Raw genomic sequence first — 68681 nt, 5'->3', positions numbered from 1 at the left:
CATACTAAGAACAACCATAATCAATAGTATTCCATTCATCAGGAGTAGTGTATTCTACATGCTCCAGACATGGTATTCACTAAGTAAATGAAGATATGGTATTAACGTGAAACATAATAAAACTTCTAGGAATTTAACTATAGATGCATGACAAAAAATCATAAAAGTGACACAGTATTCAAACATTTCAACCAATAATTTCATTCACTAATATCCTACAACTATGCAAAATTTCTCAAAGACATACATTAAATTCTACAAGAAAAATATTTTACTTTACAAATTTAAGCCATTTGTTCATTTACCACAAATAAAATGACGAAACTGAAGGTGGGACTTCAATTTTCCACCCAAACATAGATTCACTGCAACCGTAATGACTTCTGTATTCACCCCCAATCCAGATCCATAATCTAAGGGGAGTTTTCTTCAGTAAGTTCAGTTGGAGGCCATACTTAGCTCAATGAGGACATGGACTTCTTATATAATTAGGTGGTTTATCATCTATGCAAATAAAATAGAATTTACAATATTGGATGGTTTATCAACTGAAAGCACTGTAACATCAGTTTATCATCCCAATAACAAACACCCTTGGTGGTTTAACAACTCTCTCTTAGAAATCACGTCCCTTCTACATGTGGTTTATCAGGCTTTTAGCAAGCACCCAGAGTGGTTTCTCAGCCAATTCTTGGTAAGCACTCATTCCCATCTCCTCAAAATTTTCTTGAGCTCTTCCTAGTAACAATTTCTCCTTTTTAGTGAAATTCATTCCCTTAGCTTGTAGGCCCTTTTCAGAGCTCCTCATGTGCTCCATCAAGAAGAAGGTCAACCCCTGCATTGTTGTGCAATTATTTTTTTATTTTTCGCATGGGTGTCTCTCCATCCTCCTCTTGGAAGCTTCCTCTACTTTTTTTCTTGATAACTACCCATAATTTAAATAGTGGTGCCATCTGGCTCCACACATGCTTATTTTCCCTCCTCCTCCTTAGATCATGTATATATGGTCCCACTCTTCTGACCATTACATAAGAATATATTTATTTATAATTTAGAGTGTCATTACATTACAAAAATCATGGGAAAGTACACGAGGGGTTCCACACAACATAATAAATATAGTCAACCTAGTAAACCTAGGTCTACGTTGTAAACATAAAAAACCTAGGAAAACCTAGTAAATATAGGTCAACCTAGGTTAACCTAGTAAACACAATAAATCTATTAAACCTTCCTCAACCTAGTTAACATAGGCCATTCTAGTCAACCTAGTAAATCTAGTAAACCTAGTAATATATGTCTACTTAATAAACATAGGTCAACCTAGTAAATCTAGTAAACATAGGATAACTTATTAAATCTAGTTAAGCTAGTAAACTTAGGTGAACCTAGTAAACCTAGTTAAATTAGGTCAACCTAATAAACCTAGTGAACCTATTCAGCCTAGTAAACATAGTAAATTTATGTCAACGTAGTAAACTTACAGGAACCTACCAAACCTAGTAAGCCTAATAAAGCTAATAAACCTAGGTAAACCTATATTGACCTAGTTAACCTAGTAAACCTAGGTCAAACTAGTAAATCTAAGTCAACCTAGTAAACCTAGGTCAGCCTATTAAATCCAGTAAACTTAGGTCAACTTAGTCAATCTAGTAAACCTAATAAGCCTAATAATCTTAGGCAAATCTAGTAAAAGTAGTTTAACCTAGCAAGCCTACATCAACCTAGTAAATTTATGTTAACGTAGTAAAATTAATAAACGTAGGTTAAGGTAGTAAACATCGTAAACCTAAGGTTAGATTATGATGACTATTATTTGTTAATTTTCATAGGTCAACCTAGTAAAGCTAGGTTAATCTAATAAATCTAGTAAACCTAGTAAATGTAGGTCAATCTAATAAACCTAGGTTAAGCTAGTCAACCAAGTAAACGTAAGTCAACTTAGTAAACCTAGGTAAACCTAGTAAACCTAGGTCAACCTAGTAAACCTAGGTCAACATAGTAAACCCAAGTCAACCTAGTAAACCCATGTCAACCTAGTAAAGCTATCAAACATAGACCAACCTAACTTAGTAGACTTAAGTCAACCTAGAAAACCTAGGTCAAATTAGTAAAGCTAGTAAGCGTAATAAGCCTAATAAATCTAGGTCAACCTAATAAACCTTAGTCAATCTAATAAACCTAGGTTAGCCTAGTAAATGTACTAAACATAGGTCAAATTAGTAAGCCAAGTAAACCTAATAACCCAAATAAACATAGGCCAACCTAAAAAACCTAGGTCAACCTAGTTGACTATGGTTGACATAATAAACCTAGTAAACATAGGTTAACCTAGTAAACGAAGGCCAACCTTATAAACCTAGGTTAGATTATGACAAAATTTATTTTTTGTCAAATTGTAATGCCATTTGATGTTCATCATATTGTGATGTGATGTTCTTTTATTACTTTGAAATGTTGTTTATTCTTTGTCACATTTTATTTGCATCACATTGTTACATGTTTTTTTGATTGTCACATTTAAATGACATTTTTCATTATTCATCACATTGTGATTTCATTTATTTCTTATCAAATTAAAACATCATTTCTTGTTCATCTCATTGTGATGCCACTATTTTAATGAATTGAAACATTGTTTGTTGTTCATCACATTACAACTTTGTTTGTTGTTTGTCACATTGGGGAAAATATTAATGTTAATGCCCAGGGTGAATATGCTTCACCATGGCGCCCATGTTGATTATGGTTTACCATGTTAACCTTAGCCAACCATAGCCAATCATTGGTGACATGTATTAATGTATAAATTAATGTATATTTAATATGTTATCAATGTGTTAATGGGTAAATTTATGTATTATTAATGTCAATGTGCTAATGTATAGATTAATGTGTAGGGTAATGTGTAGATTAATATATTATCAATATCCATGATTATTGGTTTTTCCACATTTTAAGAGCTTGTTTCATACAATGATGCATGGTTATGAATGATTTTTGGTTTGTTAAATTCTGACATTGATTATTTGTTTGTCACATTGTGACATTGATTTTGTGTCTATCATATTATGACATTTATTTTTTATTTTTCATATTGTGACATTGACGTATTTTGATACATTGTGATGTTGATATTTATTTGTCAGACTAGGATGTCAGTTTTTTAAGATGAATTTCTATGGTCAACTATGGTTGACTATCGGTGAACATTGCTAACCATGTTTGTCAATTTTTAACATAAATGAATATGGTTGACCATATTCACTATGGCTAACCTTGTTGACCATGGTGACCATGGTGATGATGGTTGACCATAGGCATGTTGATCATAATTCCTATCATTAATTATGTCTAATCATGATATCCATGTTGACTATGGTTGACCAGCTCAATAATGATTGAAATGTGTTAAAATATAGATTAATATTAGCATATAGTTTAATATCTAAATCTATGGATTAATATATTATTAATGTGTTATTATGTGTAGAAAAATGTATGGTTAATGTCTTAATGAATATACTAATATATTAATGTATAGTTATTAATATAATATTATAAATTTATTAAGATTATTAATAAATTTAATAATAAGCCTTATTAATAAAATTTAATATTGATATTATTAATAAACCTTAATCATTAATAATAAATAATTGTTAAATCTTAATATCAATACTATTACAATTATTAAAAACCACATTAATAACATGTTAATATTAATATTATTAACAAACTTTAAACCTTTTTATTGTTAAACCTTATTAATAAATATATTAAACATTATTAATAAACATTAAAATTTAATCATTATGTCAAACATAGTAAAACATAGTCAATAACGCTCAATGAAGTTGCCTATTGTTGAGTATGGTTGACTTTAGTTTGTCAACCTTACCTCTAGATAGACTATGATGCATATGGTGACTATGGTTCACCATGACATATATGTTGACTATGGTTGAATTTGATCCAATTTTAACTAATATTGACCAAGTTAATCATAGCCAACCATATTTAACATGTGTTAATATAAAGATTAATGAATAATTAATATGTTGTCATTGTTTTAATTTGTATATTAATGCATTATTAATGTGTAAATGAATGTGTTGATATAAAGGTTAATGTGTTCTTACTGTATTAATGTATTATTAATGCCCATGATTATTGTTTTTCCCTCATTTTAATATCTTCTTTTGTAAAATGATGTAAGCTAAAGAAGTGTTCACGATTACCCTAACAAAAATTTGATTAGTCTAACAAAAAAAATTAATAGATAAATGATTTTCAAAATGGTTATGTTAACCATAACCAACCGTAAATGAGATATTTTAACGTATATATTAATGTATAGTCAATACATCATCAATATGCCAATGTCAATGTAAATTAATGTATTATTAATATCCATGATTAATTTCTTTTACATTATAATATCTCTTTTTGTAAAGCTATGTATGATTTTGTATCAAACCATATTATTATTAAATATTATTAATAAGCCTTACCATTCAACCTTATTATTATTATATATTATTAATAAGAATTTATTTTCTTTTTGAAGTTAGGAAATTGACATTACATCAAATCATGATTACATAGATTAAAAAGTTTCTACTACTAGTTTGCTTGAAGGGAAATAAGGCCAGGAACATAAGTTCAAAGTCTTGAGGTTTCTAATACTTCATATAACTAGAGCATATTGTAAATATAAACTGATAAAAACATGATGACTATTCCGAACCTTGACATACATCAACATGACAAGGAAAATAAGACTACTAATGCTACAAGAAAAAATGAGTGAGTTATAACAACTACTGGGAAGAATCTCTAGGCATCCACACTGGATGGTTGCTACCATGAGAAGAGTGAAGGAGATGTTCACTAATATCCTAGATAGAATGGTCAGATTGTAGTCTATATTATCAATTTTTCCCTCCAACTCTGCCAATCTAATTGAATTCTCCTACCGAGTCCACGTACACCTCCGTATGTGGCCTACAATATTCAAATGACGATTAACCTTGTGTTGAATTCATCCTATGATCAACGAAGTGACATAAGTGCATGTAATGTACAAAGTATCGTATGATCCCCAACTCCCTTTCGTGTGAGACGGAATCATATCAAGGCAGGGGGAACGCACGCTCTTGGGCACCCTCCATGGGGTATTAATAAACCTTATTATTAATGATTTTTTTTAATAAACTATAATATCAATAATAAACCTTAAACCCTTTTAAATATAAAATTTAAACCTTATTAAAAATAAACCTTAAATATTATTAAATATAAATCTTTATTCCTCAATGGGGGTGTGTTATGATATTAATAACCTAGTCGGGATTTGTGCCCAACAACTTGGGCCGATTGAGAATAAACATCATTAAATATGGGGGAGGGTGTGGCCACCCCTGTGCATGAAACCACATGAAAAGAGTTAAGGATATTGGTCTAACTATGGGAATATATGGAGTGGATGGTATGCAAAGGTATTGGAACTCATTTCGTCAAGGGTCACAACTACTACCCACCCTTGTTGAGCTTTGTGAGTAACAACTGGTTAGTATCACATTCGATGTTAAGGAATTTTTATTATCGTATGGGGTATTTAGAGATGTGTCAAAGCCTAGCTGAACAATTATGATGGATATTTGGTATTGAGCCTTATTCTCACACCGATGTCTAGGTGTCAAATCATCTCTCTCTTTGTTTGTGGTTTTATGGGTTTTCTTTTATTTGGGTATTAATCTCTCTACCTAGCTTTAGTTTTCATTTTACTATGTAGAATTCCATAGTATAGGCTTATGTATGGTCTAGTTGCTTCACTACAAATAGTTTCATTTGGTTAATTGTTTGGTTTCATATCTATTAGTATGATGTTTGGGTAGACCAGGTTCTATTGATTTCTATTTATAAAGTGGAGGGGATTTCACATGTTGGAGAGAGGGTGAGTCTGGGTACATTTGACTTTAGTAGTAGCCTCAATGTTTGGAGTTATCACTTAAGGGGGAATTTTTAGGTGTCAAGTCTTTTTCTTTTGTCTCTTAAATTCTTTGTTCTTGGGAAGAGTTTTTGGAGATGCAATTTTACTATCTATGTGGGTCAAATAGCTCCATGGATAATATATGTGGGGGGTTTTTATTCCTTGGTTGTCAAGAGAATCTATGTCTCTAACAATCTACCCTCATCTGCTACTATGCTGAATAGTTATGTATTATGGAACCATGGAGATATTATTATTAGAGTAACCCATCTCTACAACACCTATAATGGATTGTTGTTGGAGGTTTTATTCCTAATTACTTTCCTAGAGGTGGGTTCCAATTCCTTGGGTTCCTTGGTTGTTATAAGCAATAATTTCTAGCAGAAGTTTCAAGTAGAGTTGGTGAGTGTTTCTTGATTACTGGGTACAAAATTACAACGAACATTATCCTAAGTTTGAGAGGGGGTTGTATCTGTGTCTGGGCCTACGATTTGTTAATAAACATGGAGCTATGAAGATTTTCTAGTCAGGTCATATTCATTTCTTAGCTAACTTCGAGATATATTGAGGACTACATCAATTGGCTGGTCACCAAACAATGCCAACGAATGTGAAACTGAAGGGTTGGACAAGGAGGCCCAGGCCCACAAGGGTGCAACTGGGACCAAATATAAGCTAGATAGGTCATGAAATCCTTTCATGAGACCATCTATATTTATGTCCACATTGAACTGCATAATCTAGAGAAATTTCTAGACACAAATAGAAACTTATGTCTCATTCAAAATTGTTGGAAGAATTTGGGAAAGTAGGCTTAGACCCTAGCTACACCATGGGTCAAAGGAAGTAGTATCTTCAAACCCTCTTTCTCTACTAAAAAATGAAATCACTAATGGGAAAATCTTAATGGTGAGGAAAGAAGATCAATATAATTGTTGGGGTGTGTTATATTCTTTCCACGACTAGCCCACATAGCTAATCTGGGGGTTAGAAGGGGGGTTGAGCCCCCCCTTCGTCGTGTCGATTACGTAGCGGGGGGAGTCACAAGGGGTTTGAGGGGTGTAGGTAACCCCACTCTATGGGGTCCAAGGCAGCGCCCTGGAAAATTTTGTTTTTGGACCCTATATTAGGTTGGGCAGACCTACCCATGGTTTTGTGCATGATTTTTCGCACATGGTTTTGGACGCGATGGTTTTTGGTCCATGGTATTGGATGCTTCGGCATGTATAAATATGTATTTTAACATTGAAAGGAACATAATGAAAAATCAAGCTGGCAGTCCCGATTTTGGGATCAAGGGGAAAATCTATGTATATATGTGTTATGCTTTCGCATTGTTTATTTTCTATGTTTTAGAATTCGTATGCAGGTAATTTTTCTATGGGGTTAAAACCTACATTTGGTATTAGAGCTGTTTTAGATTCAAGGGGATGCCTTTGTTGCTGAGGGGTTTCGTTTGGGCCTGTGGTAGACCCTATTCAATGGGAGATCAGCGAGATCGATTCTAGTGGTGAAAGATGATGGTGAGCAGTGGAAAGATAGAGATCAAGAAATTTAATGGTCAGAGTTTTGGGTTGTGGAAACTCAAGATGGAGGATCTGTTGGTGGATAAATATTAGTGGATCGCGATAAATCTAGGTACTAAGCCAACAGGAGTGTCCGATGAAGAATGGAAGAAGTTAGATCAGAAGGCAAAGAGCACAATATGATTGTCTGTCTCAGATTCAGTGTTGTTGAATTTTTCAGGGGAAGCTACGACTAAGGCTTTGTGGGACAAGTTAGGCACTTTGTACCAATCTAAGTCTCTGGTGAATAAACTGTTCCTACGGAAAAAGTTGCATAACCTAAGGATGAAAGATGGAGACTCGGTGACAGAGAATTTGAACGCATTTAATACTGTGGTAAGTTAGTTATTATCTGTTGATATTAAAATTTCAGATCAAGATAAGTGCATCAGTTTGTTGTGTTCTCTACCAGATTCGTGGGTTAGTTTGTTTATTGCAATAGGTAGCATTACAACTGCCTTGCAGTCTGATGAAATATTCTCATCCTTGCTGATGGAGGAGATGAGACGGAAAAATATGGAGAGCCAGAACGGTGATGCCTTGTCTGTACAAGGACGGTCCCAGAACAGAAACAAAAATAAGTCATCGAGTGGGAGATCTAAATATCCAGGAAAACTTGTAAAGGTGGCGTACTGGAAATGCAGAAAGGAAGGGCACTACAAAAGGGACCGTAAATCTAAATCTCCTGATAAAGGAAAGGGATCTGATGATGCTCCTTCTGCAGAGGCGAAAACCACCTCAGATGAAGGTGGGGATGTGTACTTGGCTTCTTCAAGTACACATGTAGATCATGAGGCATGGTTGATTGACTCAGGTGCATCCTTTCACTTCACTCCCCATAGAGAGTGGTTCTGTGAGTATGAGAAATATGATGGTGGTGATCTCTTCTTAGGGGATGACAGGAAGGCTAGAATCGTTGGTCGCAGAAAAGTAAAGTTGAAGTTGCAAGGTGGAAGGGTTAGAACACTTCCGAGTGTTTTGCATATTCCTGAATTAGCCAAAAATTTGATTTTTGTAAGCAAGCTGGATGATGCAGGTGTAAAAAGAGTGTTCGCAAAGGATACCTGTAAGATGGTTTGGGGGGCACTGGTATTGATGTGGGGAGTTCGAATTGGGACTCTAAACAAGCTGCAAGTAGCACTATTGTTGATGGGTGCAATAGTTCTGTGGTTCCTGAAAGTGGAGCAGAAAATCTAGTGGTCTCTGGAGAGAAGACCATGTTGTGGAATTAAAGGCTTGGACATATTGGAGAGAAGGGCCTTCGAATACTTCATGGTAAAGGTATGGTAGAAGGTATGAGTAATAGCTCTCTAGATTTTGATTTCTGTGAAAATTGTGTATATGGGAAGCAGAATCGGGTGAGTTTCCCCTTTGGTGGTAAAAGGGTGAGACAGATATTAGAGCTTGTGCACAGTGATGTGTTTGAACCTGTTATCACTCCAAGAAACTCTCCTAGGTTGTAGCTCGGAGATGCCTGGTAACATATAATCTTCAATATTTTTCTCTGAACTATTGGAATAAATGATGGTTTGGATCAAGTTAGATAACCATTTCAGCTCTGTTTTCACACAATTCATGCATGAACACTCTCACTAATATAAGGCTTTGAACCACTAATGCTCAATAAGTTATAATTTCAATGGATAGATGGAGAATATTGACTATACCAGCAGATTTAATATATAAACATACATCAATGGCTAGCTACTGGTAGCAAAGAAGCTTGCGGATATAATATATCAAAGCAGAGATAAGATGACAGTTATCTGGCCTTAGACACAAAGAAAACATGAACAATCTATTCAAGTGCAAGCATAGGACAACAAAGAGAATGGACATTGAACATATAATGGAAAAAGAAGCTTATATTTCTAGAATGAAGATGAGAAGCTTGAATGAACAAAGGAGGAATAATCTCCAAGAGTTGAACCCTTATTACATCTTACTTTCAGCTATTTATAGCTTTTACAATGATACTCAGCCTTCTAAGGCTTGAGAGGTCTTAATCAATCACTCTGTCTTGTTTAACTATTTGATTCCCTGAAGGCAAGCATGGCTTGGAGGTTTTTCCCCTTCTGACAGAGGAATAACCACATTCAGATATTTTGGATGGCCTGTTGCGCTGTCTATGTTGTTGATGCTCCCTGATCTTGTTTGATTCAGGTTGTGTTGTGTTGTAGATGCCCATGATATTTCTGTTTCGGGCTAGCTGCATTGTCCGCTCCCTGATCTCTGTTGTTGTGGCTGTGTTGGGCATGCTGTGTTGCTTCTCGGCCTCTGTTTCTCTTTAAAATGTTTAATAATGAGTGTTTTCTGTTTTACACGGAAAACACTGCAATATTGTAAACTCCTGCCAATATTTGTTCCTTTCGGACTTTAAAAGTCTTTCAACATGGCATATATATTTATCAGGTCTACCCTTTGGGTCGTTGTCGCCTATCGCAGATGGCCTGGTCCCTTTGTTCCCTTCGTATTTTGTAATATGGCAAAAACCTTAAAAAACATGAAAAATTGCCCTTTGCGGACTTGAATGTATATATATTTCACCTATGAAACCCATCAGGTCTACCCTTGTCGCTATCGCAAGTCGCATTTAGCTTGTTCACTGTGTATTTCGTTAAACACGAAATTCATTGAAAAATGGCTTTCCCCATATTTGAAAATATATATATTTTTGTCCTGAAACACTTTCGAGACCGGGCTTTATCGCATCAGCACTGTCCCCCATTCCCTTTGTATTTCATTAAAATAACGAAAAACTACAAAAACATTGAAAAAGCTTGGGCATGGACTTCAAATATTATCAAACCTTGTATTACATAACCATTGGGTCCGATTATCGCATCGCAAACATATATGTGCATAGGCCCCGGTCCTTTATATAGCGCCGATGCGATCCGATCGCAATCGTTGATCGCTCCATGCCCGGGCCCTATATATGTATATATATATATATATATATATATATATATATATATATCAATGCATATGTTCCCTGCTGATGCAACCCGTCGATCTGATCATCGGCGATCGCTGATTGGCGGTGTCTTGCGCTGCTCTGTAAGTCCTCCTCTGTGATGATGCCAATTAAGATTAGCCACTTAGATCTAGGCCATTTATTGGCCAGATCTAATGGTTGCTGTGTCTTGACTGTTAAAGCCTCCGTTTGTATTTCGTTAAATAACGAAAATACATGAAATACATTAAAAATTGCTTGGGCATGGACTTCAAAATTAATGAACTCCCAACTATAATGCCGTCAGGTCCAGGTTATCGGGTCACCCATATGTATGTGTATAGGCCCCGCCCGTGGTATATTGGTGATGCGATATCGGCGATGTGATCCGATCGCAATCGTTGATCGCTCCATGCTCGGGCCTTATATATATATATATATATATATAATATATATATATATATATATATATATATATATATATATATATATATATATATATATATATATATTAACAATGCATATGTTCCCACTGATGCAACCTACCGATCTAATCATCAGCAATCACTGATTGGTGGTGTCCTGCGCCCCTCCGTAAGTCCTCCTCTATGATAGTGCCAATTGCGATTAGCCGCTTAGATCTGGGTCATCCATTGGCTAGATCTAATGGCAGCTATGCATTCTTGGGTTGTAAGCCTGCGATAAGGGTTTTTGACTGATTTTGAAGTGTTTTAGCCCCCTGATAGTGCATTTTTTCCCTTTCAAGGGCTCTCTTCCCTTGCTTGTTTCATTCTTGGGATGATCTTAAGCACTTTTGAAGATTTCAAGAGCATTTTTGGATCCCTTTGCATGTCTATAAGAAAACTTTGGAGACTTTGGGAGTATTTTGGATCCATTTTTGGGCCAAATGCCAACAAAGCTAACACTGGCTCCTTCTTGGGATGAAAGCCTCCCTGTGAGGTTTCAAGTGCTACAGATCAATGCCTTTCCTGTAAAAACAAGATCAAATCTTCCTCTTAGTGTTGCATTGGGCATGGTGTCTATTTAGCATGAAATAAAAGCTTGAAAACAACATATTTACAATACCAAGGCTTGAAAGCCTTAACTAAAATAAAGTTTGAAGAACAACCCATTGAATGGGCCATCAAAAACATTTCCTCCTTCCTTTGATGCATTCCTTTTGAGAAAATAGTCACCAAACTAAAAATTGACCCTTTTTACCTTTCTATGAAAGGTTTCTTTCTCTTGGTCAATGTGCATATCAGCCAATTCATCAAAGACTTGCAAAAGCCTATTGATTTGATCCTCTATTTCAAAAACATTCCAGCATTTGATATTATCAGGTAGAGATGGTCTATATTTCACCTCCTCTCTGTATGCTTTCAGCCTTGGATGTTTTGCTTGGAAGGTTTTGTACACCTACTGAATGATAGGGTCTGCTTCATACTTTGTTATGTCATTTGTGACCTGAAAAGTTAATATAAAAGATGAATCAATGCATTCTTGTGTGGGGGACACAAGGATTTCACCTGTTCCTGTAGCTTCCTCAGAGCGAACCCCATTAAAGAACATGTCCCAAATCTGTGGGCCTTCTTCCTCTATGTTCTAGCAAACTGATTTTTTAAGCTGCGTAGAGGCCAACTGATAAGGCTTGGTAATGTCAAGACCGAGCTTATCCATGACAGCCTTGGGCATTGAATTATGGCTGGCTCCAGTGTCTAGAGGGAAATTGTGAAGGATTTCATCATGAATAGATAGAGAAACATAGAATGATGGGGAGCTGTCTTCACAATTTTCAATCATTGGGCTAAGAATAACAACTGGTTGGTCATCTTGCAGATTTACATAGTCAGTGGAAGCTTGGATGGTTTTAGGCTCAAGAGCCTCAAGGATAGATTTCTTGAAGAACTCATTCTTCACTGGTTCAATCAAAGGCATATGTATTCTTGGCTTTTGAATTTCTGATTGAAAACTGAAAGAAGAAGGGGACTTGTTAAGGCCTCTTACCTCTATGGATGGAGCTTTGAGGATGATAGGATCAACTGTTGGTTGCTTCTAATTATTAGCTTATTGTTCTGCAGGGACAACAACTTCATGAACATGATTTTCCTTGACATCATTCATCATAGACCTTAGATTATATTGGTTCTGATCTTCAGTTTGTAGAACAACTTCACCATCCCATTCTTGGGTGATCTGGCCATTGAATAATGACTTCTCATAGGCAGCTTTGGTTAAAAAGGTGGTTCTGCCTTTGTCTTCCATACAATGGATCTCATCATCTTCTTCAAACTACTCTTCTTCAATCACTGCATTCTGAAAAGGGACCTTCACCGTTTGGTCTTCATTGGTCTCTTTGCTTCTTTGCAAAATCTGCAACTGCTGATTAGGTCTTCTATATGGATTTGGATTTGGAGGAGCAAAGGTATTAGGAACCCTTCCTTTCCCAGAATGCTGCTCAACCTTTAATTTGGAAATTTCATAGGCTAATGACTCTATCATCTTGGCCATTTTATCAATCTTGGGATCTAAAGATGATGAAGGCTAACCCCTCTGTCTTCTTCTATTAGCATTACCTTTGAGACACTACAACAAAACCAGGGATTAGCGTCCCTTTTTACTTCTTTTTTTGCATCTAGAGCCCATTTTTGGTGCTATTTGCATCCATTTATCAAATATGGTGCAAAACTTGACACAAAATTTGCATCAAGTTTTGCACCAAATCTTACACCAAGTTTAGCACCAGGTATTGCAATAGGTTTTGCACCACGTTTTGCACCAAATTTTATGCCAAGTTTTGTGTCATCCTTTACACCAGGTTTTGTTCTAGGTTTTGCATCAAGTTTGGCACCTAATTTTGTTTGACATACTTTTGCATCCTCATTTGCATCCACTTTTTGCACCTACACTTGCATCAACTTTTGCATCGACTTTTGCATCCTTTTTTAAATCATTTTTTACATCCATTTTTTCATCCATTTGTGCATCCCTTTTGCGCCAAGTTTTACATCGAGTTTTGTGTCTAGTTTTGCATAAAATTTTGCATCTACTTTTGTTGCATCCACTTTTCCCTCTTGTTTGGCATCCATATTTACATCCTCTTTTGCATCTATTATTGTACCCACTATTGCATCTAATATTTTTGTGCCACAATTAGCGCCTAGTTTGGCACCTCCTTTTGCACCCACTTTTGATTATAATTTTGCATCCACGTTTGCATCCTCATTTGCGTCTAGGTTTTCATCAACTACTACATCTATTTTTGCATCCCTTTTTGTATCCAATTTTGGACCGGGATTTGCATCGGGTTTTGTGTCTCGTTTTGCATCTACTTTTGCATCGACTTCTATTGCATCCACTTTTGCACACAATTTTGCATCCACTGTTGCACCCATTTTAAATTTCACTTTTTGCATCCCTTTTTGCATCTTCATTTGCATCATACTTTGATTCTTTTTTTGCATCTATCATTACATCCACTTTTGTTATGCCACAATTTGCACCATGTTTTGCACTCACTGTTGTATCCACGTTTGCTTCCAATTTTGCATCCATGTTCACATCCTCTTTTGCATCAAATATTGAATCTATTTTTGCATCCACTTTTATGTCAGGTTTATGCATTGGGTTTTGCATCTCGTTTTGTATCTACTTTTGTATCTACTTACATTATATCCATTTTTTGCATCCAATTTTGTTTTGCCTGTTGCATCAATGTTTGCTTCCACTTTTACATCCATTTTTGCATCTTATTTTGCATATTTTTTTGTCTATTGTTACATCCACTTTTGTTGCACCATATCTTACGCCTGCCATTGCAACCACATTTGCTTCCACATTTGCATCCACTTTTGTTTCATCCATTTTTGCATATACTTTTGTTTCCGTTGTTGCATCCACATTTGTTTCACCACAATTTGTGCCAAGTTTTACACCTACCATTGGACCCATGTTTACTTCCACTTTTGCCTTCATGGTTGCATCCAAGTTTGCATTGACAACTGCATCTACTTTTGCATCCACTTTTGTGTCAGGTTTTTCATGTTGTTGTGCATCTACTTATGTTGTATCCACTTTTCATCCAATTTTACTTCTATTGTTGCCCCCATTTCTATGTTCGCTTTTACATCCCTTTTCCAACACTCATCATATTTTCTGCATTGATGATATTCCTTATGGCATTGACAATTATGAACAATTGATGACAATGTCAATAATATTGACAATGATGAAAATGAAGATGATGGCGATGACATGAATTGTGATTATGATGATAAAGACGATAGTGGTTACAATGACAATGATGATGATGGCAATGATTATGATGATGACGATGCTAATGACGTTGGCGAATCTTCCCAATTTTAGATGTTGTCATTGTCATAATCATAAGCATTATCTTTGGTGTCATGATCATCATTTTCATCTAGGTCATCATCAAAAACAATAATGGCATGAATGATGATGATGCATGATTACAACAATGTCGATAGAAATTACATTAATGATGATGATGGGGATGATAAAAATGACAATGACGATGATAATGGTGGTGATGATGATCATCATCGATCATCTGTCAAAAATAGAGTTGTTATTTCTCTTACGTATATCAATGTGTCCTAAAAACCCTTTTCTAGCACTGATCACATTTTTTGGGTTGATGATATTTCTTACAACATCTACAATTATGAACAATTGCAAACAATGTCCATAATGATGATGATGATGGCATGAATGGTGATTATGATGATAATGTAATGATGGCAATAACAATGACAAGGATGATGGTGATGATGATGAAAATGATTATGATAATGAGAATGACCTTACAATCTTATGGATTCGTGAATAATTACTAGTTTCAATACCATCTTCTGGATACGTATTACTATCATTCTTCATGCATTACATTTCCATCGACATCTCTACTCTGAGTAGTGGATGGCATGTCATCAATGTATGCTAATTTCATCAATTCCTCAAATTTTTCACGTGGTAGTGCTCTCTTCAATGCTTCTCTTCTTCTCCTAGTATGGTTTAAAGGATGAATTGGATCATCTCGTTGAATTCTTAATGGTCTAGTTGGATCTTGATCATTAATAGGTGTATCATCAACATCGTTTACCTATAATTAAATGCAACCATTATTTAATGTTAGATAACAATTACTGTATAGAACATGGATCCATTTCAAAGATATACGCAATAAATTACTCAACAAAACAACATTATACATGTATACAATAAATTAAAATTATTATTTTTGAACACATTATTTTAAAAACAAGCCACATTAATTTCATATTCTTAGATTTTCTACCTTAGGAACATCCAAAAACAACAATTGTCTCAAATTATTCATCTATGCATGTAGTATCATCATGACCAACCTCTTGTTCATTGTGTTGATTTTCTATTTCATTTACAAACTCCATTGTCATATCCTCTTCCACCCATTTCTTTTTGCGTGATTTAATTGTACGGCGTAGGCCACGTCCATATGCAGGTATTTGTATTGGTCTATCAAAATGATTAAACTCCTCATTTGTTCTGATTCCATTGCCAACCTAAAATAATTGATACATGCATTATTTTTTCCAAGGTTAGAGATTAGACTATATGATGTACTTATATCGTCCATTAATTTATAACTGAACTTATTTATAACACCCACAAAGTATAACAATTGTATCAAAGTATTCATTCCATGTATTATCATCATGACTAACCTCTTGTTCATTCCCAACTTTGGTTGAAGATTAAGATGTCATCTAAATACACCACCACAAATGCATTGGTGAAGGGTCACAAGATGTCATCCATCAACTTCATGAAGGTTGCAGTAACATTCGTCAACTTGAAAGGCATGACCAACCATTCGAAAAGTCCCTCCTTGGATTTGAAGGCAGTCTTCCACACATCAGAATTAACCAAACTTCAAGTTAATATTGCTGGAATATTTGGCCCCCTTGAGCTGGTCCAGAAGGTCATCAATCCATGGGATTGGGTACCTATTATAGACAATGATTTTTTTTGGCACCCGATAGTCAATATAGAGTCTCCAGGTCCCATCCTTCTTATGTACCAATACAATCAGACTCCCACAGGGTGATGAGCTTTTCCTAATGTGCCCTTTCTGCAACAACTCCTGAATTTTCCTCTTGATCTCATTCTTATCCAGAACACAACGTCGATATATTGATCCATTGGGAATGACGCGCTTGGGGTCAGATCGATGGAGTGCTTGACCTGACAATGGAGAGGTACCCCCGCAGGTGAGGTGAAAATGTCCTTGTACTCCTCCATGACCTTGTCCATCTGCTACTACTATGCGGAGGAGCCATGTTTGGAATTTGTGGCCACAATCTTCTTCTTGTCCTGAGGGTGAATCATAAGGAAAACAAATTTCCTAGTCTGTGAAATGATCTTACTACATTTCTTTGCAGAGATCAAATAGATGGTGGTAGGCGGGGCTACTCGAGCTAAAGGAGTTGGAGACTTTTGGCTAGTCTAGAGAATATCACAAAACAACTCCTAAACTTCAATGCACTCGCTTTCCAACACATACTAAGAAAGGGCAACAAGTTGGTAAACATGCTTGCCAATGAAGGACTCAACTTCACTTTAGAGGTCATGGAATCTCTATGGGAACAAATTTTTGTTGCTCAATGGAAGCATGAATGTCAGGACATTGTTGAACAAGACAAAGTTCCCTAAGGTGGGTGCACAACATTAATTTTCCTGATTGACCATGATCTGTAGTAATCATATGAGAGGGAGGCAAGATGCCCACACCCAGCGACCTGCATGGCATATCTGCCACCACCATCACAATTCTCAGTAGAGGATGATATTTATGGTATTAGAGGCATTTGTACGAAAGGAGGTGGGCTACTATCATTTCGTAGATCTCACACTCTTCGAATCGAGCACACATTCATGGTTTTGTGTAGGTGAGTACACCACTGTCATTTAAAGAAGCAAAGCATATCATGTTGGATCATTAAGAGAAAAATACAGCCAATTCTCGAAGCCTTTAAAATAGGGCATATGGTCATGGGGTCCTGCAACACTCTATCAATGAATCTAGCTTGCAAGCGCCATGTAATCCCCGACGTTTGCACTTGCAATCAACCCCTTAGGATCTCCACTTTCGGTTATCATCCATGCCTCTCCTTTACAAGGATCTCTATCAATCAAGTTTGGTCTTCTCCTTTACTCCCCTTGCAACTCACTTCAAGATTGGTTCTTTTCCACAACCTCTCTTCTTGCTCCGATTTGGAATTTCGGATCTTGTCTCTCTGTCCCCATGCTTGGCTTTATTTTTGTTGCAGGTTTCCTCACCTGAGCCTCCTCACAATTTTAACCCCCCCCCCACTTTCAGTTAGAAAGGTTAACCTCTATCTAGTTTATTTTTACCCACCATCGACTTGTTCCTCCTTTCAATCGACTTTCTGCCGCCCCTACCTCTCACTCAGTCATGGTTCGATGTTGCACCACCATCTCCACAGAGGCAGAACATAGGGGCAGATCGAGTCAACTCCCCTCTCCTACTCCTCCCTCCCTGCATGCCTCCCATGCTCAGGATTCCACCGGAGCCATCGTGGACCATTATCAACGTCTCGTTCTTGAGGTCATGTAGTGAGCTATCGCTTACATCAAAGGGCAAGTTCGCTAGGCTAGAAGATACGTGCCAAATCATCACGTGGAGCGAGAAACACAAGATTATATTCATGATAACAGAAACTCCACCAGGGCGAGGGCCTCTGCTTAAGAATATTAACCTGTAATGGCATACTGAGACACTCATGGGCCGGGTACTTACTGACAGGGTTGACACCTAACAAGAGCTCCTTATTTGATGTTAGAACTCCTGGACAGAATGAACAACATGGAGAACATGCTGAATGACATGGATGACAACCTCAACCAAATTCTATCTACTACCCAGCCTCCATCAACCACAGGAGATGACTCTCACCCTCGAGCTCATACTTAACACCCTGTAGAATGACAACTCAAGTGCAACTCTAGGAAAAATGATAACTCTCTCTATACCGTCTCTATTCTTCTACTTGTTTCAGAATGTATTTTGGTCTCTTAGTTTATGTAATTTTGTCTATGTATATCCTTGTTTTTGGTTTAAATTCCCAGACTCTCAGGTCAGAAAGAATGCGAGCAATATGAAAATTTTGTTTATGTGCTATTGCTTTGACCTCCCTAACGATAGACCAAACCAATCCATCTATGTTATAATCACGTTTTTTCTCGCAGTAATATAATCTAAATCCTCTAATCTTACAAAAATATGTCATTATTAGCTCAAGGCTGAACTCTTATGGGATTAATACCCTTACTTACCGGATTTTATTTTAAAATACTCGTTTATCTAACTTACTTGCTACATTAACCCAACTACCTTGTTATTTACTGCGCTAAGCGCATGAAATAACTCCATTCTTTCAAACAATTCTATCTCTTTATTTATCCTGTAAACTATTTATAACAACATTCTTTAACCCTACCTTATACCTTTATAAAAAGATTTAATTATCATTATAAATCTCCATCAACAATTATATTTTTATAATATCTTTCCTCAATGATCTTATTACTTTGAAATAAAAATTAAAAACTATCCTAATCCCTAAATATAAACCTTTCCCTTTCCCTAGAATGGAAAATGGTCCTTCGCACTCTTATAACCCCTAAAAACATATTCTTTTAAAATATATAGCTATCTCAATTATCACTCCCTTTTAAAAAACACCCTAACATCATATTCACCACTTTTAAAGATTCTCTGCAAAGATTCACCACTTTCGAGGATTCCTTGGGATTGGACTATTCGACATACATAACAAACAACTAAAATGGTCCAATATCAATCAAAATATCCACAATATGACATATTCCATAAATAACTAACACCCCTGAAAAAAAAAAACACTTTCCTTTTAAACACACCGAGATTTGCAATGTTTAAATACATTGTAAACTAGTCTGACCCCTAACCAGAGTTTGATAAAAATCTCCTAATATTATTAAATTTATTTAAAAAAATAAAATAAAAAATATCTCTATTTTATAATAACTTAATTAACATTTGACCAACTGAAAATTTCGATCACATGATGTTCCATTCCCGAACCTCGTCCCCCAAAAGAGGGATTTCTATCACGAGCTGTCTGATTGTCAATAACTAAGAATTTCGCAATAAAATAGATTAAACCAAAGCCCTGCATAGTACCGTGAGGCTTTAAAATCCCTTTTAACAAAGTCGTATCCACACATCTCCATTGATTCGGCCTTTAAGCTCTGGAATCTCCCCCTTCTTCTTCATCTGCCTTCAGCTTGCATTCTTTCAGTGTTACCAGCGGCAAAAATGAGTTCTGCAATGCGACGATTGGTGGGATCTGCACTGAAGAATGCATCATCTTCTTCTTTCAAAACTAATGTTATGCCGAGAAGGTTTTATTCGAGTGGTGGAAGTCCGCCACGCAAGGTTGTTGTGTTGGGAGCTGCTGGGGGTATCGGGCAGCCATTGGCTCTTCTGATGAAACTCAATCCTCTGGTGTCAAAGTTGGCGCTCTATGATATCGCTGGCACTCCAGGTGTGGCTGCAGATGTCGGCCACATCAACAGCCGTGCTGAGGTGGGTTCCTCTTTTCCTACCGCGTTTTTTTCGTTCTCTGTATGCTGGATCTGTTCTCTCTGCGAACGATAGAGATGTTTTGATTTTAGTTTCAAGGGATCTCCATTGGGATCGATCGTACGACGACCCACTTGGTAGGATCTACTTTTCGTTAGTGTTTTACCTGTTATTAGTTCTTTGATTTTACGTTTCTGATATTGTCCATGGTCAGATTCTTCATCATTTTGCATAACAGAGTCATCACCTGAAAGACAACCAACATGATAAAAAGTGAAATCGGGTGCTAGAGACAAGGATTTTGCTGGAACAAGACCTTCACCTCAAGCCAAACATGGTTAATCCCACACAAATCGACCATCATTGTGTAGTGAAGAAGAGACACCCACTCCATCTGGAAATGCAAGAACAATTGTATACCCCCATTTCCCTAGTTTGTGCAAAGCAAGAGAAAAATAAACATCTCATGAAATCAATAAAATGGTAGAGGGAAGATGATTATCAAGAGAAAATGAAAACATATACACTAAAATCGATTTATATGCTGCATCTTTCCTTCCATTGGGAAGGTCAATGAGGTTGACTCCAGTCTTTTGACAGCCTTCTCTCAGTCTTGGAGGAAAATTATTAAAATCTCCATAATGCCGAGAGCATAGTGACAACACCTGTAACCATTGGATGCAACCCAAGAGCCATCCTAATATTACCTGCTACATCCTCTGGATGGACTTCCCCAGGAATAGGGCAATTTTCAATATCCCAATTTAGAAATATCCTCCGACTTTATTAACCAGTACTTATTCAGTGACCAGTAACACATGGGATAGTATTATTTGCAATTTTCTTAAGGAACTTCATCAAGCTTGAAAGACGAGCCATATCTATTTTGCAATATAACTTTTACGCATCTTGCACATTCAAAAATGCCATTGCCCGAAAGATGCATTTAAACAAGCTGACCCCAGACAATTTTGTCTCATGAACACATGCCCACTACTAGAACAATACTAATGTGGACCTATGCACTGAGAGGAAACCGAAACCATGTTGCGGAGACCTGAAACAGAAAATCCCCAAATATATCCTCAGAAGGTCAAAGTCCAGGTTTATTTGGAAATCAGGAAATTCTGTTCCTTTCAAATACGTTTATATAATCTGTTCAGAAAATGGGAAATATCATCTTTATGGGGTCACATGTCCTGTACATCCTGCATTAGTTAATAACAAGTCATGAAATAAAATTGATCAGTAATCAAACAAGTCATGTTGCTAGAATCACATCACAAGAGACTAAAAAACAAAATCATTATGTCAGCCTTCAACTTTCTCACAATATAAAAGCTCTCATTTCATCTTATATATTTGTAATAAGAATTCCTCAATACAATATATAAATTACATCTTCCAAAATGCAAACCATAACCTCTACTCTGCATATTTATATGTCGCTATAGATAAATTACAAACCTGTAATTCTCAATATCATTTAGAGCTTTGTTCCATAACTCTAGCATTTTCTTTTTAGAAACAGCTTCAAACTCTTGAGAAGCCAAGAACTTCAAAATGCTGTTGAGAATCAAGATGTCAATTACTTGCTTAGTTAACTCTTTAAAAAATGTATTTTGACAATGCTCTAAATAGTTTGAAATCATCTATCCTGAGACATTAAGATTTGATACTTACATCTAGACAAAGAATGGTGACTGCAACATCGGTGGATTGTTAATTTTAATAAACTTTAGAACCACCGTCAGCAACAACGAATTTCCTTTTAATGTCGCGTTCCTCCATCACAATTGCAACATCTATAAATTTTTGAATTAGTGCTTCAAGTTATTAAACACCAAATACATTGTAATCAAGATCTTCGGTGTATCTTTGTTAGTCCAGTGTTGAAAAATTTGGCAGCAGAATTGCACAGGAATGGCTTACCAAAATCCCATGCAGTTCTCGTTTGAATATTTCTAGGCTTGCTTCTGCTGCATATTCATCAACATTCAAATCTCCTTGGAGGATCATCTCTCCATCCCCATCTTCGTCATCTTGTTCACTTCAACTTCCATCATCTGAACCTCCATCTCAATGTGAAGCCATTTTCACTTCTATGCCATATGCATCAAAGTCATCACATAGGTCATTACAAGCACCTAAATCTGTGAATTCTTGGACTCCTTTAAACTTTTCCCTTCTCTAACTTTCCAGTATGTTCTTTCTTCCTAAGCACATCTCTTGAATCATTGGTAGAAGAGTTCATTTTTATATTACCTTGTATGAACTTGTTTGATAACTCTCTTAAAGACACAAACTTATTGTTTCCTTTTCTTTCAATGATGTGGTGAAGACATCATGCATCTTTTCTATCAAATTAACTAGATTATAAGAACCATACTCCAATAAATATAGAGGTCTGCCAAAGACCTTTTGATATTCAGATGGAACATGTACAAGAAGCATACTTCCTCTATATATATTGAGAATGTGGACAAGTTGTCTTTTTAAACCTTGAATATCGCTAGGTTGCACCCAAAAATATGAAGTTTGTCCTGCATTTGTTTCATTAGAAGGCATTCCATGTTGACCAGAATCTGTGACAGATAATGTCTGCATAGGCTTATCAAGTGCAGACAATATGACACTAGCTGTTTGAATCCTTTGCAATGAGGAAGATTTACCTACATGAGTGGGTAGAGTCCTTGAAATAGGAGCTGGATATTGTGTTGACCATGAATGCACTATAACATTATTATCATTTCTTATGAAAGAATTTGGGTTATATTCTCCAACCACATGAGAAGTTTTTGTCAAATCCATCGAAACATGCTTTGGATTTTTACAATAAATTTGGTTTGGAGTATTTCCAATGTTGTATCCATTCTTGAAGCTCCCTCTATAGACAATAGCTTCTTCATCATTTTGCATATCAGAGTCATCACCTGAAAGTTGGGAAGATGGTATTTTTGAATATGCAATTCACATTCCTACAGCGAACTCTTAAGCGTGTCTTCATGAAAATGGCACGTAGCACGGTCAAAGAGCAGCTTTGGTCTTGGGTTGGGTTTGATTCCTAGCTTGTAAAATTTTCCAGATGTTGTAGTTCGAACTTCGAAGATGAAAGTACAAAACATTGGTAGACAAACTGCTTAAGAGTCATTAAGCATGTAAAGGGTTAACGGCTGAGTATTATATTTTGTGTGAAACAAGAAAACAGGAAATTAACCGTTTCCCTGAGAAAATGCTTCAGGGACTGCTTGCCAACCTACTTTCTCTATCCAGGACTCTGGCTTCTTTTTTGGTGACTTGTGTACAAAATGCGTTTGATTGCTGCGACTGCCAACTTGACACCACGTACAGCTCTAGAAGAAGATCAGTGAGAGCTTAAGAACATGTGTTTCTTCCGGTTAAAATCCAGAGTAGTGTGGATTATGTATGCTTTTGTATATTTTCAACTGTTGGTAATACTCGTCCTGGTTCCTCTTTCTTCTCCTTCATACCAAGTTAATTTTGTTTGCCTGAGTTTGGTTATGGTATTGTGTTTAATGATGGTGTGATTCCTGGCTGATTTTACATGCCTGAATTCCATGTGTTAGACCTATGAACCAAAGGAATCCTACTGAAGTAGTTAAAACCTCTTTGATTTGAAAAGCAAATACCCATTAAGCTAAGTAGGTTCCCGAATCCCTTGATAGTTCCAAGAACAAAATGGAGGTGTATTCTACAACCTGAGTTGTGTCCACTGCCCCACGCCCCCTGCTCCCACCAAGCGTGTATTGAATCAAATCCATGCATTTGGTACATTTATGATTTAATATGGATACTGGACTCAGTGTGCAGCTTCAGAAATCCCAAATACATATTTCCAGTTTAGCTTCAGAAATCCCAAATGCATATTTCCAGTTTATCCAAATAACATAGTGTTTTGGCTTTTGTCAATTTTACTCGAAATCCAATGAGCTGAGCTTTACAGCCTCTAAGAAAGAGGGAAATAGTCATAGACACAATACAGCTAGAAAGGTTCAGGCTGTCTATGTAAGAGGGAAATAGACACAATACAGCTAGAACTGTAAGAGATGGCTTCTTATTTAAATGCTTTGAGTAAGCATCCCTGACTATGTACGGGAGATCGTCTTTAGACCAAGTGTTGACCCTGGCTGTCGAAAAAGAGTCTCCATCGTAGGCTTTGAAGCTCCATGGCTACTAGCTTGTGCAACATGTTATTGTTGCTACGGGGTAGTGTAAACTATGTAATGTCTTAAGAGCAGAAACGATTCATCATGCAAAAGGGATTAATAAAGTTTAGTAAAGCAAGAACTTTTTTGAACTTTATGGTTTTATGCCATGGTCCTTTTATTGAAAGAGTGGTTGTCAATGATCAAGTTTGGTGTCTTGAGTCCCTTCTTTAATATTATTTTATAAAAGTTGGCCCTTTTCCTCTGCCTTCAAATTGCAGGGAAGATGGTATTTTTGAATATGCAATTCACATTCCTACAGCGAACTCTTAAGCGTGTCTTCATGAAAATGGCACGTAGCACGGTCAAAGAGCAGCTTTGGTCTTGGGTTGGGTTTGATTCCTAGCTTGTAAAATTTTCCAGATGTTGTAGTTCGAACTTCGAAGATGAAAGTACAAAACATTGGTAGACAAACTGGTTAAGAGTCATTAAGCATGTAAAGGGTTAACGGCTGAGTATTACATTTTGTGTGAAACAAGAAAACAGGAAATTAACCGTTTCCCTGAGAAAATGCTTCAGGGACTGCTTGCCAACCTACTTTCTCTATCTGGGACTCTGGCTTCTTTTTTGGTGACTTGTGTACAAAATGCGGTTGATTGCTGCGACTGCCAACTTGACACCACGTACAGCTCTAGAAGAAGATCAGTGAGAACTTAAGAACATGTGTTTCTTCCTGTTAAAATCCAGAGTAGTGTGGATTATGTATGCTTTTGTATATTTTAGTAGTACAATGGCTGCCTGAAGGATCCAATGGCTACTTAAAGGTAGGTCCCTTGTCGCACAAACAAAAAGATCTTATACATGAATTTGATGTCTCGGTTGGCTGTGACCTTAAAAGTTGGATTATTAATATATATCCCTAAGAGACTGGCACCCCTCTCAAAAGTTTGTAGATCTCTCAAAGGTCTGCAAGTCTGGTCATGGATGCAACTACCTTTGATACAGTTGCAGATTCTTTTATGGATCCTCTTAATGAGCCCAAAGGGGTCTAATCACTTGTCCAAATCTTGTAGTCAAGGAATGCAGACAGAAGGTGTGCCTTTCCCATCATGTTGCTTACAACTGTTGCCTGAAAATGCCAAAACACAATGCCAATGCCCTGCATGCTAGATAAAGTTAATAACAGTCTGAAGAAAGGTACAGATATAGATGACAAGACCTCCTTCTAGGGAATCAAAATGGAAAATGACGCTTAAATATCCAATCAACGAATTAGAATTTCACCACTGAAGTTCAACCCAGATTAAATTGCTTGCTAGGAAATGTTGATCTAGAAATCATCAACAAGAATTCAGATGGGAGAAGAGAACAGTTGAAATCCAAGATTGCTTTGAATGCACTCTGTCAATTGCTAAAACAAGAACAATGCTTTTCTTTAGATTGTGGGTTGTTCAAGAGAGGAGAACTATAATATTTATTTCTGCAGATTCGGTCCTCTTAAGGCATTTAAAACAGAAAACATTTAAAGATAGTTTTACATTTTAAGGATAAAATATCTGGAACCTTTCATCATGACACCTGTAATGTCATTTAACAGGCATTGAGCTTTGCAAGTTTGATCCTCAGGTTACACCGCAGTAGAGCATAATTTCCAGGGTCATACGCTAAAATTATAAATTGGATCCTGGGGTTCTGCTGATAACTGTACAAGTATGTATATGTCATTTTCAGACAGAAATGGTTTCCCCTGTGAAATCATCTCCAAATCAGCTACAACAGCAGGGAAGGTTTACTTAACATCTCAACTGCAAGCTCTCTCCACGAGAGCAACGACTGACAAATGATGCAAGGTAAGCTTCTGAAGATGTAATCTAAGGTTAGATTTTTTGATTTTCTTTTGGATTAAATTTAATATGGTTCATTTGTTTTAAAATGGGTCCCACGATGTCACTTTGCTGAAGCACCACTTTTCTTCCCTTAAAAGCAAAGATTAGCAGGTTCATTGCTCCCTGTACACTGACAAGGAGCAATGCATCGCCCTTGTCCTTACTGCAAGGAGCAATGATTGCCTAATGCCCTTCAGCAGCAATGACCTGGTCAAGCTTTTAGATTTGTTCATTTTTTAGGGGATCACTTTGAAGAGGTTTGAATTTTCAATTACCTCATCTAATCGCTTGGGAACTCGTACTAAACTTTGAATTCACTAGGACAAAGGGTCTGGAATCATCCTCCTCTCCTCTCCTCACCAAGTCTATATAATGAAGTCATTCCTAAGGGACAGAAAGAAAGCTCTCTCTAAGATTTTTCAGCAGCATGTAATTATCTCTCTCTGGAGTGGCTTCATTATATAGACTTGGTGAGGAGAGGAGAGGATGAATCTAGACCCTTAGGTCTTGCCATTGCCAGCCCACAGCGCTTTCCAGCCTTGTTCTTTCATCACTGCTTTTTCTCATAGTAATGATAAAATTCAACTATTTTGATTCATTGTAATGTATGGTTCAAAATGCTGGTATGAAAAATATATGACAAAATACACATAAAAATTGAATACACATAAAAATTGTTACAGATGTATAGTAAAGGACTGGAATTTCCCTTTAGATTCAATTTATTGTTTTTATTCAATAATTATTTACTGGAGAGCCGCTTATGAACCACCTGTGGACTTTAATATAGTTTCTTTCTTTCATTCTTAATATTGGGTTTCCTAAGATTGAGATTGTTCTATTTAACAGATGTTTGTGGATGAAGTGCTGGAGCTTGTAGAGCTTGATAGCTTGAGAGACACATTGGTGGGTCTTCCTGGTGTGACTGGTCTATCAACTGAGTAATGGAAGAGACTAACCATTGCTGTAGAACTTGTTGCAAATCCTTCAATCATATTCATGGATGAGCCGACATCTGGTCTGGATGCCAGAGCTGCAACTATCGCGATGCATACAGTTAGGAATACAGTGGACACAGGCCGAATTGTAGTCTGTACTATCCATCAGCCAAGTATAGATATTTTTGAAGGATTTGATGAGGTAAGATACATCTCTAACTCCTTACAGGTTGTTAATATAGCCAAATCTGAAATTGTGATCAGACACCCACAAAAAAAATATGAAAGCATGCATGAGACCACATGTCATGGAAGGAAAAATATTTTTCACTAGAAATCCAAACCACTGACAATAATCATAGGGGGCCAATTGGTAGTGATGTATCTAGAGTTCGGAGAGCTATATTTAAATTTCAAATCCAAGGCCATGGAGTAAAATATTTAATATCAAAGGTCTTCAGCAAAATGGCTAGTTTTGAAAAGGTTATAAGATGGATTGTAGGAAGAAGTAGATGGTTCTGTAAATTTCTAGAAAGGAAGATCTTTTAGAAGCCCACCAATATCAATATTTAAAACAATTTTCACTGCCCACTCTGAAGGGCAATGCATTTGGACACCTAGGTAAAACCTGATAATCATGTGTGTAAAGCAATGCTTATTGAACAAAACCTTGCAAATATTTAATGATGCTTACTTTCCCAAACAATCCCAACTACAATAGCATTCTTTCTTTTTTTGCAGTTGCTGTTGATGAAACAAGGTGGTCAAATTATATATGGCGGTCCACTAGGTTGCCATTCAATCCATGTCATAGAGTACTTCCAGGTATATGATTAATGTTTGCTAATGCAGCATATGTTATTAAGGCATCTTACAATTTATTCAAGTCTCATTGAATCTAGCAACTTGAAATGTCCTGGACAGGCTATTGAAGGTGTGGCAAATGTCTTTCTGTTAACATAGTGGGTTTTGCCCTCATTGTAGATGCTACAAACATAGAATCTCTATTCCACCAATTTCATGCAGGATTTGCACCAGATCTTGTCTGTTGAATCTCAATATGGTAGTTAACTCCGATGGTGAGATAATGCCGCAACATACTTCTAAGAGGGCACTGAAAGTGCTATGATTTAACTACTTGACTACAATCTGCCTGACATTTATGGCTAGATTGAAATTTGGGCTGTGCTTATTATTATTATTAGCAGTAGTAGTATTTGCTATTGATAGGAGAAGGTTGAAATTGAGGTTGGGCTCACACTATTATTGTTTTTGTTTGGTCAAGGCCTTTTGACTGGTGTGGGTGAAACACCTTAATTGCATCTATTCATCAAAGTCACGCATGACTTGCAGATGGGCTCATCTGTGCAAACCTCAATAGCACAGGGGTCATCATTAACAACACCTCTGCATTATCATTGAACTGGTGTTTATCACGTTAACCCGACTTCATATTTTGGAATGACATGGGCAGCTGCATTATCATGGGAATATGCCTCCTGGGTTTTGAACCTGGGTCATCCTCATGACAAGCACCCTACAACATTCCACTAAACCACAGCCCAATGGACGAGGTAGTTCATATTTTTTTGATGAAAAGTGCATCTATATTTTTAGCAGAATCCACAGCTGGATCATATGCCTCTGCTTAATAGGACTTTTTGATCTGATGGATCTAAGTCATACTTGGCCTAATGACTACTTAGAATTTAGAATAGTCTCATTGCATTGTCAATTTTTTATTTTGTGAGGATTGAATTGATGACCCTCTGCATATTGGATTTGCCTCTATATCCAACCTTTTTGGGGTCGTTTAGATTTGCCTCTTTATCCATGAGTAGATTAAATCAAAATAGTCTTCGCAGCGTAAATTAAACTAAGGTTGAATAAACTCCCTAAAGTGGCTTGTGAGATGCTAATTATTTATCACAGCATCACTTTTATACCTGGATTGGATAAGACTATACCCTGATTGAAATGTCGTATACCTGTATTGGACAAGATTATATCCTGATTGAAACGTGGGTTGGTATAGGTCTTCAATCTCCGACGAGCATAATCATTGCTTTTGGTGCTTTATCTCCTCGGTAAAAGCCAAAAGGTGGATTTTACTATAGAATACAAATAATCCTATTCTTGTTCACTATGAGGAGGACATACCATTGCTTGGGTCATGGAACAAGGATAACAAGTTTTACTTCTTTTGGAACTTTGCGATAATAATTTCTTTTCTTATTTTTTGGTCTACATATTTATCATTTAATTTGGTACTGCCATATTGATTTTATCATGCTTGTGTCACGACCTTGTCAGTAATTCATAGCAGTGTGACCTGGGTGCAGGTTGCAGGATATATGGGAGAGGAACAACTTGGCACGGCATTGGAGAATGCAGATGTTGTGATCATTCCTGCTGGTGTGCCTCGAAAACCTGGCATGACCCGTGATGATCTCTTCAACATCAATGCAGGGATTGTTAAATCTCTTTGCTCTGCAATTGCAAAATACTGCCCAGAGGTAAGTTGTCATGATTTATGATCTTCTTTGAAGTTTTTGTTTTCATGTGATTTTCTTATTGACTATTTCATAGGAATAAGCATGACGTTCACTGTAAGTTGCTTTGTCGAAGGCTTTGTATGTTTGAGATCTATAGAGATCGCAATATATACAAATACATATTTGCAAGAATCTTTAAGCAAGTTGTTGATCTAGATTTACATATTGTTCTTGTATATAATCAATTCTACTAGAGAGGTTAACGCAGCTTGAAGACTTCTTTGAGTCAAACGAATAGGTGATTGACTCATTATTGACTCTTTATTTAGACGAATTGCAGCTAAATTTTGCCCATAAGAAGGAAATACTAATTGAAATGAACTTAAGAGTAATTAGCTGTGTAGTCCAATGCAAGTTTGCAGCCACTGTTAAAGCCCTGTTATTCTTGTTTCTCCTCTTGTAGTTAGTAACTTAGCTTTTGGACTTTTGAGAAAATTGGCATATGAATATCAATATAAAAAATATCGTTGGTCTTCTATTTAACTGTGCACAAATCCACTGATCACGAGGTATCCTCTATAACATTGTATATTACATACAATCAGTATGTACTACCATTAGTGTGGCAAGTTAATAGATAAAGAAGTATGTTTCACAATTATTTGTTTTGTTCATGTACTGGTGTGTGTGTACAGTATGTATAGTATATTGTTACATATTATATAGGTAGAGATATGGAGAGGGGGGAGAGTGTACTGGATAATGTTTTCCTTCTATCAGGAATGGTATATTTGGATTCAAGAAATCATCTAGAATTGGTTTTTATGGCATTGCTGAGGACTTGATATCCATGGCAGGCAATTGTAAATATGATCAGCAATCCTGTAAATTCTACTGTACCAATAGCTGCTGAGGTTTTTAAGAAGGCAGGGACCTATAATGAAAAGAAACTCTTTGGTGTTACTACTCTTGATGTTGTCCGTGCAAAGACGTTCTATGCTTCAAAAGCAGGGGTTCCTGTTGAAGGTATTTAAAATTCTGGCTTGTTATGCTTAGCTACTCTCAAATATTTAGTATTCTGTAAAATATTTTTATTTTTTATAATTTAATCATGAAATATGCATCCTGGGCAAACATGCCAGGCACTTCTCCTCATTTCAAGGATGGTATCATAGGGCTCAAGGCCATCAGAAATATAGTCAGCTCAAGATGTCACTTGATGGAATTGAACCCGGGTGGGAAGGATAACAGTCTTTGCACACAATCATCTGGGCTAGACCCAATACATGATATGCTGTAGGATCTTACCAACATCATGCTTTTTTTAACATTAGATACAATTCTCAGTTTTATGTTTGTTGTTGATGTCATCCTATGTTGTCTGTAGAAGTTGATGTTCCTGTTGTAGGTGGACATGCGGGTGTTACAATTCTTCCACTTTTTTCACATGTATATGACTTTGTTGGATCCTCATCTTGAGTTTTTTCTTTACTCTTGGATATTAGAAGATTAATTTATCAAAGATAAAATGAGATCATAATTACCTACCCTTCAATACAGTTAAAAAGGGAACATACACTTTTTTGTTTTGATAATTTTTTTTAGGCAACACCAAAGCCAAACTCTGTATTATCTGAGGAGGACATTAAAGCCTTGACAAAGCACACACAGGATGGAGGAACTGAAGTTGTTGAAGCAAAAGCAGGGAAAGGTTCAGCCACACTGTCTATGGCGTAAGTTTATGTTTTGGTCCTCTATAGTGGCTAATATGCATTCATATCTTTTGAATGTTTTTTTATTCTTATGTGACTGTCTAGAGTGCTGAATTTTTCATCTTGATGCAGTAGTTGGAGTCAGATAATCTTATCATGGTGTGTGCTTCATGATTTCATGCTTGGCATGCAACATGATTTCATGCTTGATAAGTACCTAATCTGAGATTCATTGTCAGTGAGAATATGGCATGAAGGAGCTTCTTTCTCTTTATCTGAATCTTGTACTTCATACATTTGCATGTCTCAAATCTTTTGCCTTAAGCTTAGGTACTTATCCTACATGAAATCATGTGGCATGCATGTCTCAAATATTTTCCCTTAGGCTTTCTCATTTGTGTGAAACTCAGCGGGTGCTTTTAACCTGTGAGGTTTGACTGATGGATTGTTGCCTTTCATTTACCTTAGTTTGATTGAAATGTTCAGAGTTAATCTAGATTCTGCATGCAAAGATCCTTCCCTAAGAAAAGCCATGAGTCTCTTCAAGGATGTTATTCCTTCTTAAACATAACATATGTCAAATGGATCCCGCAAAAGTTGTGTGCTTGATGATGGGTAAATTTGGGTATGAGATTTACAAATTTGCACTTACATGTATGCCTGTGGTTGCAATTCATAGATAGGTGCATAACATCCATTCATTACCTCATCTTGAGCATTTGAGCATGGTTCATGCAAAAAACATTGCTGGTCAGTTAAATCCATTAGTTGAAAACTTGGAAGTGAAGAGTAGTGATGTAGTCTTCTCTATGTTGATGAATGCTTTTTGAGACTTCAAAATGTTTAGACATGCAATTCCTTTTTCATCTTGCTCCTGTGTTCTCAAATTTTTTTTTTCTACTGTTTTTTAAGGCCAAATATAAACCATGGGATATATATTTTTACCCTGAAGACCTCCAAATCATTTGGAAAAGGAGGTGCTGCAGCAAAAGGGATGGGTTGAATTTGTTGTTTGGATGGACTCTATGGTATGTAATCTTAGTTGGATTTCCAATATACTTTTAAACCATATTTTCATTTTATTTTTTAGTACTATTAGATATTATATCTTACCTCATTTTATGGTTAACATTGTATAACAAAAACATGCGTTGTGTTATGTAATTAATACTAACATGTAATATTGAATTTTTTTGTCAGAATGCTATAGGTAATGATTGCCAAGACGATGATCCAAATTATGTTCAACATATATCAGGAGATGATGAGGATGAGGATGAGGATGATGGTGGTGAAGGAGGAGATGATGATGATAGTTGCGGTGTTGGTGATGATGTGGATCAGAGTAATGAGGATGGTCAAGATGATCATGAGGATGATCTTGGTGGTGGTAGCTCGGCATGCACATGCATTGTTTTTTATGAAGAAATTATTGTGTAGAATGACATTGTTATGTTTAGATGGGTGTTGTGAATTTACCCTATATCAATGAGACATTTTGATTTTGTAATCATACGATGAGTTTGATTTATGTATGTTGTTAATTTATTGTAACGATATTCATGAAATATTTTGATTTGTTAATCATATTTGAATTTTAGTTGTTTTGATTAAAAATAATACTGATTTTATTAGTATTATGTTGCTATTTTATACATGTTTTGAAAATTGTTAATGGCACATTGTTATTTTTTTGGATGGATGTTGTCAATTTCTCTTAAATTTCTTTACAAATAATTTTGAATTGTGATATATGCCTTAATGATATTTAGAAACTATCATATATTTCACTATGAATCTATAAAGGGGGTCATATATGTAAAGAAAAATATACTCTATATAAGAAGTCAAATGCGGATGTAACCATGGATGCAAAATTGAAAGTACAATTGGATGTTAAACTAGGAATTAATACAAAATGCAAACAATTGACATACAAAGTGTTTTAAATTAGAAGTGAAAAATTGTGCAATAGTTGACACAAAGAAGGGAACAAAACATGGCATACAAAAGGATATCAAATTGGGCAAAAACAAGGACACATAAATGGGCACCAAATTAGATGCAAAAAAAGACAACAACTAGATGTAAAATAAGATGCAAAGTTGAGCGTTAAAAAGAAACAAAAAACGTTACAAATTAATATGCCAAATGATGATGCAAATAATGGTGTAAATTTGGGATGCAAACTTGGGTGCAAAAAAGGAAAAAAAAAAGATGTAAGAAAAGACATAAAACAAGATGCAAAATGGGGCTGAAAAAAGGTGAAACCAAGGATGCCATATTGGATGTAAAAAATGATTCCTAATCACATGCAAATTTAGGCTCGAACTCAGACACAAAATTATATGCAAATGTGGACACAAAATGAGGCAAAAAAAGATGCAAATTTGGATGTTGAAAACGATGTAAAACTAGACACCAAAAAAATGCAAAATTGGATGAAAAAGTCGGTGTAAATAATGGTGCAACATTGGACACAAGTAGACACAAAAAAATGGTGCAAAAAGGGGCATAAAATAGCTTAAAATTGGATGCAAAACTTGGTGCAAAAACAAATACAAAAGTAGACGTAAAAAATGGCTCTAAATTGAATGTACCATTAGACACAAAATAAGATGCAAAGGTGGACACAACACATGACTCAACATAAGATGCAAATATAAATGCAAATTTCGATGCTCAAAATGATGTAACATTAGATGCAAGAGATGGTGTTAAAAATGATGCAAAATTGGATGAAACAAATGACGCAAAATATGGTGCAAAATGAGATGGGAAAAATGGAGACAAATCAAACGTAAATGTGGATGTAAAAAATGGTCCAAAAAAAGATGCAAAAATGGGCACAAAAATGGATGCAAAATTTGGTGCTAAATCAAATTCAACACATGGTGCAAAGATAGGCACCAAAGCTGGTGCAAAAATAGAAGCAAAAACTAGTGTAAGACTAGATACAAAACCTGGCGTAAGACTAGATGCAAAAACTGACACAAAATGGATGCATAAAAAGATGTTAAATTGGATTCAAAATACAGTGTAAACTTGATGCAAATGATGGTACAAAAATGGAAGCAAAGAATGACATAAAATAGGAAGCAAAAGAGAATGAAAAATAGATGCAAAAAATGACACAAAACTAGAAGCAAAACCTGTCATAAAATAAGATGCAAATCTTGGTTCAAAATTTGACGCAAAAAATGATGCATAGTCTGGTGTAAAAAATGATGCAAAATCTAGCGTGAAAAGGGATGCAAAATCAGGTGCAAAAAAGGACGCTTTAAAAATTGTACAATAGAGCCAGATTTAGCGCCAGGTTGCTCATCACAATTACAAAAAAAATGCACTAAAATCTGGCGCTAAATCTGGCGCAAATCACTGGTTTTGTTGTAGTGAGATTTTCTACAGCCATGATGTTTGATTCTACTTCTAGGGTTACATCTTGCATATCAGCCAAAGAAGCACATCACCTCTCCCTCAACAGTAAAAAGAATTCAGAGTCAAAGGCATTGGCATAGATGAGTCTAACAGAGGTAGTGGTGGGTTTTACTTTAGCTGGTATCTTGTTTTACATGCGGTTAAATCTCTTATTGAAATCAAACAGTAGCTCACCATTTTCCCTCTGTAAGTTCCCAAACTCAGTGTGGTAGTAGAGGAGATCCTTCTTATCCCCCCAATGCTTTAGGAATGCATCATCTAAGGCCTCAATATCTACTATAGATGTTGGGGTCAGTTCCCTGAACCATTTTCTAGCCTCTCCATCTAGGCTTTGGACAAAGACTCTCATCCAGACATCATCTTCACTAATGTCCAGGTTATCAGCATAGCTATAGAATAACTCAAGATTTTCTTCAGCTAAAACACCTTCAGTCCCAGTGAACTTAGGCATATACTTCTGATATTCTCTAGTAGGCATGGCATTCAAAGGAGTGGACAGTATTAGAGGTCCATACCTAGTAGTTATGATTCTTTCCATTTTGGTAGGTGCTTGTGGACCTACCATAGCAGTGGTGGCTAAAGGAGTACTGGCAGTCTAAATGATAGAGGGTTGAGGAGTGACTGACAGGACCAAAGGACTATGATGGATAGGAGGTGAGGTTTCCTTTGGGCATACAACAAAAGGAAAACCTAAAGAATGAGGAACTATATGAATCTCTAAGAGTTTTTCTCCACTGCTAGTATTAGAAGCTATACTCTTAACATATATTTGTTCTATTATAGGCCTTTCTTGAAGAGATACAGGAGATTGTTTAGGTTTACTTGAACCTGATGCTCCTTTCTGCAATACCTTTCTTTCTTTTATGATCTTTTCAGGGTCAGGTACTGGGTCAGATTGTGACTTTTGAGGATTTCTCTGAGTATGCATCACAAACTGAGCCAGAACTATGAAGTGGAGTCACCAAGAGGTTCGGCCTCTAGTAGAGTTGCCAAATATATGATTACAACCAGAAATGTGCCCAAACTTTGTCTATCATCAAAGCTAGATCTATGTCGTTTCAATGGTGTTATGCCCCTATACCAATAGGTATCATATTTCATGATTGACTTGGTTTAGCTTTGTAATATGTTCATACCTTTACTTGTTGCAAAGGTTTTCCATATTTGTAAAAAATCAAAAAAATTAAAAAATGAAAAGAGGGTATACCCTAAAAGAAAATTCAAAGGGTGAAAAGAATAAAAAGATGGTCAAAAATGAAAGAAAATGAACCCCAACAAAAAGAAAGAACAGGAAAGTGTGCAAGTTTAAATGCCAATACTTTTTTACTTTTGTATAATAAAATTGTGTGCAGTTTGTCACTTATGCCACAATTTATGAATAGTCAAATATTTTAAGCTTGGCTAGTTCATATTTCAATTTCATGTTTTAGAAGTAGAGAATAAAGGTCTAACCAAACAGTGTAATCTTCGCAGATAAGTAGATAGGTAGAGTGAAAAAAAGAGCTCAACAGTTTAATCTGAGCCCTTGGATGTAATAAGTGTAGACTTAGATAGGCATCACCATGTAAAAGAAAATAAATTCTGATAAGGGTTTGCCGGTCTAAGTGCACCCTAATAAAGAAGTGAAAATGCTAGGTTAAAGTAGGTAGTGTAAGTAGATGATGGTTCTAGAATAGTATGTGTTGAATAATGAGTCTAAATGTGCAAATATTTTACTTTCATCACAATGCAAAAGCATGTATCACTTGGAAGGCACATCAAGCAAGCAAAGTCAAAATAATTAACTTCCCTTCTCATTTCCCCTAAATTTTCACTAATTTCCCCTAAGTGCCAAGGTATCTATCAAAGTTAGAGGGGCTCAGAGCATTTCTCTGACTTTTGGAGGGACCGGACCCTCGGCCCAATAATTTATAATGCCTAAGTACTTAAACCCCTTCATCAATATTCACCCCTTCATAAAATCATTCATTCCCTTAATAAATCTTTTCCTAAGTAAAATCCTATTTTACTTAGGGAAAATAAAACATTCTACATAAAAACCCTCATGTTCACTTAGCCTAAGTTTTAAATATACACATGAAAATGTTTTAGACTTAGCACTTTTTCCATTCATTTGGTCATATTAACTACTAATTTATGTTAATATATAGTTCCCCTATAAAGGTTACCCACTCCCGTATTATTATAACTATGTAAAAACCCCAAAATCTTATATATCCTGCCCCTTGGTTAAAATATAACCATAATACACTCTTAATTGGGATTAATTAGTTAATCTATAACTAATTAAGAACCCCAACCTCGCCATGTTAATAAAAGGATTAATTAATCGCCACGGTTAATTAATAACTTTTTCGGCCAATCACATCACCCCCGATGTAATTAAATCTTTAATTGTGTTGGGCCCGCCCTCATTAAACTTCCGTCACCTCGCCTCCCTGATAGCCATCCGATCAAGCCCCCCCAATCCAACAACTATTGTGCATATCGCACAACCCTCTGCGACCAAACTTTAGCGCGCAATGGCGAGTGGTTTTCTAAACAGTGCCATCACTATGTGTTAAGCGCTGTATGGAATCGTGCAGTCGCACCCAAATACCACCTCCCCTCCATGAGCGGTGCGATGAAAACCAATACCTCTCCCGCTTACCACCTCCACTAAACGACAAAGTTGTCCCATCAGTCAGTTAAAGCCAACTGTCATTTTCTTTTACTCGCCAATATCAACCATTTACCCATTTAAACACAAAAACCCCAGTTTTGCTCGTTTTCACCTGATTGTGCAGTGAAACCCTATGTAACCCATCTGTGCCACCTGAAGCCTATGTTAACTGATTCAAGCATGGTTTACCTCCCAAAAAGCATTCTGGACTCACTCCACTGACCTTTCAAGCTGAAATGAAACCTTTTTGACCTCCCTTGCAAGCCAATGCTTTCTCAATAGTTTGTTTTGTTGTACAAGTGATCAGAAGACCACAGCCTTGGATAAACAGTCTTAATACTAGTCATAAGACCTATTTACTCCAAGATTTTTATCAAATCTATTCAAACAGAGATGGAAGATAAAAAATACAGTAAAAAGACAAGCAAAGGAAACAGGAAATTAAATGATTTACTGTTGAAACAGACAGTAAAAACCTAAACTACACATTGAAGATAAAAGGACACAGTAAAGAACAGTCAAAGTGTATTAGGATTAAAGAGTATCAAATTGAACACGAAGTCAAGTAAATCAGCTAGCATGAAGATAAACAACAGGGAATACAGTTACAAAATAGAGTATACAAATTCATGTCAAAGTGAAGACAAATGAAAAAACAAAGCAGTAAAAGTAAAAAGTAAAAAGTAAACAGTAAACAGTAAAAGTAAACATGAAGACATTAAGGGTTAAACAAATATGAAAACACTTTCACCAGCTACAATGAATTTTATCCAAAGTAAAAGTGAAAAAAAGTTGAAAGGAATTTAAGTTTAAAATATGAAATCAGAGCATAAATGGTACATTCTTCAGAAATTTCCTGTTTAAGTCATAGTTTTTCAGAAACTATTGTGGCTAATCCAAGAATTATTTCAAGAAACTGGAGGGATTTTTGTTCCTAACAGGCCAATCTACAAAAACCTATCTCACTTTTTACACAGGTATTACCAAAAGGGAGATAAGTGCATGTCTTCACAGCCTATTTTGTAGTTTGTGCAAAGTCCTGTTTTTGATATCTTTTTGCACAGAATATTGTGAATAGTTGGAGCTGAATTTCAGGAAACTGAGAGAGTTTTATCTCCAAAACATTCTTATCTACAAAAACCTCTTTCACTTTTTACATATCTATCACAGATTGAGATATAAAAGTGTATCATTGGACCCTAAGTATGCAGAATTTCTGGGGCAGAATGCACAAAGGAAGGATCCAGTTAGAGAATGGGATGCCTCATCATCAACTAAGAGTTGCTATCAAATTCGACTTTCTCTTCTTTTTCACCATAAATCCATAGAAATAGTGCCAAATAGATTCATTAGTTTTGAATGTCCTTTGCTTAAGTTCTATTAATGTAAATAGTTGGAGATATTTGTGAAATTAATCTTGATATTTTTTCAAGATATTTCAGTTTACAATTAATATAAATACTTCTTCATTTGAAGTATTTTAGTGTGGATTCTTAGACATTTCTGTAAACTTGTTATTTTGAAAAGAAGTGCTATTGGAACAACTCTTGTATGGCTAGTTGGAAGTAGTGAATAAAGCAAAGGACTTTCACAGGATTCTCGTGCAAAACAATGGTCAAATAAGTATTCTATATCTCTTGTTTAGTATTGTTTTTCCTCTGTTTATTAAGAATCATATGTGTTTTCATGAAATCTGAATGATAAATGAAATAATGATATCTCAGAAAGTGCTTTATTGCAATCTATTTTAAAAGGTTTATCTTTCTTAATGTTTTCTTCAAAACTATTATAGACAAGGAATTCTTAGTTTCTCCTTGTTTCTTAGTTTTTCATTGTGATCATTTAGTAAGAAATTCTTAACTTCCTTTTACTAGTGATCACCCACTTTCCCTCCCCTCGAAATTTGTTGAAGGATTCTTAACTACCCTGTTATAGACATTTTTGTGCCTTGCATCACTGAGCATGAAATGTCAATAATCAAGGGGTCCAAAGTCCCTAAACATGTTGTTCCTACCCCTAGAGGAACAAGGCCAGCAAACCACAGCACTTAACAAAAGTTCTCCACCTGAAAACACTCAAAAACAAGGCAATTCTGGATCATGTCAACTGCTCCACTGAGCATCTGCGCTGAATGTCAACTGCTCCACTGTCTACCTGCGTTGAATGTCAATTGCAAAGAAGGCTACCTGCGCTGGGCGAGTTTGGACATGTGGCAGAGTCATTCCTCAAGGTGTCAATGCCCAGGAAGCTTCCAAAATGACACTTGGATCAGAGAATTCGACTGGTGATGAGTAAGAGGTTCCAAATCTCCAAGTGGAAGCAAGAACCTCCAAGTGGACTCAAGAACTGAAGTGGGAGAGGACACTAGTCAGCTTCATACCAGCATCAAGCTGACTCATCCTTTCTCCAAAACTCTTATATATAGATCTCTCTCATGAGGTCTGGAGAGGCTGGAATTTGGTATTTGCAAAGAATTGTTGTTGGTTTGTGGCTAGAAACATTGGGTGCATTATGCTTTGAAAGGAGCTGAAGAGGGAATTCCATTCTGCTGGGAAGGAGATGCTGGATTGGAGCCCCATGGGTTGTATCTCTTCCTGAACCCTGTTACTTTCAATAAAGCTATCTTGATTCTTTCCTATATGCTGGTGTATTTTGTATGATTGCATTAGTATATTTGATTTACTTCTAATCCTGAATCATTTATGAATATGTATATTTGCCTTTGTATTGTGTTCTTCTCTTGTAGCAAGTAGTTGTTCTCTTGTCACAGGTAGCTGTTCTCTTGTGATCTTGTGGGATTCAAGTAGCTGTTCTCTTGATCAGGCGAGGAGGAAAGTAGCTGTGGACACACAAAGAGAAGAGGATCTAGTTCGAGGGACAACCGAAAGACAACGGTAAGTCTGCTGATCTCCTCTCTTTCATATTTCATAAAGGAAGAAATCATGATAGCTGTATTCGTTTGTTGCTAAGGCGCTGTCACACCTTAGGTGGATAGGATCGTCCTAAATAGGCATTTTTCCCCACAACAAATTGGCGACTCCGCTGGGGAAGAACTTGTTTATTCATTTCATTTGTGTTTCTGTCATTTGTTTACTTCATATACTTGACAGCTACTCTTGAACTGCATCTTTCCCAGATGCAAAGTAAAAGTTGCTGCTTTGATCCAGTATGTTGGACTTGTCTATGATCTAAACTAGATCCACAAATGATTTGATTGATCCTTGTGATAGTCTTTAGTACACTATCAAAGCATCCCTCTGTTTATACCTTGCTTGTGTTTCTGATTTGGCCTGAAACAATGTATTTTTGAGCATTTTGTGACCCGGAAACCAAGAGAAACGAGAGTTTCTCTCTTCATTGCAGGCACTGTGAAGGCAGTCTGCATTTCAACGCAGGTCCCGAAGGGGCTACCTGTGCTGAATGTCAAACTGACAGTGTTGTACCTGCGCTGAACCAGTGTGGCCTTGTGCAGCTGGGGTTCTTTGTCCTTTATTGCCCTGTTTTGATCTCTGTTTTTTGCAGCCTTTAACCAGCATAGGTGCTAGTCTGATAAACCTTTTCTTTGCCTGAATTCCGCCCCATTTTTGTACAAAAAGATTGTGAATGTTTTTATGTGTTTGTGGCGTCATTTACAGTCTTCCTTTGCATGAGTAAAGTGGTCTTTCTGTAGCCTTTGATTCAGATCTGATTGAGATTGATCTTAGAAGAGAGTTCATTGGCTGTTTGTTCAGATTGATTGTAGGTTTACTTTTGCTTATTGGTTTGAATTTGGTCTTTTCAAAGTATCAAAAACAAGTCTTTATTTCGAAAATCGCAAAGTGATTGTAATCTCTTCTACCCTTGTTGATTTCGAAGAAAGTGAACTTGTTTATTTTGATCATTGTAAAAGCGAATTCAAAGTTGTGCAAAAAGCTTTCTTTGTAGGCATTTATACTAAGAAAGTGAAAACAAACACCTGCATTGTGCATTTTGCATTTGATAAGTTTGCATGTTGGATTTAGGGGAAGTGCATTAGAGTGTGCTGATTTCTCTTTGAGAAAAGATAGTCGCTCTCTTTTCCCTTAGTAGCTAGGATTTTCAAAGTTGAAAGATTGTAAAGCTTGCTTATCATCTTAGACTGCATTTAGGAATTTGTATCATACATCTCGTGGTGAACCTTGAAAGGAAAAATTTAAAAAGATCAACCTAAAATAAACTGAATGAACCTAACAACGCTTTGTAACATAACGCACAACATAGAGGTCTAGGCTAGAGACGTGTTTCGGCGTCATTAAACATAGTGACTGTCGATCTCGAAGAAGGTGGGTGATTCCTCCTGAGAGTCGGTGGCGCTAATACGGATTTGTGCTCCCACGTACCGTCGCATATATATTGGGATACCCCTATAGGCATATATCTTTTATCCTTAGGAAGCCGTGTCGGCCGCCCTACTGATCGCAATGCAGTGAACACAGCATTCACGAAGATCGACCACCCGTACCGTAAAACGTATTCTGTGGTTTTGCGAAAAGTTTGGCACACCCTCTGCCTAGATCTCCATAGCAGTTTCTTTTGGCCTTTTTCAGACTCTATAACAGAAAAAGTCCATCCAAGCATTTGTCACTTCGGGCTCGTTAAAACATCGAAGGAGACTAGAGTCATATTTAGCTTTTTCTCGACTCTTTAAAACTGAAAAAGTAAGTTGTGTCTAAAAAGCGTCGTTAACAATTTATTTTAAACGGAACAATCACCCTTTAATCCTGCGTTGATCTTTAGGTTGAAAAGATGGAGCACACCAACCAAGGAATTCCCTTGGGTGGAAATCCTAGTCCCTTCTCCTCTTGGGGAGATGTTGGTGCGCCCCACATGGCCACATTGTCACTTCCAGGACTGACAATTGGCCTACCAGTTTGGCTCTTTTCGACCAATGTCATTCAGAATACCACCACTCCTGAACAATCGAGTCAACAGTTAGATCAGACAAGAGTTGCCTCCCAGCCTTCCACTTCATCTTCCTCCCCTCCTTCCTCTTCACTTGACGGAACTGGTCGATCAAAAAATCGGGTTCCTAAGGAGAAGAAGGAGAAGAAGAAGAAAGAAAAGAAGAAGAAGGAGCCTAAGGCGACTGGGGGCAAACAAATGTCGTCTAACAAAAATCCACACACCGCACTTGTAAGGCCTAAATTGCCATGCATCATATGTAGGGGAGACCACTTCCATAGAGATTGTCCCTGTATCCCACGGATACTAAGAGACTGGTCCCCCCGTTTGCACAATTCGGGAGCATCGACCTCTGATAACCATGTCGACTGCTCACCGTCAACTAGTGGGAGTGAAGCTCTAGGACAGAATGGGAAAGTTAAATTTCCCTGCAGACTATGTGAAGGCGATCACGCCATCCACCGTTGTCCCTTCTTAGATGAGGCAAAAAGAGTTCTGGAAGATCATCCGATTTTATGAGCGAATCTTCCTCCTGGATATCAAAGACTCCTGCCAAGTCCCTCACTAGTTGAGAATCCAGCTGAGCCACTTAGATGGTCAGCCGAAGCACCTGTCATTGAAGAAGAACTGTCTGGATCCATGCCTGATGAAAGTCAAAAGGTTGATACGGCAGTTGACCCGCTTTTGCCTTCAGAGGCTTCACCTTCAAATGACACCATCACAGAGGAGAATCAAGACGACACCGTCCAGATTCTCTTCATCAGCACTGACTCCGATGATCAAGGGGGCAATGCCACCATTCCTTTGTTGCAGGAAGGAATTTCATCAGAGCGCTATCCGGCCGTATACTCGGTCCCACCACCAAGCAACCTGGTTGTATCCTTTGATTGGAATCAACTAGGCAAACCCCGGTTGCTAGCCAGTGTGCCATTCAGAATTATTTGTCAAATATACAGAATGGTAATGGCTGGCACTATCATTGATGAGGGGGCATCTGTGAGTATCCTTTCCTCTATTGCTTGGATAACGCTTGGTTCGCCGGCGCTTTTACCTGAGATGAGAAATCTATCAGGTTTTGATAAAGGAACCAGTCGACCTTTAGGGATCCTCCCCAATGTGCCTATAACATTGAAAGGGAAGATCGTTCAAATGAGCGTGATGGTCGTTCCAGGACCCTTGGATTATAACCTACTCCTTGGATGAGACTATATATATTGCATGGGAGCTGTAGTCTCCTCACTCTTTAGAGTAATGTGTTTTCTGCATGAAGGAAGAATGGTCAAGCTCGTGGACCAACTTTCGTTTCCCGGATCACACATCGCAAATAGTCATGTGCCATCCCTAAATCATCTATTCATGCAAGAAGTGTCTCAACCCACGGTCCGCCCTCCTGATGAGCGCGAGTAATCCGAGAGGATATGACTGGAACCCAGGGGGCATGCATCCTGGCCTACTTCGGCAGGGGAACTTTGGGTATAAGGTAGAATTTCCGCGAGAGAATATGACTAGTCCGTACCCCGTCCGTGGTTGGAAGAGGGGTTGTTCTGGAATAAGATTCTTTTTTCAAAGTTATGTGAGAGGGCGGGGGTCGTCACTCACCTTTGTCTATTTCAGTAGACATCGCCGAGGAAGTGTTTTGTTTAACGAAACAATCTTTAGGTAACCTGAAAAAGGTAGGCCAAGGAAGTGTTTTATTTAACGAGACAATCTTTGGGTAACCAAAAAGAGGTAAGCCTCCCTCAGTAACACAAATGTTTTGTCTTTGAGTAGTGTTCTTCTCTTGTCACAAGTAGCTGCTCTCTTGTCGCAAGTAGCTGTTCTCTTGCGATCTTGCGAAAAATCTGTTGAAAGTTTGGCTGACGAGAAGACAACTATCGTATAGACCCGTTAAAATTAACGAGAAGACAAGTATCGTTAAAATTGGACTAGCAAGACGACAAGTAGCTGTGAACACCCAAAGAAAAGCAGAGGTGAGAAGGAGGAGGGGCAACCTTGAAATTGTATTTTATACCTGGGGGCATGCAAACCTTTTGGAGTGCAAGGAAAGAGCGGTTATTTAACTGTTTTTTAGGTTAGCCGTTTCCGAACTTGCATAAAGAAAGGATGACAGGGAGCATAGCTTTGGTAAGGCACAAGCTCTATAAAAAATGGAATCTTTCATGAGACACTCTTATCTTATGACTGGGTAATCGAGCAGTTTTAGCATAAAGTTCATGCTCGTTAAAAAATAAACGCAAGATCCGAGCAGTTTTAACGCGGTCTTCATGCTCGTTAAAAAATAAATATAAGCAGTGAGCAATGTTTCCTCCAGAGTTTAAGCTCATTTTTAAATAAAAAATGAACCTATCCCGGTAAATAACCACTGTGATCGTAAATTTATCAGCCATAAAAAGCCTTGGTCGTGTTTGCACCTGCCACCTCCACTTTCATTTGGCCGATCGTTCACCTCCATATGATTGTTTACCCATTTTGAGGAACAGCTGTGAAGAGTGATTTCACCTAACCATCCTTGTGACACTGCCGTGATTGGAAAATTCCAACCTGTACCTGGAATCAGTTGCTATCCCTGTTTATCACTCGTTCCTCAAAAGACGAGTCTTCTTTAAGCTCTTTTCAACTGACTCATAAAATATGAAAAGATTGCCGAGTTTTGGCCTTCCAGCTCGTTAATGGACCGGAAGAGCTATCCCTCCTCTAGATTTTAATCTTTTTGGACCTGAGGGATTATTTCACAAAAAGATTGAGCGCTTGTTTGATTCGGCTCGTTAAAGATATCGAAGACTCATCCCTTCTGTATTGTTTTATACTTTTTCGGACTTAAGGGATTAGATGACGAAAAAGGAATTGTGGAGTTAACTTTATGTACCTTTTCAGACTCTCTAAAAATGAAAAGGACCGAGTTATCCTTCTCGTTAGACTCGTTAAAATGATTAAATAGCGACAAACTTGTCTTTAGACGAGAACGAGTTTCCCTATCGCTAGGCTCGTTAAAACATAGCGATGGGCTTGCCCGAAGGGCAAGTTATAGAACAAGCATATGTTATCCTCCTCAAGCTTGACAAAAATAAAGAGGTACTGGTCAGTAATGACTGGGGAAAAATTGGGAAAGATCAAGAAAACTTTGATGGTAGCAGGTCGCTCTTGAACATGACACTTTTCCTCCGTATCACATTCGGGTTGGGTTGTTTCATTCACCGGTCACATCACCATGGTCTTGCCATACCATCCATATTTGGGGTAATGCTACTGATCCATCACATCAGTGTCGCCATATGTTCAAGAGAAGTCGTTCAGAAAGAGTCAACCGGGTCCCATCCACTGCCATACATTATCCTTCATCCATTCATGACCGCCACCCTGAATCATATGTCACAGATTGTTTTCACCTCCATTAAAATCATTAGCTCCGTTCCGTGTCACTGATGTGGGATTCATTAAGGCCCTCCTTTGACGGATCGCTCCTTGTCAACATCAGCTCATTATCCAAGGAGTTGATCTAGGAACAACCCCTTCAGTACTTTGAAGCTTGCATGCCTCAATGGCAAGTTTCTCACTTCCGGCGACAGGTATACATCAATGACCTTCGACCAGAGGATTTTGCGTGGTGTTCGACGCCAAGTCCTTTATTCACCCCACATGAATTGTACTGCAGTACCTTGAGGGTCATTATCATTATCGGTGATTCCTCTCACGCTTGTTAACGGTTTACATCATTGACCGGTAATCAAGCGATGTATTTCCATGTTCGACTTCAGCGCAATTCTCACATGGATCGACTTGTACTTAGAGTGAAGATCGAACGAGTTTGAAGACCCCGGATCTAGTTTCATCCATCCGGGCTGTGATATATATTCAGGAAAAATAAAGACATTTGACATGTACATCATTGCAGCAGATGATCATCCTACTCAAGGGATGATAATTTTCACCAAAATTATCAGTCTACCATCAGACGATCGTCTGTTCTATGTACCAAAATGAATTTATAAAGCTGAGCATGGGAATGCCCGCCTCAGCTAGATCATGAAAGCAGTATGAATCATAATGTATTGTATTGTATTTTATTACAGGTCTCCTCCCAGTAGATGGATGAACTTCGGACCCTCCTGGATAAAGCATTTCACCCGATAAACGGCCTCATACTTTAGGGGGCAACTGTTATAGACATTTTTGTGCCTTGCATCACTGAGCATGAAATGTCAATAATCAAGGGATCCAAAGTCCCTAAACATGTTGTTCCTACCCCTAGAGGAACAAGGCCAGCAAACCACAGCACTTAACAAAAGTTCTCCACCTGAAAACACTCAAAAACAAGGCAATTCTGGATCATGTCAACTGCTCCACTGAGCATCTGCGCTGAATGTCAACTGCTCCACTGTCTACCTGCATTGAATGTCAACTGCAAAGAAGGCTACCTGCGCTGGGCGAGTTTGGACATGTGGCAGAGTCATTCCTCAAGGTGTCAATGCCCAGGAAGCTTCCAAAATGACACTTGGATCAGAGAATTCGACTGGTGATGAGTAAGAGGTTCCAAATCTCCAAGTGGAAGCAAGAACCTCCAAGTGGACTCAAGAACTGAAGTGGGAGAGGACACTAGTCAGCTTTATACCAGCATCAAGCTGACTCATCCTTTCTCCAAAACTCCTATATATAGATCTCTCTCATGAGGTCTGGAGAGGCTGGAATTTGGTATTTGCAAAGAATTGTTGTTGGTTTGTGGCTAGAAACATTGGGTGTGTTATGCTTTGAAATGAGCTGAAGAGGGAATTCCATTCTGCTGGGAAGGAGATGCTGGATGCGAGCCCCATGGGTTGTATCTCTTCCTGAACCCTGTTACTTTCAATCCTGAATCATTTATGAATATGTATATTTTCCTTTGTATTGTGTTCTTCTCTTGTAGCAAGTAGCTGTTCTCTTGTCACAGGTAGCTGTTCTCTTGTGATCTCGTGGGATTCAAGTAGTTGTTCTCTTGATCAAGCGAGGAGGCAAGTAGCTGTGGACACACAAAGAGAAGAGGATCTAGTTCGAGGGACAACCGGAAGACAACGGTAAGTCCGCCGATCTCCTCTCTTTCATATTTCATAAAGGAAGAAATCATGATAGCTGTATTCATTTGTTGCTAAGGCGCTGTCACACCTTAGGTGGATAGGATCGTCCTAAATAGGCATTTTTCCCCACAACATACCCTTCCTCCCTTTTCAGACCATTCCACCCTTTCAAGTTACCATTTGCCTCTTGTTTTACTATCTTGCCCTTTGAAGCTCAACCCAATCCAATTAAGCCATCTTCAGTTGACTCCATAGCCCAATGGCCTAAAATACTCTTTTTTACCCATCTGCTCCTGAATTCCACCACCAATCAAAATCAAAACCCCCAAGCTTTCATAACTAGCCTAATACCTTATCAAACAAAGCTAAATCATAAAGAGAGAGCCCTCTCTGAGTACATATTGGCTAGATTCTGTACTTAAAAGTTGGTTTGTGGTTACCTCAGATCCTTTCCTTCTTCCAATAACTTCAAAGGAAAATCTGAGTGATAACACTAGGGAAGCTAAGCTTCAGTTTCCTCTCCCTGGCAATGGCGCCAATTATGTTATCACTCCAAGAAACTTTCCTAGGTTGTAGCTCAGAGATACCTGGTAACATATAATCTTCAATATTGTTTTGTGAACTATTGTAATAAATGATGGTTTGGATCAAGTTAGATAACCATTTCAGCTCTATTTTCACACAATGCATGGATGAACACTCTCATTAATACAAGGCATTAAACCACTAATGCTCAATAAGTTATAGATTCAATGGATAGATGGAGAATATTGACTATACCAGTAGTTTGCAAACATAAACATACATCAATGGCTAGCTACAGGTAGCAAAGAAGCTTGCATATCTAATATATCAAAGCAGAGATAAGATGATAGTTATCTGGCCTTAAACACAAAGAAAACATGAACAAATTGTTCAAGTGCAAGCATAGAACAACAAAGAGAAAGGACATTGAACATATAATGGCAAAAGAAACTTATATTTCTAGAATGAAGATTAGAAGCTTGAATGAACAGAGGAGGAATAATATCCAAGAGTTGAACCCTTATTACATCTTACTTTCAGCTATTTATAGATTCTACAATGATACTCAACCTTGAAGGCTTGAGAGGTCGTAATCAATCACTCTGTCTTGTTTAATTATTTGATTCCCTGAAGGCAAGCATGGCTTGGAGGTTTTTCCCCTTCTGACAGAGTAATGACTGCATTCAGATATTTTGGATGGCTTGTTGAGCTGTTTGTGTTGTTGATGCTCCCTGATCTTATTTGATTCGGGTTGCGTTGTGTTGTATATGTCGATGATATTTCTGTTTCGGGCTAGCTGCGTAGTTCTCTCCCTAATCTCTGTTGTCGTGGCTGTGTTGGGCATGCTCTGTTGCTTCTCGGCCTCTGTTTCTCTTTAAAAATTTTAATAATGAGTGTTTTCTGTTTTACACAGAAAACACTGCAATACGATAAACTCCCACCAATATCTGTTCCTTTCAGACTTTAAAGGTCTTTAAACATGGCATATATATTTATTGGGTCTGCCCTTTGGGTCGTTGTCGCCTATCGCAGATGGCCTGGTCCCTTTGTTCCCTTCGTATTTTGCAATATGGAAAAAACCTTAAAAAACATGAAAAATCGGCCTTTGCGGACCTGAAAATATATATATTTCACCTCTGAAACCCATCGGGTCCGCCCTTGTCACTATCGCAAGTCGCATTTGGCTTGTTCCCTGTGTATTTCGTTAAACATGAAAATACATGAAATTCATTGAAAAATGGCTTTCCCCGGATTTGAAAATATATATATTTTTATCCCGAAACCCATTCGGGTCCGGGCTTTATCACATCAGCACTGTCCCCCGTTCCCTTTGTATTTCGTTAAAATAACAAAAAACTGCAAAAACGTTGAAAAAGCTTGGGCGCAGACTTCAAATATTATCAAACCTTGTATTACATAACCGTCAGGTCTGGTTATCGCATCGCAAACATATATGTGCATAGGCCTCAGTCCTTTGTATAGTGCCGATGCGATATCGGCGATGCGATCCGATCGCAATCGCTGATCGCTCCATGCCCGGGCCTTATATATATATATATATATATATATATATATATATATATATATATATATATATATATATATATATATATATATATATATATATATATATATATATATATATATATATATATATATATATATATATATATATATCAATGCATATGTTCCCCGCCGATGTGACCAACTGATCTGATCATCAGCTATCGCTGATTGCGATTAGCCACTTAGATCTGGGCCATTGATTAGCCAGATCTAACAGCTGTTGTGCCTTGACTGTTAAAGCCTCCATTTGTATTTCTTTAAATAACGAAAATACATGAAATACATTAAAAATTTCTTGCGCACAGACTTCAAAAGTAATGAACTCCTAACTATAATGTCGTTGGGTCCGGGTTATCGGGTCACCCATATGTATGTGCATAGGTCTCGCCCGTGGTATATTGGCGATGCGATATCGATGATGCGACCTGATCACAGTCGTTGATCGCTCCATGCTCGGGCCTTATATATATTAACAATGCATATGTTCTCGCTAATGTGACCTGCCGATCCGATCATCGGTGATCGCTGATCGGCGGTGTCCTATGCCCCTCCGTAAGTCCTCCTCTGTGATAGTGCCAATTACGATTAGCTACTTAGATCTAGGCCATTGATCGGCCATATCTAACGGCAACTATGCATTCTTGGGTTTTAAGCCTGCAATAAGGGTTTTTGACTGATTTTGAAGTGCTTTAGCCTCTCGATAGTGCATTTTTTCCCTTCCAAGGGCTCTCTTCCCTTGCTTGTTTCATTCTTTGGATGATCTTAAGCACTTTTGAAGATTTCAAGAGCATTTTTGGATCCCTTTGCATGTTTTTAAGCAAACTTTGGAGACTTTGGGAGTATTTTGGATCCATTTTTGGGCCAAACACCAACAAAGCTAACAGGACCTGTGAAGGTTCCATCACTGGGTAAGTCTATGTACTATGTATCATTTATAGATGACTTCTCAAGGAATACATGGATATATTTCCTTAAGAAGAAGTCTGAACTCTTTGACAGGTTTAAAGAATTTAAGGCTACAGTGGAAAACCAGACAGAGAAGAAGATAAAGGTGTTGAGGACAGATAACAATGGAGAGCTTTGTAGTAAGGAATTTGAAGAATTCTGTAAGAAGTGTGGTATAGCATGGTAGAAGACTACTCCATATACACCTCAAAAAAATGGAGTTGTAGAAAGAATGAACAAGACGTTGATGGAAAGGGAAAGAAGCATGCTCAGTGGTGCCGAGTTAGGACAAGAATTATGGGTAGAGGCAGTGGAGACAGCATGTTACTTGGTCAACAGATCACCTTCATCAGCATTGGAGGATAAGACTCCACAAGAGGTATGGACTAGTAAGAAATCCTCTCTTTCACATCTGAGGGTATTTGGATGTGACGCATATGTAAATGTTCCAAAGGAGATATGAACCAAGTTGGATAGTAAATCTAAAAAGTGCATCTTTATTAGGTATAAGGATGGCTTAAAGGGTTATAAGCTTTGGAACCCAGTAACAAGGAAGGTTGTGTATAATCGAAATGTTGTGTTCAGAGAGGTGAAAGATTTTAAGTATGGGGGATTTACGCAGTGCATTATATTAGATATCATTTTTTGGGATTCAACTGCGTTAAGTAAGTCATTCAAACGTATGACCATTTCCATGAGAGGTAGTCGTAACTGACTAATTTCTCATGATTTTTGAATAGTTCACTTAGCACTCATTGCATCGGGTGATGCTCACAGGGGTGAAGAAGTGGGATTGAAACTAGTGAAATGTGGAGAACGAATCACATAGCATCAATCATCATTTCCGGGGCTTGCACCCGGTAACCAGGACTTCCCAGGAGGTCACCCATCCCAAAACTCCTCTGGCTCAAGCGCGCTTAACTGTGGAGTTTTTCCCACAATCAAGTCCACTTAGCTTGCTACCCCATTTGCAAAACCCTAGCAAGTATTGTGCCTCATGAACCATTCAAGAAGAGATCCCTTGACTCTTTTTGAATTTAAGTATGGGGGATTTACGCAGTGCATTATATTAGATATCATTTTTTGGGATTCAACTGCGTTAAGTAAGTCATTCAAACGTATGACCATTTCCATGAGAGGTAGTCGTAACTGACTAATTTCTCATGATTTTTGAATAGTTCACTTAGCACTCATTGCATCGGGTGATGCTCACAGGGGTGAAGAAGTGGGATTGAAACTAGTGAAAGGAACATGAGAAGATAGAGTTTGAGCTAAAGGAGGAAGAATCAAACTCTACAGACAAGGAGGAATCAAAAAATGAAGGGCCACAAACTCTGAGTGTGAGAAGATTAGATCGAGAAAGAAGGCAGCCAGAAAGGTATAGTTCGTATGCTTTCTGTTCAAAATTTTCTTTATCTATTACTGATGATGATCCCAGAACTATGAAGGAAGTAGTAGATTCAGAGGATGGAAAGCTCTGGAAAGAGGCCATGGTTGATGAAATGGCATCTTTGCACAAAAATGAGGCTTGGGATCTGGTGGAGTTGTTGGCTGGAAGGAAACCCATTGGCAGAAAATGGGTGTTTAAGAAGAAGAAAAATGTAGAAGGAAAGGTGGAGAAATACAAAGCTTGGTTGATAGCAAAAGGTTATTCCTAGGTGCCAGGAATTGATTTTGGTGATATTTTTTCTCCAGTTGCCAAGATAACTTCTATTAGATTACTTTTATCTGTTTTTGATGCTTTTGATTTTGAGGAAGAACAAATGGATGTGAAGACAACATTTCTTCACAAGGATCTGGAAGAGGAGATCTACATGAAGCAACCTAAAGGCTTTGTGGTGAAGGGTAAGAAATAACTAGTATGTAAGTTAAAGAAGTCTTTGTATGGGTTAAAACAGTCACCAAGGATGTGGTATCAGAAATTTGATACATTTATACAGGGACTTGGCTTCACCAGAAGCAAAGTAGATCATTATGTGTATTTTAAATTAATTGGTGACTATGTTATTTATCTGGTCTTGTATGTGTATGATATGTTGCTGGTTGGAAATGACAAAGAAATTATCAAGGATTTGATGACCCATTTCCCCTCCAAATTCGACATGAAAGACCTTGGTGTTGCAAACTATATTTTTGGCATGGAAATTAAAAGAGATCGGACAAAGAGGAAGCTCTGGTTAAACCAGAGGAAGTATGTGGAGACAATATTGCAGAGGTTTAATATGCAAGATAGTAAACCGGTGAAGGTTCCTATTCTTGTAGGTGTAAAGTTATATGTTGAACAATGTCCCAAGACACAAGAAGATGAAGAGGACATGTCCTGTGTTCCATATGTAAGTGTAGTTGGTAGCCTGATGTATGTGATGGTCTGTACTAGACCATACATTGCACATGCAGTGGGAGTATTGAGAAGGTTTATGTAAAAACTATGGAAGGAGCACTAGACAACAAAAAAGCGGCTTTTTAGGTATTTGTGTGGCATTAGTGATTATGGTTTTTCCTACAAAGGAAGACCAGGATTGGACAGAGTGTTGGATATTTGTGGCTTCGTTGATGTAGACTGGGCTGGAGATATGGATCAGAGAAGAACTACAAGTAGGTATGTCTTTAACCTATTTGGAGGTGCAGTTAATTGGATGAGTAAGAAACAATATGTAGTGGCACTATCAACTACAAAGGCAGAATACATGTCAGCCACTCATGCAAGCAAGGAATCAGTTTGGTTGTAGAGATTGTGTTCAAGTATGGGGTTAGTACAGGGAGGTATAAGGATAGGCTTTGACAGCCAAAGTGCAATTTTCTTGGCAAATAACCCTACATATCATTCGAAGACAAAGCACATTGATGTTCAGTATCACTTTGTGAGGGATATGATAGAAGACAAAAAGGTGTTGCTGGTAAAGGTGGACACTTTGAAGAATACTGCAGATGCATTGACAAAATCTGTGAGCTCTGAGAAGTTATCTTGGTGTAGAGAAATAATGGGCATTACAAGTCCGGATAAATGACTAAGCTCTCTTGTCGCCCCCTGTGGAAAGAAAACAACAAGTGGGAGAATGTTGGGTTGTGTTATATTCTTTCCACGACTAACCCATGTAGTTAACCGGGGGTTTAGAAGGGAGGCGGAGCCCCCCCTTCATTACATCGATTGCGTAGCGGAGGGAGTCATAGGGGGTTTGGGGGTTCAGGGAACCCCACTCTATGGGGTCTGGGGTAGTGCCCTGGAAAATTTTGTTTTTGGACCATATATTAGGTTGGGCAGACCTACCTATGGTTTTGTGCATGATTTTTTGCACATGGTTTTGGACGCAATGGTTTTCGTTCCATGGTTTTGGACGCGATGGTTATCGTTCCATGGTATTTGATGCTTTGGCATGTATAAATATGTATTGTAACATTGAAGGGAACATAGTCAAAAATCAAGCTGGTAGTCCCGTTTTCGGGATCCAAGGGAAATCTCTATGTATATGTGTTTTATGTGTTATGCTCTCACATTGTTTATTTTCTATGTTTTAGAATTCGTATGAAGGTAATTTCTGTATGGGGTTAAAACCTACAATAATATATTTTACAATATTGAATATGTGAAGAGGGAGCAGTGGAACATGAGATTCTATATGGAGTAGATGGAAAATAAGCTAGCTAAAATTGAGAAGCATATCACTTACATTGACACTTCATCATCCCTTCAAGATTGAGCGCAAGAGATCCAACACCTATGAACTCTTCTGAATTTTAGTTTTTTGATGAAATTAGTCTTAATATTATGATTTGATGTTGCTATAAACTCTTTTGTGAGATTGTAAATTAGGATGTTGTTGTAATTTTTAACTTGTTATTTTGTTAATAGGTGTTTAAGAAACCTGATTTCCCATGGGGAACATTCAGACCATCTGCCAAAATACAGTATTGTGATGTATATTGTAATATCTTATGATTAATAAAAGTTAACACCACTTAACTTACTGCTGACAGTGTTGGACCTACCAAAATTCAGGGGATCTTCCCAATAAGAAGTCCCAACCAGACCTCAAATCGTTTGGATTATGAATCCCAATAGTGGGTGGTAGTGTAATGCCTTGACCGTGGTAGCACACAAAGATAAGTAAGATAACTTTGAGTGAGAGCAAGTGTGTGACCCTACAAAGAGTAAAGTGTGATACATGAAGGCTCTGACACATGGAGGGGAAAAGGAAATGCACCCCTTAGAAGCCTGTAATAGTACGCATCTTGAAAGGAACATATGAGTGGAATGACATCACAAGCTAAAATTAAGAATAGTCTACAAATTCAAGTGATGAGTTAATCCAGCAACACCCATTCAATAGGATTCATACGACTGCATACAAAGTAGTTCATAAGAAAATGCGTAAGTTAAACAACATACATTGCTAAATCAACGAGAATAGTCCAACTACAATAAAAACATATGCATGAAAGCATGTTGGCTCTATTATTATTATTGTAAGTGAAAGCTCCATCCATACATACACCATTGACAACCACTAGCCCCAATAATGGAAAATTACAGTCAAGAACACCTGCTCCTCCAAATAAGTATACTCACTCTATGTTGTGGAGAAGCCAAGGCTTGTCACAATACTCCCAAGCCTTTCCTAAGCCTAAGCCTAGCAAAATCTTGACTCCTAGAAGCCTGTGCTATAAGTTATGAGGTTCTATTTATAACAAAGGGTGGGTGACCCTTGGCATTCCCCTTTGTGACTCTTTAACTACCATCATGACTCTTCAAATTATTTATAAATTATTCATTACATCACATGATGACCTTTCACATTCCACTAATGACACTTGGACTTTCACGTACAACATATTTACAAATAACATTACATTTTCCACATGTACCCATGTTAGACAAAATAGGCTAGAGAAACCCTAACAAGAAAAAACAATATGACTCCAAAGTTTGGGGAAAGACCAGCTCGGCAACCTCCACTTGGTGCTTCTCGGTCACATATTGATTTCAGGCTTGGTACTATGTGATGATGTCCCCAAACTACTTGATGGTGTCTTTCTCATAGCATACTCTTTCCTCCATCGCATCTAGTTATATGGTCTTGGAACCTGTATCCAACTTGTTCTGAAGCATGTACAACATGGTGTTCACCATGGCCAGACCACCAATGTACTTCTACATGTTATGTGACCTAAGCTCCAAGTCATCCCTCGTGGCTGTGGAGCGATAAAAAGGCGTCTTTTGAACTCCTAATTACCTTCACATTAATTATCAACCCACGGACGACTTTTTATTTCAAGAGTGTACTTAGTCTGAGGCGACTATTTACTCAAGAGTAATGTTTTGCAGTATAGTGCTCAAAATCCAAAAGTAAATGAAAGCTGGAAATAAAATCTATTTATAACAAAGCACTTTAAGACTTAAATCATGCATTCGGAAAAATAAGCAATGTATCAGTCAAGGGTCCAGTAACAATAACTCATCCCTTTGGAAACTGATGTAACGAAAAGTAATCAAGGAACAGATCATCAATCTGGGGACTAGACAGCAAATGCCAATGCCCACTACAGTTTCAGATCATTCTTCACACCAAACCAAAGATAATTCGAATAACAGGAAATGGAACGGCAGATAAGAAATGGAACAACAATTAAGAAATGGAATAGCAATAAACTGAAATGTTCTTAAACTAAATCATTCACTCAAACAACCATCAATTGAGGATACAGTAGCAATAACGCATTCCTCTAGAGATTGATGCAATTGAAATCAAACTAGAACAAGACAATCAATCTGGGAACGAGGAAGCAATAACCAATGTTCTCTACAGTTGACAGTCCTGCTTTAAAGCAATTAAAAGGAAATAGAAATTAAACTAAAGCTTCCATTGAAAGTAAACTAGGAAAACTCTTCAATCTCAACTTGTGCAATAAAACAATTCCATAAAATATTCTAACGGCACACTATAAAAACATGAAACTGTAAAATAATGCAATTCAAAAGAATAGGAAATAAATCAAACCATCACACAGCAGCAATTGTAAAGATATGATACACAGCAGCAGCATACTCCACCAGAGGCTGGGCCCTTAGCCGCCAGCGGATGCTGCTGGGCTACTTCAGATGAAAAGAATGAACAACAACTCCCAAATCAGGTATTAATCATTAAATGGTAAAATCATTACAACAGCAGCAGCTTTGAGACTTACAGCCTGAAACAATCATTTCTTCCTCCTATCCTATCATGAATTCTTAATTCTAAATCTCTAATTCTAAATCCTCAATTCCATCATTTTTCCATCATTCGAATCCCTCCCCATCTCTGATCTCTGTTCTGATTTAAATAAAGAGAGATCAGAGAGCAGTTACAATAAAGATAAGTACAACATGATTTCTATTACAAAATTGGTTTGCTTCTAACCAATTTATCAACAAGAAGATATATTTCCATCCAGCTTTCAACAAGAGCAAGGCGAATTTGGCTTTGCAGCTGAGATTTGGAGGATGGCCGCAACAACAAATCTGATAAAATCATGCTCAAAGAACCCTGTGTTTCTCATAGTACAAGCCGAATTTGGGCAAACCGTTCCTCACTAAAGTTAATTGGGTCCGTTATGGACAAAACCCATGTTCCGGATTTTCCAGATTCTACTTCATTTGCTCAGAATCTCAACCGCAAAACCGTCACCTCTTATTCCAGCGAATTTCTGAGTTGGCACTTTTAATGATCAAATCTTCAATCTGGAAATTATCTTGGAGGCTAAAAATGGTGAATAATGTTACAACTGATTTATTAAAACTATCATTGATAAAATCATGCATAATCATCAATTTATTAGAAATAAATGAAAATAAATAACATTCGTTTATAAGAGCATAAATCATCATAAAATGGATTTAAATAATAAATTATAATAAATGACGTGATGAAGAATGGTAGAAATGGGTGGAATAAGCGTTCAAAAGTGACAATAATAATGGTATATGAATTACCCAACATACCCCCACACTCAATATGGTGCATGTCCTCATGCAATCCAAAGACAAAAACCCATGTGTTAACCAAGCAATAAAAAATATGTCCATCTCAGCTCATGAAATGGATAGAACAAATGAATTCTTCCTTAATTAATGAATATTCACTTTTAGTAATCTTGATGAAGGCATAATAATTTTTACATTGACATTCAACTATATGTATATATGAAGTTGCAACAAAATATGATATAAGTAACAGCAAACCTCATTAACCATTTTCTCAAAAACTACAAACCAGCTTTTGTTGAAATTTGGCAAGTAAATTTATAATATATGAATTCCTTTATGATCCAAAAAATCAGACTGTTTTGATGCACGGATCATGAGATATAAACAAAATGGCTGTAGGTGAGAGTGCATGATTTCCAAAATTTTATGAACCAATTTATCTTGAAATTGTCTGGGTTTTTATTAATGATACGTCTGTGTTTTCCAAAAATCACAAGAATTGAGTTCATAGCTTTAAAAATATTATGAAAATCAATTTCTACACTGAAATTGTATGCCTTAAATGAGAAAGAAAATAGAAAACATCCATCATGCATAGCAATTCCTCCCCCTCTTTGAAAAATTAGCATGCCCTCATGCGATGCTAGAAAACAAATAGAGGTGGTTGCTACTATCTGTTGAAGTCTATGCTTGGTGTAAAACAACATGGAATAAGGGAGGTGTTGAGAATGAATAAGAATAGCAATGGATGATAAAGAATATGAATGACATGGTCATAAGAAAGAAATGAATGAAAGCAACACTCCCCCAAACTGAAAGATAATATGCCGCTGAAAAAGGGGAAGTGGTAAAGATGTGGAATGAAGGATGATAAATAATGCTCAAAATGGATTTTATTAAATTCTCCTAAATTCGTAATAAATCAGAAAATTATGCTATTTTACCTCCAAAAAGAAAAATGTGGAATGACATATATGTACTGGCATTTGTTGAAACTGATGTAGGCAGAGTTGGCACTGAAAGTGATGCAAAAGGTGGGATCCAGGTAAGCACATCATGTCTGAAGAATTGTTCACGTTCACGAGTTGCTCGAGCCTCTTCTGTTAGTTGCAATAGTGTGGTCATGCTGCGAATAGAGTTTCCCCCCATACTTGTTGTTCTCCTGTAAACAAATCACTATTTTGCATACAATGTTCTTGAATCCATAGTGTAAGCGATAGATAAGATGCATGCAAAAATTTCAATAAGAAAAACTTATGTATACATGCAATACTAATATTTTGGCAAATCAACAAGTGATGGCAGAGTGCAGTAATAAGATCGCATGCAATCCCATAATGCATACATTCCCCCCTCCAATTGGAAAAGGGATCCCATGACCATAAAGCATATGAAAGGTGTTGTGGTGATGAAAAGGCAAGGGAATGAACAATACAACAATAAATGAAGAAAAGTACACATATCAATGATAGGACAGCGAGAGTTATGGTTATAATGAGAGCAGAGTATGTAAAGATAGTTATGAATAAGAGATAGGACGCTTAGGATTGATGATAAGTTATGAAAAAGATAAAAAGAACAACAATATGCCAAAAAGATGCTTTACTGATAGTATGCTAGCTAAAAATGATGCGATTGATCATAAAACAATTTCTCATGCATAAAGGTTCAAAATAGGGAAAAAACAATTAAGGAAATAACTTCTCTGATAAAAAGAAAAAATAAGAAAAGGGTATTATAGTAATAATTGACGATAAGATATAACTTCAATACCATAAGCAGAGCCTCTGCTGCCAGCAGGCGTCCATAGCCTCGGCAGGGTTGCTTTTTAACCCATATGAGCCAGAATCCTCAATTTATAACTAGAGAGTTTCAGTGTTGTTCTTACAGAAGAGACCAGTGCGCTGGCGTGGTAACCAGATAACCACACTGCCATTCACTGGGATGTAGCAGAAGTGATCAGGCCGGCTCGTGATGAGACCTCCTGTTCCAAGGATAATCTGGCTATCCAGTGGATCATAACCCTGGTGTGGTGGCCATAATGGGAATGTCACTTTGTTACAGCCTTATGAACATGGTAGGCTGGTTCGTAATGAGACCCCCTATCCTCCATCTACGAACAAAATTTTGTTGTTATTACACATTTTTATGATAAAAAGAGGGAGGCTCAGTACTCCTTAAGAGTAGGGATGGTGGAAGAAGTTGAACATGTCAATAGAAAAAAAATATACCCATAATCTTATTTATTACAGACAGAGAAGATTATAACCAAGAAGGGTGGAACCAGCATGGTATTAAGATGATCAATCAGTATCATGTACAGCAGAAAACAATGCAGTAAAGTAGTATATAAATAATTGTGTCCCTTTTGAAAATAAGCTATTATCAAGGAGCTATCCTGTTAAAGATCATAACGTGAATGATATTAACTCGCTTCAAAAGAATCCATAATTCTTGTCCTCATAAAAGTAGTGTACTTCATGCCATAAAATGGAATCAGTAAAATGTGGTTGAGAGGAATTAGGAATAATCCCACAAGAGGAAGGAAGGGTTGCTCTCGAAAATAATCCCAAAGTGTAGCTTCTTTGAAGGAATAGAAAAAACACTCAAAAAAAGTGTTGTTCCTTGTAGGGAGCAACAAAGGAAATGCACATCAAAAAGCGAAAATACACATAAAAAAAAGTGTGAAAATGCAAATGCCATTCCTTTGGAAAAGGAAACAACAAAAACTAAAAGTGACGTTCCTTTAGAAAAGGAACAGCAAAAACGCAAGTGTCGTTCCTTTGGAAAAGGAACAGCAAAAATGAAAAGTGTTGTTCCTTTGGAAAAGGAACATCAAAAACGCAAGTGCCGTTCCTTTGGAAAATGAACAGTAAAAATCAAAAGTGCCACTCCTTTGGAAAAGGAACAGCAAAAATGCAAGTGTTCCTTTGGAAAAGGAACAACAAAAAAATGAAAAGTGTCGTTCCTTTGGAAAAGGAACAGCAAAAACGCAAGTGCCGTTCCTTTGGAAAAGGAACAACAAAAACGCAAGTGTCGTTCCTTTGGAAAAGGAACAGCAAAAATGAAAAGTGTCGTTCCTTTGGAAAAGGAACAGCAAAAATGAAAAGTGACGTTCCTTTGGAAAAGGAACAACAAAAATGCAAGTGTCGTTCCTTTGGAAAAGGAACATAAAAAACGCAAGTGTCGTTCCTTTGGAAAAGGAACAGCAAAAATGAAAAGTGCCGAAGTGTTGTTCCATTCGAAAAGGAATAGCAAAACGTGAAAGTGCAGAAGTGCTGTTCCATTCAGAAAGGAACGGCAAAACATGAAAGTGAAAAAGTGTTGTTCTATTCAGAAAGGAGTAGCAAAATGGACAATCATAAAATGCAAACATGCAAAAAAACAAATTAGCTGTTCACGGCATTGATGTTGAGGATGAGTTACACTTTGAATGAAGCAATACCTGAAACACAAAATATAAGAGAAATTAGATAAAAAAAACAACATTTTATTTAAAAACAATATGTAAATTAAGTTACAACAGCTATGATATTATGTAAAGAAAATGATCTTTTTGAAAAATGTTTTGGTAGCAGTGACAAGACATGAATCTTCAAATCGAAATCAATTCTTCATTTCTTCGATTATGAATCCGTTGTGTAATGACTTGGATGAAATTCCTTTATTTCATTAAATTTCTTTCAAAAATCACTCGTCCATAAATTGACCTTCTTTATTTTCCCAAGACCTGCAAAAAACGAGTGTCTACCTGCAATAAAACATTAAATCATGGAGAAAGAGAGTTGATCGGGCTCCCCTAATCCAAGAATATTGCAAAAAACTAACAAGTAGTTACTCTGTATAACAAATCCACAGAGAAAATAACAAATTAAAATTTATTTGTCACCTGCGGGAGAGCAGTGGTCGACCATACTAACCAGCAGTGTTTTAATCACAACTTCTTTGTTTTTTGTCCAAATTGAGTGATTTCAAAGCCAGATGAGAGGGAATTCAAAGTTATATCTCCAACAGAAACAAGTTTTAAAAATTCAATGATATTATATGTCAATTGTACTTAGAACAGCCTGCATAACAGAGTCATTTTCGATTACCCCACTTAGAAAACCAGTGAATGTTTTAAGCATAGATTCTTCGTTTGATGTCGGATTCGAATTATTCAAATTGGAAGTGAAAGTAGATTCATTTTTTTATCTCCAATAGAAACAGGTTTTGAAGAAAAGAATAATTGATAGGTCAAATACTGTAAGGAACATTCGGAAAGACATAGCTTTAAGGGTGCTGATTTACAATAGACAGTCAGTATTTTGATCATAACTTCTCCATACGATATCAAAAATGAGTGATTCCAATTGCATTGTAAACTAGATTCATAGGGGAATCTACCACAGTAACAGGCTTTAAAAATTCAAACATTTATACCTCCAAAAACCGACTGTCCCAACTCTGTTCCTGAGCTGCCCGCTAGACACCCTGTCAATGTTTTGGTTCTAACTTTTTCGTTTCAAATCCAAATTGAGTGGTTAAAATTGGGTTAGAAATTATACATCAAGGGATACCTATGGTAGAAACAGGTTTTAAAAATATTCACTTTTGGTCCCTCAAAACATGACTGTCCCGATTGTTTTTCCAGAAATCTCATTAAGCCCGCAAGCCAAAAAAATGATATTCAACCATTTTTTCATATTGATGATAAAGATGAATGTAAGTGTTTGTAGAATTTTTATTTCTATTATAAATCATCTACATACACAAATGAATTGAAACATTTATCATCGATGTTGATTTCGATAGCGTGTTGCAACAAAAGAAACAACTAGTTTTACATAAAAAAAAAAAACAAAATGCATTTATTTATTCCCTTATTTATTTTAATTTCTACACTAACCTATTTTGATTTGAGAAATGAATATGACTATGTATAGGAGTACTTCCAATGGAACCATTTTCGATATAGGGCTTCATGTATGCACATACCCAAATTTGAAAAATGCATGTTAATGGATATTAGGGTATGAGAAGCCAACTTCCCTTCAAAAAATGGTATCAAAAATTGTTGAAGCATAGAGTGATGTTGCAAACAAATGATGGAGTGAAACCAATGTTCAATGTATCCGTTACTTTCTTGATTTCTCATATCCATCAGATCATGAAGTTCTTGAGCTTTTAAAATAGCTTGTTGATACATACTATAAGAAACTTCATTTTCTTCCATAGCTTCTACAATTTTTGAATTTGAAACATTCTGAATCTCATTATAAGTTTTCTCTAATGGCACATGTGAGATAGAATGGGTGGGAAGGGTGGGTAAATTTGGTAGTTCAATATTGTAAGCATGTTGTACTGGTTTATTATGGTGAGGGTGTGGAATTAGTTGAACAGGAAAATGTGTAAAGAATGGAGCATTGTGATGATGTGGTTGGTTGGGTTGAGTGGATAAATTTGATATGCAAGCAGGATGTTGTGGAAGAGCTGGTGGAGAATATGGAGAATGTGCTTGTGCTACAAGATGAGGGAGAGTAGTCATGCCATCATAAGATGAACCATGCCCAACTTGTAAACAAGATTGGTGGTTATATTGAAATTGACATGGCTGCCCTAACACATTAGTATTCCATGACGGATTATGCAAGTAAGAGAATGAAGAGGAAGTGTTTTGAACCATACCTATAGGCCATGATTTCCATGGTTTTGACTTTGTTGCATCTTCCTCATCTCTTTGATATGCTACTTCCATCCTAGATAAGGAAGAAAAACTATCTATGGACTGCTCCTTTCGGTCATGAGTGGAAAACACTTCATCAAATTCTTGATTTTTCCGAACCTAAGCATCCAATTTTGAACTTAAAGAGCTAATAAAATCAACTTTAAAATTTTCAAATAAAGTATTGATTTCAGCTCTTATGTCTCCTATTCTTGTAGCAGATTTGGAAAAGAAAGAACAAACATCTCTAGAATTCTTACCAGCCTTGGAGATTCCTCTTGAATACCTTATGCACAATTCACAAACATCATCATATGATAACTGAAAAACATCACCTTTTCCTATTAGATTTAAGAGTTCTAAAAATTTATCTTTGATTCCTTTAAGGAGTGTTTTTAAGATCTCTTTTTCCAAATGCTTATATTTTGATTTTTGAAGGTTGTATTGAAATCGATCTATATAGTCCTCCAAGCTTTCATCTTCCCCTTGTATCATACCGAAAATATCTTCATTGGATTTGCAATAGTCTTGGTACTTCTTCAAGAATATGTTCTTCATGTCCTCCCATGATTGGATGCATTTCCCACCTAGGCTCATGAACCATCGGAGAGCTGCTCCTTTTAGAGTAAGAGGAAACACTTTCAATCTTTGATCATTAGTACAATAATCATATCCTCTACAAAGTATTTCGAACTCAAATAAGAATGTATCTGGATCTTCATTTGTCAAGCCATGAAAATTTGGTAGAGACAATGGGGGAATTATGTGCATTTGTGTCACTCCTCCTAGATTTTTGATAGGAAATTCAAAAGTAAAAATGTGATCCATTTCCTACCATAATAGAAGATGTTCTTCATGTGTTTCTTCGAGGCCCCTTCTTCAAATGTTCCTGTCAATCTGTTAGTGAAATGGGTGGTGCTTACATCACCACTTGAGAGAAATCATGAGATTTGTTTTTCAAAATTTCTATTTTTTTTCTTTTAATTCATTCACACAAAAATTCAAACATCTATTTCTACCCAACAAAGCAACAACAAATCTGTTAGGAAAGCGGACAGTGGAGCAGGGCTTTTACATGATCCGCACGCAGGTTCTTACCTTCCGTTTTTAAGATCCAACTCTTCCCTAGCAGACACTCATCAAATTCACACTACTCTTTAGAAATGGCTACACTTTCCCCGGAAACGGCGCCAAAATGTGGAGGGATAAAAAGGTGTCTTTTGAACTCCTAATTACCTTCACATTAATTATCAACCCAGGGACGACTTTTTATTTCAAGAGTGTACTCAGTCTGAGGTGGCTATTTACTCAAGAGTAATGTTTTGCAGTATAGTGCTCAAAATCCAAAAGTAAATGAAAGCTGGAAATAAAATCTACTTACAACAAAGCACTTTAAGACTTAAATCATGCATTCAGAAAAATAAGCAATGTATCAGTCAAGGGTCCAGTAGCAATAACTCATCCCTTTGGAAACTGATGTAACCAAAAGTAATCAAGGAACAGATCATCAATCTGGGGACTAGACAGCAAATGCCAATGCCCACTACAGTTTCAGATCATTCTTCACACCAAAGCAAAGATAATGCGAATAACAGGAAATGGAACGGCAGATAAGAAATGAAACAACAATTAAGAAATGGAATAGCAAGAAACTAAAATGTTCTTAAACTAAATCATTCACTCAAACAACCATCAATCGAGGATACCGTAGCAATAACTCATTCCTCTAGAGATTGATGCAACTGAAATCAAACTAGAACAAGACAATCAATCTGGGAACGAGGAAGCAATAACCAATGTTCTCTACAGTTGACAGTCCTGCTTTAAAGAAATTAAAAGGAAATAGAAATTAAACTAAAGCTGCCATTGAAAGTAAACTAGGAAAACTCTTCAATCTCAACTTGTGCAATAAAACAATTCCATAAAATATTCTAACAGCACACTATAAAAACATGAAGCTGTAAAATAATGCAATTCAAAATAATAGGAAATAAATCAAACCATCACACAACAGCAATTGTAAGGATATGATACACAGCAGCAGCGTACTCCATCAGACGATGGGCCCTTAGCTGCCAGCGGATGCTGCTGGGCTACTTCAGATGAAAAGAATAAACAACAACTCCCAAATCAGGTATTAATCATTAAATGGTAAAATCATTACAACAGCAGCAGCTTTGAGACTCACAGCCTGAAACAATCCTTTCTTCCTCCTATCCTATCATGAATTCTTAATTCTAAATCTCTAATTCTAAATCCTCAATTCCATCATTTTTCCATCATTCGAATCCCTCCCCATCTCTGATCTCTGTTCTGATTTAAATAAAGAGAGATCAGAGAGCAGTTACAATAAAGATAAGTACAACATGATTTCTATTACAAAATTGGTTTGCTTCTAACCAATTGATCAACAAGAAGATATATTTCCATCCAGCTTTCAACAAGAGCAAGATGAATTTGGCTTTGCAGCTGAGATTTGGAGGACGACCGCAACAACAAATCTGAGAAAATCGTGCTCAAAGAACCCTGCGTTTCTCTCAGTACAAGCCGAATTTGGGCAAACCGTTCTTCAATAAAGTTAATTGGGTCCGTTCTGGACAAAACCCATGTTCCGGATTTTCCAGATTCTGCTTCATTTGCTCAGAATCTCAACCGCAAAACCGTCACTTCTTATTCCAGCGAATTTCTGAGTTGGAACTTTTAATAATCAAATCTTCAATCTGGAAATTATCTTGGAGGCTAAAAATGGTGAATAATGTTACAACTGATTTATTAAAACTATCATTGATAAAATCATGCATAATCATCAATTTATTAGAAATAAAGGAGAATAAATAACATTCGTTTATAAGAGCAAAAATCATCATAAAATGGATTTAAATAATAAATTATAATAAATGACGTGATGAAGAATGGTAGAAATTGGTGGAATAAGTGTTCAAAAGTGACAATAATAATGGTATATGAACGACCCAACAGTGGCTGCTTGCCTTAACTTCTCCATGTACCCATCGATCTCTAGCCGGACCTGGTTCTTGGGTCTTGCCTCGGTGAGGGAACCGATCGATGGGATCCTGTGCATTCTCACCATGACATCCAAATTGTTTTACAACCATGCATATGATGCCTGTATGTTGCTAATGAATAAGGTGATTTGCTCGTAGTTCTAAATCAACATCTGAACCTTTTCTTTCTCCAGCTCTGCCTCTGGCTTCATCTTCTTTGCTAAGTGAAGCAGGGCCCCTTTGTACCACCTCGTCCAATCCTGTAGATGTGAAATCAAAGCATGTATGTTCTTGAGAGTTTGGAAAAACTCTTTGCTTCACTCTTGTAACCCATTCACATGGAAAAATGCTTTATGCACGGTGGAAAATCTATCATAGAGCTTCCGCATGGTACTCTCAAGTGTTTATACTTCATCAACTATCTCTTTCCTCATCTCTCCCATTACAGAAACTACATTCTTCTCTTGAAGTTGTTCTAATTATTGCCTAGCAGCATGCAATTTATTTTCCATTTGTTCATTCTCAGCCAAAAGGACCTGGATAGGCCAAATAGGCATTGACAAGGGTAGCTAGATGCTTCTTGATGTCTAGCACTATCACCCTTCTCTTAATGAATGCAGGCGATGTGTGATGAATCAGAAAGTGTTTCCTCCATACTTGTACAATCCTCTTATACAACTCATCAAATGATAGATTCGACACATCCATGACCAGATCATCCTCAAGGAGAACAAACTCTCCTTGATCGCTCGCGACTGGTTATGACACTAGAGGTGGAAGAGACTAAGAGATGAGCTCTAGTGCTCTACAAATGAGGTAAGTGTCTTCATTTTGTGGCTTCTGCTCCAAATCCATGTTTGTCACTTCAATTAGTTGCTTAATGTGCTGAGAAAGCTCCCGATCCTGCATCTGTTTGCCCTCTTCCTTAGCTACTGGTTGTTCCGACTCATTAACCTGTATGGGCGTTGTTTCCTCAGTCATCGCGCCTTGCCTTTGTTCCTCTTCATGTTTCTACTTCTCTTCTCTTTCTCTCCTCCTCAGCTCCTATTCTTCCTTCAACTTCTTCTCTTTCTCCTACAACTTCAGTTTTACTTCCTCCAAGCTCTGATTTTCTCTCTTCCTCCTCTTTGTTGTCTATGTCCTCTACTTCCCTTTTCTTCTATTGCCAAAGATACCTATATTAAAATTGAATCTTCTTTCACTCTATAACTTTTTTCTCCCTCTATTATGTCAGCAACTCCCTCTTTCCCTAATATTGTATTGGATTGTTTCCTTCTGTTGTTGCTCCTGGACTTGCTGCCATGTTAGTGTTGACTCATTTTCTATCAACAATTGAGTATCCACATACATTGGTAAGTTAACTGGCGCTTGGTCAACTACTTCCCTAGTACTACTTTCAGTGGTCTCTCTTGAAGTAACTCTCTTTGGTTCCATGGTACAATGCTTGCTAGAGAGAAGTGCTTCATGAGTGTGGTACCTATGGGACAGAAAGGACACTCATGGAAAACCAACATTAGCTCTTGCAAATATAACTTCACAAACTGATCAAGAAAAAATTGGGCATCCGATGTTAGGGATTGCACAATTTTGATAGATAGGGGTGACTGACTTACTATGGGAACTGCACACTACACATTCCCCGTAGTTAGTGTGGAAGCTTGATGACTAGATTTGCGCAATGTGTAGTTTAGTCTGGGCCACGGCCTGGGAGAGATTGCACATTGTGCAGTCTCAGTGCCCAAGTTGGGAGACATGATCCTAGAAGTATGCATTGCGCAGTTGGATCCAATCCAGAATAGGCTCTGTGCAATTCCAGAAGCCAAGGTAGAGGCCTTACGCTCCAATATTACATAGTGCATGTAGTGGAGTGTGAGATCGGGGCAAGGGGAGACCAGATCTTCCCGCAGGGAGTGTGTAATGTTGAGTGCATATATGACTAAGTGTTGACGCATGCATGTGAAACAAGTATGAGAATCAATTGAACTAAAGGAAAATGAAACATGTGAAGATATTCTCCACAACAACGGTCGTTGGTTCAAAAACAGGAAAATACATTCGACAGTTGGGAAAGGCAGTCTAAAACTTAAAACAACACCTGTACAAGCTAAAACAAGTCAAAATTCTAGTATTCATTCATAGAAACAAGTGAAACAACACTCTCATGAGCTAAGCAATAAAAAGCAAGAGAAAAAGTGGCAAAATACAAGAAAAGAAAAACTTACCTGGAAAAGAGACGACGATAGCACCAAAGGTTCCTTGATCTCCTCAGGAATGGCAAAGCTCCAAGATAGAATGTGAAAATGAGCTCTGGCATAGTCAATTAAATAGATTTTGTCAATTTAGGGTTTATGATGTGAAGGGTTAAAATCAAGGAAAAAGAAACACTTGGTGAAAACTTCTAAAGATAGAAATGTGCCGCCTTTAGGAAACTAATAATAGATCCATATTTTCTAGGGATGCTCTTTTCTTTTTCACTTTTGTATTTTTTGGGAAAAACTTCCATGCATTTCTTAGAGAGATTGCATAGTTCTGGGAAGAA

The 68681-nt window shown here is 37.1% G+C and overlaps 1 protein-coding gene across 2 annotated transcripts; it reads left to right on the top strand.

Moving 5' to 3' along the window:
- Positions 1–19750: 19750 nt before the first annotated feature.
- LOC149227137 (malate dehydrogenase, mitochondrial-like) lies at positions 19751–32823 on the top strand. 2 transcript variants are annotated; one of them, XM_089377701.1, is made up of 6 exons: positions 19751–20174; positions 29504–29677; positions 30514–30682; positions 31044–31105; positions 31262–31389; positions 32569–32708. In XM_089377701.1, exons 1-6 carry the CDS (start codon positions 19905–19907, stop codon positions 32576–32578), a joined length of 813 nt encoding a protein of 270 aa, XP_089233827.1. In that variant the 5' UTR covers positions 19751–19904; the 3' UTR covers positions 32579–32708. The 2 variants fall into 2 exon arrangements, with proteins under 2 accessions (XP_089233827.1, XP_089233828.1); XM_089377702.1 differs by lacking the exons at positions 30514–30682; positions 31044–31105; positions 31262–31389 and having other exon boundaries at positions 32569–32823.
- The last annotated feature ends 35858 nt before the right edge of the window (positions 32824–68681 follow it).

Source organism: Pinus tabuliformis, chromosome J (assembly GCF_031772625.1).
Source record: "Pinus tabuliformis cultivar Carrire ecotype Pingquan chromosome J, CPIR1, whole genome shotgun sequence".
Classification (NCBI taxonomy): domain Eukaryota; kingdom Viridiplantae; phylum Streptophyta; class Pinopsida; order Pinales; family Pinaceae; genus Pinus; species Pinus tabuliformis.
This window is presented reverse-complemented; position numbering and strand designations above follow the sequence as displayed.

Bases quoted from the DNA above. Each gene is read 5' to 3' on its own strand.
- LOC149227137 (XM_089377701.1), top strand. From the start codon at position 19,905: ATGAGTTCTGCAATGCGACGATTGGTGGGATCTGCACTGAAGAATGCA. The intron at 30,683-31,043 runs GTATTTAAAATT...TGTTGTCTGTAG, and splicing joins AGCAGGGGTTCCTGTTGAAG to AAGTTGATGTTCCTGTTGTA. The intron at 31,106-31,261 runs GTATATGACTTT...AATTTTTTTTAG, and splicing joins TTCTTCCACTTTTTTCACAT to GCAACACCAAAGCCAAACTC.